We start from the raw sequence: 69314 nt of genomic DNA on the forward strand, positions 1-69314 counted from the left end.
GTAACTGATGGATTTATTGTCTTCTACTTTTAATCCACCGTCAAACTGTTAATAACAACACAAGACAACACAATAAAAATTAATTCATATCACAGACACAAATATCTTCCGAATCACATACATGCAATGACATAAAAGTGCAAACATACCTTGCTGGCTGCACACAACCATGAGGCAATGAGTCCATACGAAAAGCTTAAAATGTCCCTGAACTTGAGCATGTAACTTCACAGATAAAACCAGATTTAAAACTCGCGCGTATGCATCTCACGTGCTACTTTCACAGGTGAGTTGCAACACTAACACAGGTGCAACACTAACAACTGTCCATGTGAAATATGTCACTTAATTGAGCTTAATGTGTGACAAAAACGTTCATGAAAATAAACCAAAATAATATGCACAATATCACAAACATTACAAATCATATCTCCAATGATAAACAAATATATATATAAATTTATGGCAGTTAAACTATATGTATTTTTGTCTAGTGGGTCTAATACAAGTCTTAGTTTTAGTGAATAGCAAAAAGAATGTATACATAACATAGCAATGAAATAATGTCAAACACTTAATCAGAGTATATCCAGTCTTATCAGGCATTTCAAGTTTGCTTGTTATTCCATTTCACAAAGGGAAACGGAGGACTGCGATCCTTGGATTTTGAAGAAAGGATACAATGGTTCTGTGAAGGTTGCATGGAAAGTATAAAGAAGAGACCGGGGACCGTCCACAGGATCAGCTGTGTAGAAAGACACGGTACCTGCAGACCAGTCCAGAAATACCCCTAATCTCTTGAACTGGAGACTTTCGATCTTGATGGGCCTCTGCTTAATGGGGTCCATGATGCTGAAATACTGTGCATAGAAACTACCGCCAATTGCAGTGCTCTTAAGACTCCAGCACTTCTCTGTGGCCCCCTTGCCTTTAGTCGTTAGCCCCACAGAGATTTCTGACTGGGCTTCACCAGTCAACTCAGTCTCCCAATAGCATCGATCGGTCAGTCCTGCCCTACAGCGTGCTGTCCCGTATTTTTTCTGGGAGTGAGGCCCTTGAATGGCTTTGGTATCCCCATCAGACAGAGAGATGCTGTGGTCAGTGGCTTCTGGGTCAAAACTGAGGCGCACAGCATCTAGAATAACAATAGATGGAAAAGATTATCTCATAACAACATAAAAAGCGAACTGGTATACTGTAACTCTAACCATCCAGTTTGTCTCTTCTCTTGCCAAAAAACTCGAAACTAAAAGAAAAGAAGGTGAAAATTAAAGATGGAAGCCAAAAAAGAAGAAAAAAATGTTAATATCCCCTGTGAGGATTATTAGCACTTACCATACTGTTTGCAAGTTGTTTTTGGAATCTTTCTGTAAAGCAGAGAGTGTCTCAGTGTCACCTAGGTGATTGTAACTCAGATCCAGGTGTTGAAGAGTTGTGGTGTTTGTTTTTAGAGCATTCTGAGCAAGTGAACTACAACCCTCTTCTGTGACTCGACAGCCTGACAACCTGTCAAGACAAAAAATACATAAAGAACAAGAAAGTCTTAATAATAATATTTTCTTTTTGTCACATGCATGTTCAGAGTGTCCAACCTACCCAAGTTTTTCCAGGTTGGAGGATGGCTTTTTCAGTGCACAGGAAAATATTTCCACCCCTGTATTCTGGAGGTCATTGTTGTCCAAAATGAGCTGTCTTAGTTTGGAGTGAGGTGACTCAAGGACAGAGCTCAGGTAAGTACAACTGCTCCCGGTAAGACTGCAGTCACCTAGCTTGTGGAACAGAGTACAAGAGAACTTGAACAGAAAGAACAGCAGGTAGCAACAGGTAGAAGCACAGTCATGCAGTAGTGTAGAAGAACACTTTTTGTAGAAGAACACATTATTTTGTAGAGGAATACATTATTACCCCGTCGGGTCCCGCTCCTGCTCCCGCCGCTGAACCCGCGGCCGACCCGGAGGAGCCTGGCGGACCTCGAGGGAAGCGCCCGTGCCAAGGCCAGGCCGCGTCGCCCGGCGCGTGGTGTGGCCACCTGCCGCTCGGCCCCCGGCCACTCCAGCCCCGGCTACCCCTGCCCTGGTCGGCTCCGGCCACGCCTCAGCCCATCCTGGATGCTGTTCTCTCCCTCGCTGCTTCGGTGAGGGCCATCGATTCCAGGATTCAGGCGCTGGAGACCCGGCGCCCGGCCCCTTCGTCGTCCTCGCCTCCCACGGCGCCTCCGGCTCTCGCCTCTCTCCAGTGGTCGGCCTCCCTCCCGGCCCCGAGCTGCAGCGCAGCTATTCCGCCTGCAGCGTCTGCCGCTGTTTCCCTCGGCGCTCCGGCCGTGCCTGTCTTCAGCCTGGCATCGGCTCTCCCTGCTCCTCCACTGGGTAGGGGCTTCGTTGCTCCCTCTGCGGTCTCCATCTCTCCACAACTCTGGCAGAACATCATTCAAGGTAAAGACGTTAATCTCGCTTCCTTGTTATTGCCATCTCCCGCTGTCGACTGCGGTGACGTCTCAGTCATCCTCAAAAATTCCGACCCGAGGCTTTCAAAGAGCCTGTCGTTCTGTGACTTCGTGATTGCCTTCGGTATGTACCGCGATGTCCTCTGCAGTGCCTTCCCTGATCGCCGACTGGAACTGGACACGTATCTCGCCATGATGGCCGATTTTAATCAGCGTTATGGGGGTGCCCTGTTCTATCAATATCACAACTCGTTCTCCGCAAAGTCTGCTTCCTACATTTCCCTCTACAATTCCCGTTTAGACTGGTCCGTCGTCGACACGGAGCTGCTGGTCAGGCACTTCAGCAATCAGCGATCGCTCAGCTGCAATATTTGTAGCTCCCACGGCCACTTGGCCAGTCTGTGTCCTCAGACAGTCTTCAGCGCACCTTCTGTTCCGGCCACTGCCCGGGGTGACGGCGTAAGGGCTCCTCTCGATAGGCAGGGGCGGCCCGTTTCCTACTTTAACGGGCTCGCTATTTGCAACAATTTTAACGAGGGCGTCTGCTCCCATACTAACTGTCTTTTCTCCCATGTCTGTAGCCAGTGCAAGGACCCTCATCCAAAGTCCGTCTGCCCCCCTCGCGTAAGGCCGCCACGGGGAGGAAAAGTGGTTTCTGCAAAGAAATTCTAGCGTCTCACCCGTCCACGCCTATTAATGTATCCGTTTTGTCATATTATCTCTCTGCCCATCCTGACTCTGTGTTTGTTGATTTTTTGCTCACTGGTCTCTCTCAGGGGTTTAGGGTTGGTGTCCTGTCCCCCCTCTCTGACTCGTACGTGGCTAGGAACCTGCAGTCTGCCCTGGCCGAACCTTCTGTCGTGTCTGAACTCCTGTCCAAGGAACTTAATAAAGGCTATGTTCTCGGCCCTTTCTCTGTCCCTCCTTTCTGCCCCTTCCGCGTTAATTCCCTCGGCGTGGCCACTCGGAAGTACTCCGGTAAGAAAAGGCTGATTTTTGACATGTCCTCGCCTCACTCCGACATCTGGTCCAGCGTTAATGAAATGATTCCCCTCGAACCGTTTTCACTCCACTACGCTTCCGTCGACAATGCCATTTGCCTTATTAAAATCGCCGGCAGGGGCGCTCTCCTGGCTAAGGCCGACATCACAGACGCGTTCAAGGTTATGCCGATTCATCCCGCTGATTGGCCGTTGTTCTGCGTTAAGTGGCAGTCCAACTTTTATTTCGCCGTGCGGCTCACGTTCGGCTGCAGGAGTAGTCCCCACATTTTCAATTGTCTGTCGGAAGCGCTGTGCTGGATTTTGCTCAACGTCTGCCGCCTCCCGTTCGTCCTCCACCTCCTGGACGATTTCCTGCTAATTGATTTCCCCGCGGGGTCTAGTTCAGGTCTGGACGTCCTTCGCGCTGTGTTCTTGGAGCTCGGTGTCCCTCTGTCGGCGGAGAAGACCCTGGGCCCCGTTCACTCTCTCGAATTTCTGGGCATTATCCTCGACTTCGGTTGCAATCACGGGCCTCTCTCGGGGAAAAATTAGCTAGGAAGTGTCCTCCTCATTTCTCTCCGTGGGCACGGTGACCAAGCGAGACCTTCTCTCTCTCTTGGGTCATCTGAATTTTGCCATGCGCATCATTCCGCAGGGTCGCTCCTTTATTTCTCGCCTGTTAATTCTGGCCCACTCCGTTGTCAATTTATCCGACCCCGTCGTGCTCGACCTGGGTTGTCAGTCGGATCTTGGTTTCTGGTCTAAATTGCTTACTGAATGGAACGGCATCTCATTTTTCTATAATGATCACTCTGATTCGTCTGTCTCTCTCGAGCTGTTCACGGATGCCGATCCGTCTCTCGGTTTTGGGGGGTTGTATAAAGACGCGTGGTTCGCAGAAAGATGGTCGGACGAATTTATGGCATTCGCCTCCGATGCTGCCTCTTCCGCCCTCTTCGAGCTGTATCCCATCGTGGTAGCCTGCGTACTCTGGGGTACCCACTGGTCAAGAAAGCGCATCACTTTCTTCTGTGACAATGAGGCAGTAGTGGCCATCGTAAACAAAGGTCGCTCTCGCTGCCCTAAAATAATGTCCCTTTTAAGGAGGCTCACCTGGCACTCTGTTATACACAATTTCATCGCAAATGCCATTCATGTCCCCGGATATTTTAACGTTCAAGCTGACGCCCTCTCTCGTCTCCGTTTGCAGGAATTCCACCGGCTCTGCCCTTCAGCCAACAAAGTGTCCACACCGTGCCCTCGTTTCGCCGAGCTGATCCTGGATTAAATCCTCTTTGCCTCAGTTCACTATTAGAGAAAGCCAAAGCATTATATGTTAAAAGGCGTTGCTAAGTCCACAATCAAAGCCTATAATTCAGCCTGGTCCTGGTTCTCCATATTTTGTCAGCACCATCACACACCCATCCTCCCAGTTCTCATTTCTACCGTCTGCGCTTTCCTGGTCTACTGCTTTGATCACCGCAGCCTCAAACTTGCGTCAATTCGCAAAACAGTCGCCGGTTTACAATTCCACGGCAGGCTTCACGACCCCAGTTTCCCTAGTCTGTTCTCCAACCCACAAATACGCCTTCTCCTCAAAGGCATCCAAAATTCTTCCCCGCGCTCCATTGACACTCGCCTCCCCATTACGGCGGACATTCTAAACATCATGGTGGCGGTGCTTAAACGCGGCTACCACTCAGAGTACGTTGATAGCCTGCTGGAGGCCGTCTTCCTCTCGGCTTTCTATGGCTTCATGCGGTGCGGAGAATTCACTACAAATTCTCTGTACGACCCCACGCGTAATCTCTCTCTCTCTGATCTTTCCTTTTTCCCCACTTATTTCACCATTTGTCTGAAATATTCTAAAACCGATACTTCTGGTTGTGGTACTACTATTTCAATTGTAAAAATAAACAATGCATTATGCCCGTTCGCTTCCATGGTTCATTACCTTAAATTACGGCCTCATACTTCACCAGTTTTCCCCCTATTTATCACACCAGGCGGTCCAGGCCATGACCGTCGCTGGTTCAGCAACCATCTAGCTAACGTGCTGCTCAAATGTAACCTCTCTCAAAGAGGTTCACTTCACACTCATTCCGCATTAGGCAGCCGACCGCCGCCAAAAGGGCTGTCCCGTCATCCATCAAAGCGCTAGGAAGGTGGTCATCCGGCCTACACATCATACATCAGACTAACGCCTCATGATGTTTTCGATGCTCAGAAATTACTCTCTCACGCTAACTCAGGTACCTCTTTACCTTCTCAAATTCTGGTGGCGGTGGTTAAATTCTGGCATTCGCCTGCACTAATCGCCGTAACGTATTGGGGCCCAGCATGCCGGTAGCTCGTGGTGATTTAGTCTCAGCCATGGGCCTGTTGCCCTCTTCACTGGTTGCCCAGCTCGTTCGACGCTTATGGTTCAGGTCAATACTCGCCCGTTGGCCGGCTCGTGATGCTCGTCTAGGTTGCCCTAGACGCTGGTTGCCCAGTTTGGTCCAGGTTGCCCTGAATGCCGGTTGCCCGGCCATCACTTGGTCTAGGTTGCCCTAGGCGCTGGTTGCCAGCTCACGGTCAGGTTGCCTTGGATGCGGTTGCCCGGCTTGTGGCCTTCGTCTAGGTTGCCCTAGGCGGCTGGTTGCCAGTTCGGTCCAGGTGGCCCTGGATGCGGTTGCCCGGCCGTCACATCCGTCTAGGTTGCCCTAGGCGCTGGTTGCCAACTCATGGTTCAGGTTCGCCCGTCGCCCGGTTGCCGGCTCGTGGCCTTCGTCTAGGTTGCCCTAGGCGCTGGTTGCCAGTTCGGTCCAGGTGGCCCTGGATGCGGTCGCCCGGCCGTCCACGTTGGTCTAGGTTGCCCTAGGCGCTGATTGCCCAGCTAATGGTCAGGTTGCCTTGGGCCCGGTAGCCCGGCCGCGTCGTGGTCTAGGTTGCCCTAGGCGCTGGTTGCCCAGCTCGCACAAGCACTAAAGTCCAGGTTGCTCTGGATGCGGTGGCCTGGCTCGTCCACGATGTACTAGCTTCGCTAGTCACTGGGCGCCCAGATCGTGAAGTGCTTATGGTCCAGGTTGCCCTGGGCGCCCGGTTGCCCGCCGCCGCATTGGTCTAGGTTGCCCTAGGCGCTGGTTGCCAGCTTCGTCAAGCATCTAAATCCCACTAAAGCGAAAAGCATGTTGCGGGCCCCACTACAACCCTAGGTTATGGTTAACACCTAGCTACCTTAAAATTCTGTCGGCGTCCTGGCACGTCATCACCCCGGCCCAGTCATGCTGTTTAATTCATCTTGTATGTATACTAATGTCTCTGCTCCTCTCAGAACCAGATTACTGAGTCACCGCCCCGGCGGTCATCACTCATCCTTTTGGGGGTAGGCTCCCCGCCCCTGCCTTCATCCATCGGCAGGAGACGAGATCCACTCATCGCTGGACGGATCCGAGACGGGGCCTACGCCAAAGACTGTTACCTATTCAGGACTCTATCATGCTTGTATCCAAGCTGTTCCGTTACTCATTAAATTGTTAACTGATTCTATTCTGTCTACTGAGTCTTTCTGGTAGAACTGACATTAGAAGCACATAGGCTAGGGCAGAGCATTGATCTGGCTCTAGTGTCTCACTTATCGTTTTCCCGGAGCTCATGACCTCCAACAAATGAATCGTCGTTCATCTCATGAAGACAATGGAACAGGTTGATCGTCCTCTCAGGTGACGGACTCGCTCTTATCTTCTTCCTTATGAACTGAATGATTTGTTTCACAGTGTCTGGGCTGATTCCTGTCCAAGACAGATGACTTCCCAGGATCTTCTGAGCGGACTCTAACGAGAGGCCGAGAAGGAAACGGAGAAATAGGTCTAGTTGCCCATTCTCTTTCTGCAAGGCTTTGCCCACTGCTGCCTTACACAAAGAAAGACTTTTGTCTAAAGACATGTTTGGCCTGTTTTCTGTTGGAGATATGCTTACAGGAGATGTGCTGCAAGGTACTCCTGAATGCTTAGGTGAACAAAGCAGTAGACCTTTTCTTCAAAGATACCAGACTCTCGCTTGAACATCTGCACAAAGAGTCCATTGTGTGCTTCAAAGTCGATCCACAATCAGTCAATTCTCCCTTATAGAAAACCAGTTGTCCTTCCTCCAGGTTTTTGAAAGCCAGTTTGCCCAGCTTGACTAGGATGTCCTGATCCGATTCGGTTTGCGTCAGATTCTTGGCTTGATCTTTTTCACGCTTCAGTTTCAGCTCAATCAGAAGGAAGTGTGTGAACATCTGGGGCAGGGTTTTGGGAGATTCGTCCCCCTCTGGTTCACACGACATTGTCTGGACGACGCTGGCTGACATGCAGCAGAACACGGGCATGTAGCACATTATATGCAGGCTCCGCGACGACTTTATCTGCTTGATAACTCTTTCAGCTTGAGCCTGGTCTTGGATCCTTCTCCTGAAGTACTCTTCTTTTTGTGCATCGTTGAACCCTCTGATCTCGGTGACCCTTTGGACATATTCCGGTGGCAGCTGATTGGTGGCTGCAGGCCGAGATGTTATCCAAAGGGGAGAATGGGACAGCAGATCTCCCTTGATGATATTTGTTATCAGGATGTCCACTGACGCTGGCTGGTTTATGTCTGCCAAACTTGGATGGTTGAGGAAATCCAGGCTAAACCGACACTCATCCAGGCCATCAAAGATGCATATGACCTTCACTTCATCAATCGTAACATCTGTCAATTCTGAAAAGTACTGGTGAATCAGTTCCACCAAACTGTGTTCTTTGCCTTTCTTTAAATTCCCAAAAGATCCCAAAAAGGAAGCAGCAGAACAAAGTCAATATCTTGATTGCCATTTCCTTCAGCCCAGTCAAGAATTAACTTCCTTACAGAGAATGTTTTCCCGATACCAGCAATCCCTTTTGTGAGAGGAAGGTTTGAAGATGTCATTGTATTTGATGGCAACATCTCCTGATGTTTTGAGCCTGGACACCCTCTCGAGCTGCCAGACCTCATGCTCTGTGTTGAACTTGCCACTGCCACCCGTTGTGATGTAAAGTGGGAGCACCTGGATTTTCCGGAACTTCAAAGGCATACTCAAACTGCTCTTTATATCTCTGTTTCAGATGCTGTTGGGCCTCCTTCATAGCTTTGTCTTTAAGGGAAATGAAAGGGAATAATTAAAGGAAACTAATCATAATTGAACTCAGTGGTAACGATTCGATGTTTAAAACCTATACACTAGCATGAATTCATATTGTACACTAATAATTAAAAAAAATAAAATTGAATGTCCGCACACTTGCTCCCGTTTTGCTTTATCTTTTATTTCACCAAGTGAACGTTTTCGAGCTACACGCTCTTCATCAGACTTGAATCAAGATAGACACATGTCATACTTATTAGGTACATTAGAAAGGGTCACATGATACATCAATCAAGTTCTAATTGGAAGGCACACCCACTGCAGAGAGGTGCATCCTAGGGTACCAACAGACATCCACAAATATTTTTCACCATACTACACCAGTCTCTACCAAATATACAAAAATATACAGAAAATATATACATACACACATATATACATACATACAAACATAAGTACATATTTTGAAGTTCTTTCTAAAACACGTCTTAGAGTGTACAGAGAAGTCTATTCAGAGTACTTGACATAGCATCAGGCCCTATGGCCATCATAATTTCAAGTAAGCATGATAAGGTGTCTATATAATCACAAGGTTACTATTTTTATCCAGGAGACTACAATACAGCATCATGTTAAAAACTTTTGCTACAGTCTTTATTCCACTTCTAAAGGGCAAACAGACGAACACGAAACAGAAGTACCATTATTTAAAGATTTTCAGTTGGCAACCACATAGTCATTAAAGTAGTTACAGGAACGGTCTGATATTGAAGTCCTTATTCATACCCCTTGGTGCCAGGGTATAAATCTAATATAGTTCACGTTTGATTCGTTTACACTAATAATTTAACATCCATACTGGAATAGAAATGATTAATCTAGAATATGTTCATAAACTCTATACCATTTCTTCCTTGTGTTTCTGAAGGATCAAGATCCTGCTTCAGATTACCGCTGCAATAAGGACAATATTCAAATTGTAAGACAGCTTGACATCAACATATCAGTGGTAACTTTGATAGCTGATTAGCTATGTGATAGTTTCTGTAAACTGTGCACTTCTCCAGTTCTCTTTGAATTACCTTTCAATGTCAGTCTCATGTGTTTCTTGTACTGACTCCATAGATGTGCTGCGCATTGATGAGTAGCAGGTCTCTGGTGAACCTGATCTCTCTATCTGGCCCCTATGGAACACATAAAGACACCTGTCACTTATTTTAAGTTAATATTTGTAGTTTCAGCATGTTATATGCAGGGTTCTAAATTAACACCAATTCATTTTGGCGGGTGGTAATAAAAACTTACTAGCCAGTTTGGCCGGTGATGCAAGAGGCATTACATGCATGATACATAAGGCTCTGTTCTCGGTCGTATATATCCCCCTGGCAGTACTTCCTACATTTCCCATGACCACTGTGCCGTAATGCTACGTGATGACGTTTCTTACGCCCATTGGCTGCGCGCAGTTTGCGGTGAAACCAGCGCGAGAGACCATGGAAACGAACGGAGCATCTACCAGAAAACACAAGGAATTAGAAGAACGAACGGAGCCAGAGAAGGGAACATAGACTGAAAGAAGAGGGAGTTAGCCAGTAAAGTAAAAAGTACATGACGCATGTACATAACACAAATACATAACACGTTACGAAATATTAACGCAAAATGCATTGTGTTTACCTATTTCCTATTTCCTGTGTTTTCCTATTTCCTTACCTATTTGGGGAGCTGATGTCATGAGGCATGCAAAGGCCGCAAAACCTGAAGCAGCAAGATTGTTTATTTTATAGATAGATAGATAGATAAATAGATAGATAGATACTTTATTGATCCCCGGGGGAAATTCAAGAATTATTGTCTATACATTATTGTCTATTGGAGTTAGCTGAAGATGGAACGTGAGGAGCTTGTAGGCGAAAATTTTCAGTTTTAAAAAGTTGCCTGATCAGTGATCACCACCACTAAACGCATCATGCACTGTGCATAGGGCACCCAGAAACAGAGGAGGGACCAACATTTAGCCAATAAATAGTAGCTGTATTGCAAACTGTTTTTCACTCTTGTTAGAGAAAGCATACATTGTCAACATGCACCAACAACATGTTACATAAAGATGATACTTTTTGGGTCCTCTCTATAAAGATCCAACTTGAACGTAGGCCCTATGCTACTCCATTTAATTGAGAATGCGTCTGAGCGTGCACGAGAGGGAGAGAAAAACGCGTGGCAGGTTCCAGCTGGCTTGTCATTGTTGATGATAATTGATATCTCCTTTTTATTAAGTTAAGATTAAACTAAATGCGGCAGTGGTTGGGACAGACTTATGGGGGCGAGAAGAGGAATGAAGCAGAGAATGAGGATATGACAGAGAAACAGATAGATAGATAGATAGATAGATAGATAGATAGATAGATAGAGATCCCAAACACGAAATGAAGTGTTTGTACTTTCTGTGTATATTTTGTGGTTTGTATACATGCCAACAATGTTAATAAAATGATCAAATGCATTCAGTGACATCTCATAAACTCATTTCACCGGAGAAAGTTAGTAGAAATTCTGATTGGCTATAACTTTAGAAAGTTACCAGCCACATTGGCTGGTGATCAAAAAAGTTCATTTAGAACCCTGGTTATATGGGCTTCACATTAAGTCGTTATTTTGGATTTGGTGTTTTTTGATCCAAAGAAAACATACCAGTCAATCAACACAACCTCATTGGTATTGCAAAAATTACCCTGTGGCAGCAGTTAGAAGACCTGGACCATTTCCAATATTGTTTGATGGATAGTCAAGGGGCATTCGTCTGGCCCATTCACAATGATTCTGTGGTCAAAACAATAGGAGATGAAAAATTGTGCTGACAACAAAAGTGCTTCCTAGGTCTTACATAATGATAAATTCTCTTAAAGCATCTTAAATCAGGGATTTTATATCTATAAAAATGGGCCTACCTGGGTATTTTATATCTATAGAAATGGGCCTACCTGGGTATTTTATATCTATAAAAATGGGCCTACCTGGGTATTTTATATCTATAGAAATGGGCCTAACTGGGTATTTTATATCTATAGAAATGGGCCTACCTGGGTATTGTTGTATTATCTGCATCAATCCCTTCCCTGAAAAGCATTACACAAGTTTGAACATTATTTCATGAACCTTAAAGTAAAACACTATTAAAGTTCAACTGTTGAATCCTGATCAATTACACTGATAACTTATTATCATTAACATCATCAACAATGTCTTCCAACATCATGTTTTAAAACAGAAATATGGCAAAATGCTGTAGTTTCCCAGTTTAATCTTTTCTTAAAAGACAGCCTGTCCCAGCACCATGCAAAAATACTGCATTACCTAGGTTCCTCTCTACGAAAATGTCGTCCGATGATATCCATTGAGTCTTCACTCTTCAAATCCAAACCAGATGGGATAGGGGAGGTGGATCTGTCAAAGGCATTACTGTAAAAGGTAGCTGCAGTTCGAATACAACTAAAAAAACTAAACATAAAAAAAAACATTAAAAAGAAAATTGAAAAGATGATATACCCTCATTCAAATTTGATGATCCTTTTCAAGGAGTCGTAACTTTCCATTGACCAATAGCTGAGTGAGGGGGATGTAAACCTTTCAACATCAACTGCAGACCTGTGGAACAATGACATTCATGTGCATATATTACATACAGAAACATTAAAGGAACCGTATGTAAGAAATGTATTTCAGTAAATCATGAAATGGTCCTGATATGTCACTAGACATTATGAAATCATGTTAATTTCAAATACTTATATCACTGACAACAATAGTCCGGCCAGGATGTTGTCATTTAAAAAGTGTTGCAGCCCTCAACTGTTGTTGATGTTTTGTCATGTCATGTTGTGTTTTGGCCTGATGCGCCACCCTCCACCTATCTACTAATCACAAAGTCAGTAGTGTTTCGGCATCGGGTTTGGCAACCTCGAGGCAGGGGGGAGGGGGAGGGGATACACCGCTCTACAGTAATTTGAAAGTGATTGCAGTACCAGTTTTGGTTGGTTATGGTACCTTTAAGCTTTCCTAAAAACATCGCCATTCTTCTCAGTCATGTGTGTGTTTGTGTCTCCATACCCTGCGTCTGCATCTCGTTCTTTACTGTGAATTGTCTGGTCACTCATCAGGGCCTTATGATGAGATGAGGTCTGTCAGATGAGATCGGGTAAGGACTGCTCAGAATAAGATCAAATTGCAGAACTGGATTGATATTGTCAGATCAGGTTTTTATCAAACAGATTTTTCCATCAATAGGCAATTTATGTGTGTTTGTGCCATTATAAAAAGTATATCCATTCTTTCAATAAGACATATTTAGTCAAGATAACATTAGACATTTGTGAGATAGGGAACCTCAATGACTATAGACGAATGGTTACGACATTGGTTCTCAGAAGAATAACACGAGACGTGAACCAATGGGATTTTTTTGCAGGCCACTGATATAAAGGCACACTGTGCAACTAGTCCTCTGTAGTCATTCTGAAGTGATCCAATGGACCAGGTCCAGAGAGCCAATGAGGTTAGAAAGGGTTCTTCCCTCATGTTCATGTTCTTCCTTTAGAGAACCAAGGTTATGTTTATAACCATGCATTCTCTTTCAGTCGAGTTCATTCCACATTAACCAATGGCGACGCATATACTGTATCACAGCGCCTCATTGGCCGCAGTGGACAAGGAATCCACTAGGAAACTCACCACCAGGGTGCTGAGCGCATACGGCGGGTCGCTATGAAACAAGCCGACAACATACAAGAAAAGCTCTGATGAGTACTAGTGTCCGAACAAGGCAGTTTGCTGGCACTGGAGGGATTCTCACAGGTACAAAGCCTGGCAGAGCACTCACACATAGAGTGAAGCTAGTTTGGCTAGAGCGGGGCGTTTAGTATCACTGATTGTGAGTGAGCACTCTATCTAGCAGTGCTGGAATGGGGGTTGATGAAGTCATCTGAAAATTACTTCCCACTGGTAAACGTAGAGTGAACTCAACTGAAAGAGAACATGGACAGCATGGTGTCATGCACTTAATGTTCTGATGAAGCAAAAAAAATACATGAAAATAATTTGGCCTCCACAAAATTGGAGCCAGAGTTAAGTAAGCAAGAAAGTCATCGCTATTTGCTCCTTCATGAACCGCTTTTGATTGAACATATATGCTGTCCATTTTACAGTCATTGAGGAACTGTTTTAAATAGTTATACATTTCTCTATTGTCTTTTAAATGTTTCTACTGCAGCAGCAGATAAACAGTGTGTAGAGATGAGGCAGGGCCTGAATCAAATCCAATCCCAAATTAAGAAGAAGGTGTAGTTACATTAAAGCTATTTTAAGAGGGGGATTTTTTGTCATGAAACAAAAACTCTTCTGAATGTTAAAGGAACAGAAAAAATATTTATAAATCACATTGTAATCAACTGCTGGTGTCTATCTTTTAAAAAAAATTAAAATGAAAGTACATTAAAGCCTTTATGCAATACAACACGTTATAACTAGAACAACAGGTTTTTTGAATACAGTTGTGTATTCCATCTGAATTGCACAAACATTCTAGCCTGGCTGTTCCCATGCTGCCTTGCGCGCGATTTGATTCACGCTGCTAAGGCAGCCTGGAGACCATGGAGCAAATTTTCGCCTGAGATAGGGAACCAATCACAGAACAGGGGGGAAAGCAAGACGATGATGAGCTATGCACAGACGCATTTGATAGACATCCGTGGCACCCAATAAACGGATCTGGGCATTTTTTTCAAATACGAGAAAATGAACGTTTGGTTCCCAGACCACGTCTCATTGAGAAGTGGTGGCGCTAGCCAGGCTACAAACATTCCATAATATACTAAACCATTGCTCTACCCCACCACAATCAGGTTCACTTGCTAAATTGTTAAGAAGAAAAACATTACCTTGCATCCTCTGGTATTGTTACTGATTCAGCCATGATTCATTCCCTTTAAATGAATAAGGTATAGTCTCCTTTCCTGTTGTTACTGCAAGCAAAGTCAGGTAAATAGCAGTCTCATTGCATGCTCACCATACAGTGTATGTGCCACTGAATTATCCATACTGACCAAATCAGTAAACAATGTTGAATTGTCACACCAGACAAGATTTATTTCTTACATATTGCTCTAAATGTTGGTTTATGTTGGTCTTTATGGAATCAACAATGACAACACTTGGGGAAAAAACCAATTCAGGGTTATTGCATCTTTGAAGCAACACATGCTGATTGAGTTGATGTAATGAGATTTTGTGATTCAGTCTCTGTCCTTGAGACATCACGATTCACATTCATGGTGTACAATTTATAATTCTTTCATAATGCATCCATTAGGCTATTTCCTTCAATTTCAATTATCCAGTCACATCAAACAAACAAAGCTGAATAGGAAACAAAGTTTTGTCTGCAAGGTAATAGAAAAATAGCATGAGGTTCCCAAAATTATTCTGAATTCATGCTGTGTGTCATCAAACGCTAGCCTACATCAGAAACCACTGTCTAACACAACCTTTAAGTTATTTTGATCAGTCAGTAGAAATGAAAACTGTTCAGTTGAAATGTTCTCGTGGAATCTAGTGAAATAGGTTGTGTCCATTTGAAATATTTTGCAGTAGGCCTATTTCTCATGTTTAGATGCCACTGCATTTTGTATAGTATATAAATGATTAGTAAATGTAGATTGCTTACAAGTTATATTAAAGTACTTACCATCGTCCTGAGCCTATGTTGATTTGGTTTGATTTTTGTTGATTCCAGGAAGACGTTGTAGTGGTTGTACTCACTCAAACCCGTTCCACAAAAGTAATGCATTTGTCTTGACAGCCACGTTAGACTCATGTCTTTCTGGCTCTGATCCAGACCTACTTTGATTGGGTGGAGTCAAATCATAGGCTAGGCCTATTAACCATTCCCCCATCCTTAACAGAAGCTTTATTTCTCAGCTTTATTTCTCATGCCATGTCAAGTAGCTAATTTTTCATTCAAAAGCCATGATGAATTGTTTTAAATAGCCTGCTTTTTTACTTGCTACCCAAAAAAAATATGAGAATTATTTAGGTAAAGTAGGCCTTACGTTTTCAATAAGCTTAGGGATAAGCCTATCTTGTGACCTTTTTAATTTTGAATCATAAATCAAGTCAGGATTTATAATGTCCCATATTCTGCACTTAAATGAGGACTAACATGTTTCAGCAGGGTAGCCTTGTTCGAAGCACTACAGCTCCCATGAGGCATGAAAATTAATAATCCCGCCCATGACCTTTTGTTTTATGACAAGCTTACAGCCTAGCCAATCAGAGTGTGCTATCGCCGCGTTTCTATGCGGGTTTCTAGGAAGTGGAAAATCTGAGATCCACCTCCCCATGTGAACTTTCGCACCACGCGTAGCTCGTGGAAGACGGAACCGGCAAAGAGAGGCAACGTCACATAGCAGACGAACGAAACAAAAATCGCGGCGGCCGTAACGCAGAAAGACCCCGAGTGGTGCGGCGGAGCCAGAGGCAGGTAAAACTTAATCGTTCTTTTACCCAACAAATTTTTGAATTCAGTCTTTTAAAAATATATTGGTGATGGCTGATGGGCAAGCAGCATATGTGGTAGCTAATAGGGTGGACGCTAGGGCCTGGGGAGAAAGAGGGCCTAGTTTTGCCGCGCACTTTACTGACACCGTCAGCCGGTGTTGGGTCTTTCCATCTCGGGTGGTTGCCTACGCCAGGTGAGACCTGCGCGGAAATAGCTATCGGTATTGGGGCAGTACCATGACCCTATGTTATACACTATAACATTGCCTTTTTTTTAACTGTAAGTGTTCCTCTTGCTGAATTGAGTCGGAGCTGCCCTTTCTGCTTTTATATCCAGTCTGTTGCTCTTTCTTAAGCGATTACAACAGGAAAGATGGCGGACGACCCGAGCGCGGCGGACAGGAACGTGGAGATATGGAAAATCAAGAAGCTGATCAAAAGTTTGGAAGCAGCAAGAGGGTACGTAAACGCTTTTTTGTGAAAAAATATAGATACTTTGTTCGGCTTCGTGGTGTCAGCATTAGCGCAAGGTTAAAGCCCAGGTACGTGTAAACAGTTAGTAACGTTAGCCAGCTGTTGTAGAAGGCCGGGGATTTGGGAGGAGCAGGCTACCGGCGAGTGGGGTGCAGCCACGAGACTTTGTGCCATAGATCTCGGTTTAGGTTGGTGGTGGTTTTTTCCCCCTTATAAAAATGTTGTACTTACAGTGTTAACCTTGATCACTGTAGTATGATTGTTTTGTCGAATGGAAGATTCTTCAGTATTGGAGGCCGCAATGCAGGCCTCTTTCTCATGCGATTCATGGCACGCTGTGGCGTTTTAATTAATAGGTTTCAGCTCGTTAGCGTGGTGAAACTTGGGAGTTGCAAACTGTCATGTTGTAGTTTTGTCAGTGTCATTTGCAATCGTAAAGTATGCCATAGCTTTAGTTGACAATTAATTGCGCCATGTTAGCGTAGCTAACGTTAGCTTATAGGAAGGAACTGGCTTCAGAATCTGATGACAATCTTGTCGCATGTTCCTAACTTCACTACATCAGACCGGCCGAAACTGGTCTTGTGTTAGCCTTGGGTCACACTATGTGTTCTAGCACTATACCAGGGAAACGTGGGTAGCTATTATTATTTCCATCTGAGTAGCAGCTACTCCAGGGCCCACAGACGCTGCTAGTAACGTTAGCCCCATGCCCAGACAAAATGAAGCTCGATCAAATGCCGTAACCGAGTCATCGGTGCAGTTGATGAGTTTGTCACTTTTGAGTTTTGACTGTCAGTGGTTAAGTCAAGAATACGATATAGTAACCAAGCATAGCTGTCATGGGGATAATGGCTCTCGGAAATTATATGAAAAATTAGATTTGATTTAAATAAATATTTTGTTACGTTTGTAGCCTTCAATGGATTGTTGTGCACCGATGTAGTCTCCAGATGTCGGAGTGATCGAAGTGTCCAGTCATTTCAACCGTGGAATAAATACCCCCATCTGATCAACTTAACTTTAATGGAACTATACGTGGATGAGTTTTGTAACCCTTTGTGTCAGGTTTTATTATGTTTGACTTGCGTTGTGAGACATACATCCATAGCTTATAATGGGTGTTGAAACTGCAGATTTGACGAAACATTTTATCTCCAGTATGGACCAGATTTGCGGTGTTAATAATAATACAGATATAAACAAACAAGTTTGTCCCTGTAAATGCAAATGACCACGGTCAATTTATGGTATTGTACTGATACGGTCAAGGAGATTTTTTACTAGGGCTGTTGGTGATGGAATACTGGTACGGTTGACACATTACGTTCAACTCGGCTGCCCTACATTTACTGGTAGGTCTCTGTTGCGCAAATGCAACGTCAGCGCGAGCGGCATTTCACCTCCTTTTTGACAGGTAGCATGTGAGAAAAGACACAATGTGTCATTATGGTCAAGTCCTTCACACAAGGTCGCCTCATGGCTTGGTCTGTGCGTCATGTTCGGTTGTAGTTAGTACTATGAAATGTACGGAGGCAGATTGGTTTCAAGTTGCCGAATGGTCAAACACCTGCATACAACTACTATTGTTGTAGAGTGTTTCCCTGCTCAAGCATATTCTTTGTTCTAAATGTAAATAGGTGTAGGTATGTTAACTTTTGAAATGTGTTGTGTAGGTCTTGGGTACTACTTAATGCACTTTTTTTCAGAGAAGGACCTTTTGCATTAGTTTGTAAATTGAGCCTATTGGGAAACTATGGGAGATGTGTCTCCTGCTTTCATTACTCTTAGCTGCCTTCACTATTCTTCACATTACTTATGATTCTGTGACCTTGTGCAAATATTAACCTGTTCTCCGTGCTAGCAGTCTATGATGGAGAGAGCCACTTTTGTGCATTTCTGAGCTAATTGTCATGTAATTTCTGAAGTTCCTGTCACCCATCAACTCGACAGATAGTTTGATACAGTGGCAATGTGTGCGGCAAGAACAACATTTTACCCTTTGTGCTTTTCTCTGTTTAGGCTACTATGCATTAAGGATTCTTAGCACTACATACTAGCATGCAGAAATGTGGTTTCCAGTTGTGAAAAGCATGCTTTTTTAAATAATGCCATTGAAATAATTGAAAGTGAAAGTACAGTTTCTAGCAATACATACATTATGTCTTGAAAATAAGTAATGCATATTTAGTGTTTTCTAAGTATTTTTACTTGATAAATAGGATGAAATAGGTAATCATGTTTTTTTTCTCGCTTCTCCTTGGGTAGGAATGGCACCAGTATGATTTCCCTCATCATCCCTCCCAAGGACCAGATCTCCAGAGTGTCCAAGATGTTGGCCGATGAGTTCGGTACGGCCTCCAACATCAAGAGCAGAGTCAACAGGCTGTCTGTGCTCGGCGCCATCACCTCAGTACAGCAGAGACTCAAACTTTACAACAAAGGTGACTGACTGTTCAGCTAGGACTGGCTCTAAGCTCTTGGCTTGTCCTGGGGCATCATTAATGTTAGCTTGGCATTTTTTTTTTTTTTTTTTAATATAAAGTACACACACACACATATATATATATATATATATATATATATATATATATATATATATATATATATATATATATATATATATGAGTGTCAGTTTGATACAATTCACAGGCACAAGCAAAACCATAATAATTAATCAGGGGATATTCCATCTTGAAAGCAAATAGAAATTATATGTACATATTTCAAAACTCAGCAATATATTTATGGCTTTAAAGTGCTGCATGTGATGTGTACAATTGACTCCAGCGGTCGTTTTTTTCTGAGTTGACCAGCTTCCGCTTCCCTTATTTTTTGCAGTTCCCCCTAATGGCCTAGTGGTGTACTGTGGCACCATCGTCACTGAGGAGGGCAAGGAGAAGAAAGTCAACATTGACTTTGAGCCTTTTAAACCCATCAACACCTCTCTCTATCTCTGCGACAACAAGTTCCACACTGAGGTGTGAAATGCAGTGTGTGTGTGTGTGTGTGTGTGTGAGTGAGAGACCTCACTGACTGCTGTAGCAGCTGTTGACATTCCTCCTTGAGTTCAATATTCCTGGCCGTTATTAAAGGCAAAGCTTTAGTAATCTCGGTGTCTCTCATATTTCTCATCGCCCAGGCGCTGACGGCCCTGCTGTCCGACGACAGCAAGTTTGGTTTTATTGTGATTGATGGGAGTGGAGCTTTGTTTGGGACTCTGCAAGGGAACACCAGAGAAGTTCTACACAAATTCACCGTGGATCTCCCCAAGAAGCATGGTAAACTGTTAGCTCCACCATCGCCACCATGAGACCACTGTAGCCAAAATGTTGCATATACTATACCAAATGTGTTAGAACATATGTGGAACATTTTCTATGTATGTATATATGCATGAAATCGATACGGTAAGTGTCTTTGCCTCGGGCCCAGTGTTCTTTATAGCTACTGAACTCACCACTTGCTATGGTCCTTCAGTTCCTTCACACATTCATATCACTTTTAAGTTCAGTCTTCGTCAGGCTATGCATATTAGTTAAGGATTATTTGCATGTTATCATAATGACAATCTGTATAACCCTGTATCGAAAGTGATTATGGCATGATTGTTGCCTGGTCATTGATACGCAGGAAGAGCGAATTGAAAGTCCCGTGTTTGCTGGAGCATCCATCTCTGCCAAACCCTGTATCTTTCAGACACGTTGTCACTTTGCCGTGTCAGGCAGAAGTCAGTGTGATGAAAGTCTCATTGTTGGTTGGAATACACACTGTCCAGGGCTAGAACTCTATCCATAAAATTTTGTAGACTCCGACGTAAATTGAGAAGCAGTGGTCTGGCCGTGTAAGGAAAATAAGTGTGTTGGAACAGCTGTGGGTTTACCCATTGAATGAGCCATGCTCTGCCCGGCAGAATGGGACTGTTTAATCAGGTGTGTTGTTCAGGAATACCACAATGTCTTTATAACCAGGTTAGGCATTTGTTCAGTCCTGGCATGCTTCTTAAAGCAGCAACCAGTAACCCTGAATGTCAAGATCTAAACACGTGTGGTTTGTGTGCAGGTTGACTCCGATTTGTCTCTCTGCTGCAGAAGGGGAAAAAATAAATGTTTTAAAATCATTGTCTTAAAGGTGGAGGCTCTAAACAATGTCTGCTCTCTCCCACACCTCAGGCAGAGGAGGACAGTCTGCTTTGCGTTTTGCCCGTCTGAGGATGGAGAAGAGGCACAACTATGTGAGGAAGGTGGCCGAGACGGCGGTCCAGCTCTTTGTGTCCAACGACAAGGTCAACGTGGCCGGCATGGTCTTGGCTGGTTCTGCTGATTTCAAAACTGAACTGAGTCAGTCAGATATGTTCGACCCGGTACGTTTATGGTATGGTTTACGGCCAACTTTTTTGCGTTGGCACGGTACCGTCCCGCATCAATTTGATGTTGTGCTGTTATATATTTGCTTTAGTGTGCAATTGACTATTTTGACATTGTATTCGCAGTACTTCTGTCAAACCAATTGTAGATTTGCTTCAAGTGAACAGAGCTGAACTTTGTTGAACTTGGTTTTAGCTAGTCTGTGAATTCAATGTTGGTTTCACACTCACACACTTCCTCACTCTGCACATGTTTATGGAATCAAAAGCTGAACCACTGTTATGCTCTGTCTAGTGTGGAAAAAAAAAAGTTTTAGTCCTTTGTCTGCCACTTGACATGCTCTAGTTCTTTGAGGGGTGTTTTGTAGTTATTGGCCGTGTGCTTGTTATTTCATAAGAAATAATGGTTCTTGCCAATGCTCAGAGGTCCTTATAATGACTGTTTTGTGGTTGTCTGATGTGTGTGTTGTCTTTGGTGTGTTATCTCTACAGAGGTTACAAGCAAAAGTGTTGAAGCTGGTAGACATCTCGTACGGAGGGGAGAATGGATTCAACCAAGCAATTGAGCTCTCTGCAGAAGTGCTGTCAAACGTCAAGTTTATCCAGGAGAAGAAACTCATAGGTGTGTGTGTTTGTGTTTATGTTTGGATGGGTGTGTTATGGCTTCAACTCAAGCCACGATCCTAGCAGCATAATTTAGGGCCATGGCTTTTGTCATGGAAAAAACCCTGGATGAATTCCATGGGACAGAGGGAGCAAAGCCATCAGTGTTGGCTCCAGTAGTGGCCGCAAGGGGGGGTGGGGTTGGATTATAATGGTTGTAGCGGTGTTATTTTATACCCACTCTTGCATCTGGGTCTCAATAGGGCGGTATTTTGATGAGATCAGCCAGGACACGGGGAAGTACTGCTTCGGCGTGGAAGACACCCTCAAAGCCCTGGAGATGGGAGCTGTGGAGATCCTCATTGTTTATGAGAACCTGGACACTATGAGATACATCCTGAGACTCCATGGAGCAGAGTCCATCGACGCAGAGAATGGTACACTGACTGTAACATATCACTTAACAAGTGTACTTAATACGTACCTGTTGACTCTTTGAATTGATAGTAAAAACAGCAAGGCAGAAAAGAGGGACAAGAAAACCTGAGGAACAGGAATTCAGAATTGTCTTTCATGGCTATCACTTTTTAATTAAAATTCAGTCTTCACTAGACTCTGCAAGCATTAAAGTATATATCACCTCCATGTAAATTCACTGACTGTAACCCTGTATCGAAAGTGATTATGGCATGATTGTTGCCTGGTCATTGATACGCAGGAAGAGTGAGTTGAAAGTCTTTTCCCGTGTTTGCTGGATTGTCAGTTTCTGCCAAACCCTGTATCTTTCAGACAATTGTTTACTTTGTAGTTTTGGATAAGAGTCTTTGTTAATTTGTACTAACATTGATGATAAAACTCAAGACAGAAGACCTGAAGAGACGGAATCCACAATTATAGTTCAATTGGTCACAGTCTACATTTCTTTTCTTTTTTTTAGATGAGAAGACCATTTATTTGACGCCAGAACAGGAGAAAGACAAGTCCCATTTCACAGACAAAGAGGTCAGTGTGAATTCTACATTTATGTTTTAAGTGTAACTCCGGAGTAAAAACAACCTAGGGTCTGTTTATGGTAGTTTTTGATTGAGAGCAAAATTAACGTTAATTGGTGGTGTTTTGAGCAAGACTGTTTATTTGCATTAACACTGAATGGACTTACAGTGATGCTAACAGGGCAAGGTGCCACGTCGCTATTTTATACCACTAGCAATGCTCAAAATATAATTACAATTTTGTGGTCTTGCTCAAAACGCCACCAATTAACGTGCACTCAATCAAAAGTTTGAAGTTGTTAACTACCATAAATAGACCCCTAGATTGTTTTTACTCTGGAGTAGAGCTGAAGATGTTTGCCCGAACCCGATGGGTTCGGTCGGGTTTGGGCTTAATTTCTATCATTTCACTCGGGCTCCGGCTTGCGCCGTAGGCTAAATGAGCAGTCACGTGTTGCATTTCGATTAGCTGCGAGAAAGATGCAAAAATGGATGCTGAGGAGGTGAAACGGAGGCTGGCCTTAAGCGATTACGTTTTAGTTGCACCGGCAAAGAAGGCTAAATCTGAGGCGTGGAGAAGTTTTGGCATGTACATAATGAGAATAATGAGCCAGTAGGTTAGCCTATGTGAAATCCAAAGGATTCAACATTCTGCAGAATGATGGGGAATTCGTCGCTGATAAGGCATGTTGATAAAAGCTTGTCCACACCTGCCAGTGCCTAGGATCAACCTACAATCACATCGTTTGTTACAGCAACAAAACCAACCCTGCAAAGGTGAAACAGGTTACGGAGAACAAGTGTCAGCTTTCGCTGTAAAGACATTAGGCCTTTTGATATCGTAAATGGCGAGGGGTTTGAAGAGCTGGCGCAAGAACTAATTAATGTCCAGGCTGCGTATGGGAGGGTTCCCGCAAACTTCAGAGTGCTGAGATGTTATGATGATACAGAGGACTTCGGGCTTTTAAAAACCTGTCAGGCTCAGGCCTTGTCGGGCCTAACTTTTAAGGCCCGATTACAGCTCTACTCTAGTTACACTTTAAGAATGTCTGTATCGTTGATGCAGACTTCTGAAATGACACCTCACCTTTTGTCATCTGTGTGTGCTCGTGAACAGACAGGACAGGAGCACGAGCTGATCGAGTGCATGCCTCTGCTGGAATGGTTCGCCAATAGCTACAAGAAGTTCGGCGCCACACTGGAGATTGTCACAGACAAGAGCCAGGAGGGATCGCAGTTTGTCAAAGGCTTCGGTGGCATTGGGGGTGAGACTGTTTTTAATGATGCTCAAACTCGTATTTCCTCTACATGCTACATCAGGGTTTCACATGCATTGACTTATTTGCGGTGGCTCACCACAATATCAACATTGACCACCACACAATGATTTTCCAGGTTGTACTAAATTGTGCTTAAATCTGGTTAGCATCATAACCACGCTGTGCTAATTTGTTAAAAACTGTTGCATTCAATTTAATTCTGCAAACCAAACACCACAAATGGAATTCAATGGAATTCTTTTTCATTTTGTCTCATTGTCTCCCTCTTTTTACTTCTCCTCTCCAGGAATCTTGAGGTACAGGGTGGATTTCCAGGGCATGGACTACCAGGGAGAGGACGATGAATTTTTCGATTTGGATGACTACTAGGTAGTCGGGGACTGATATGGGGAGATGAGAGAATGGATGAAGAAATTGAAGAAGGACAGAATGAAAAAGAATCTCTCAAAACAGCGAGAGAACATGGACCCCTTATCAACTGCAAACACTTACACACAGTTACATATACAAATACATATGCTGAAGAGGAGTTACAGCCTGTCAATCACAGAGGAGAGAGAACCCTTCATGAGTAACAACAAAATAACGCCCCAGCCTTAGAATACTCTGATTGGATTGAACTCGCCTTTTTAAGTTCAATGTATCTACTTTTTTCCCTTTTCTTTTCTTTTTTTTTTTTTTTTTTTTTTTTAATAAAGCAACAGCACGTGCCCAAGATACTCATGGCCCCATCTGAAGACAACTTTGGACTCGCTCCTCTTATACAGAAATATATATATATATTATATATTTTTCTTTATGTCCCTTCTCCCCTGACTTCCCTGATTCTTCTGTTCCCCATGGGTCTGTTTTTTGCATTTCTTATTTCTTTTCTCTCCTCCTTTTTTTTTTTTTACAGGCAATTGATGCTGCTGTATTTTATGATGGTTTAGATTTTTTTTTACCTGGGTTTCTGTAGCGAATGGGGGACAAAGAAGTATTAAATTTGAACTGCTTAAAAAAAAAAAAAAAAACAACAACAACAATGGTCCTTCATCCACACTCACTTTTTCAACTGTGTCTTTTTTTCTCTTCTGGATGGCTTGCCAGAAATGCTGCATGGCCAATGAGATGGAAGAGCAAGATTTTCTCTGTCCAGCAAGCAGTCTGTTGACAATCCAGAGAGCACATTCAGTGAGAAGCCATCATGTGAATATTCATATGTAGCCAGTGATGCATCGCAGAAAAATAAGGGGAATTAATGATGTTTCAATGAAATGCATTTTAGTGTGCGATTCCCTGAACAAGACCCTTTGACTTTTTGCTGTTTTCATCTTGAAAGTGCAAGGGATCTATAAAAATGATTCAGATACGACTTGTATATGGCTGTTTTATGCTAACATGAGATATGTATTGCAGGTTACCCATACTGTGTGGCTATTTTACACTGTCTTTGTGAACACAATTTAACCTTTGAGTTGTAATTTACACCGTTTCAACGTCAACATTGGGTACGGCCCAATCAAAATGCTCTAAGTGCAGACATCACATTTTCTACATTATACAGACGTGTGTAATATATGCATGTCCAGATATTATTTGACATGTGTAGCTCTCTCTTCAGGGGAGCACAGTAGACTAGTCTTTAGAAGGGCCTGTTTACGGCTGATAGTCTCGTGAATGTGATATTTTTGCCAGGTCTTATGAAAGTAGAAAAAATGGCAACAGTGTTGTTGGGGAAAGCCGTAGTGGTTTTTGGGGCCAATCACATTGAACCATGCGCTAGAAAAACACGCCTTCCATCACGGCCTGTCTAATCACATAGTTGTTATTCATAAGAGGGCGTTTGAGTGCCTTTGTCGGGTCATTACAAGCACAAAACACTCCCTGCCGTGGGTCGTGACGTATACTCGGATGCGGACAGCGACGCAGGGCTGGGTTTCCATTTTCGCTTCGAGTTTCGGGCGGAACAACAATATGGAGCCGGAGATGGAAGACAAAACGTTGGAGCTAATGGTAAGCAGTCAATTCACAGTAGACAATCTTACTAAACACACTCGTTTTTCGGTTGTTTATAAATATCACCATTGATTCTAATTCAACGTACTTCAATGAGCGCCAAAACGGAGTCGACATTCCGTGACGTTAGACGTTATTGGAAAGGACAGGGAAATCAGTGAGACCAAGCTAGACAAATAATGTCAACGCCAGTTTCAGGCCCGGAAAAGTATTTTTCGTTCATTACAGTTGTTTATTTTCCGAATTCACAATGAACGCATCATACATATGTCAAGGTGGATGTGTCAATAGTTAGATAAATGTTGGTTGTCAATAATTAGCGAAAATGACAGAAATTGAGGGAGCGTCTAGTCATTGCAGTACCGCTGCGCCATTTGGCCCTGCTGTAGCATAACGTTAGCTAGCCACTTCTGTTATTAGCCTCATGTCTAGCGAGCTTGTGATGGGAATGTAGTTGCTTTAGCCACTGGCCTCGTCGAGTCAAGGGTTATCACTAACACATTAATGTTTTCCTAGTATATGTGCTCATCAAGCCCTATATGAAAGTACGGTTTCTGAAACACCTCGCAAACGTGAGATGGAGTTTTTATTGCTGCGTAGAAGGAAGTGTCCACAGCTAACAGTAGCCCGTAGGCTAACTGCTAGTTAGCTAGCTAGCTGAAGTGGTGATTTCACTTGCCCCCCCTTTGATATTATAATGTCAATTATAGGTATGTAGCAGTGATGTATGAAATGTATTTAAACACATGTTGAAAATACCAATGAATATAATGAACTGTCATTTCACAATTTTAACTCTGTGCAAGTGGTAACGTTATTAGCTTTAACTTCTGTATTGGAGCTTACCCTCATTATTTATCGAAGGTTGACAGCCAGTTGACATTAATGCTAGGAAGAAACACGTAGGCTATAGCATTCGTTTACCCCCAAGCAACTCGTTTGAAAATGTCGCATTGTTTAAAAATGTTGCTTGGTGTACAGTCGAGTAATGATTACATTGTTACTGAAGATTTAACAGTAACAAGGCGAGTAATGGTTACATTGTTACTGAAGATTTTGTCTGGTAATTCTGATAATTCTCTCAACATGTCATGCTGTCTTATTCTCACTGTTATCCAGTTTACGCCGAGCTGAATATAGTATCTATGTCAATATTAGATGTAAAAAAAAAAACATGACTGACTTAGTCACATCCTCCTTCCTGGCATTCTGTTTAAAACACACACACGTTTAAGTTTATTCTAACGAAACTATGAACTGTGCCCTGATAAAGATTAACCTATGTAAAGAAACCTACGCCATAATACCACACAACTGAAGTCTACTTAATGCTGGGATTTCAAACCATGGGTGCGATTCTGTTTGTTTTATTTGTACTTTGGCTCACCCAAGAGCATGTGTCAAATCCCAAAGTGGAATAACCTCTATGCAGTATACTGTTCTACAGTACACTTCATATTTGATCAGGCTGATTGTACCCATCCTCTCACAACTTTACCCACCCCATATCTTAACAATGCTTCTGTCTTTAATGTATGTGCCTTTGCACTGTTTGTGACTGCGTCCATGTGTGTTTGTTTATTATGCGAGAGTATGTGTGTGTGTTTGTGCGCTAACTGTGTGTGTGTGTGTTTGGCTCTAATACAGGTTTTTCCCTCACTTCCCACACTTAACTCCTTTCCGCTCTTCTCCTCCTTGGCCCCCACATATTTGCCTCACTCCGTTTATCCTCTTTTGTTCTCTCAATTCTCCCTCACCCCTTCTCTTTAATCTGGTTCACCCCTTCTCTGCCCATCTCTCTCTCTCTCTCTCTCTCTCTCTCTCTCTCTCTCGCTCTCTTCCTTTCACTCTGAATTCTTTTCTCTTACAACTGTCTCACATGGTCACTCAACTGCTTCTTGTTCCTGTTCCTGTCCCTTTCCTGCTCTCCTGCCCCCTCCCCAACTCCCCTCTTTCTCTCTCTCCTTCACTCTCTCTCTCTCTCTTTCTTTCTTTCTTTCTTTCTTTCTTTCTTTCTTTCTTTCTTTCTCTCTCTCTCTCTCTCTCTCTCTCTCTCTCTCTCTCTCTCTCTCTCTCTCTCTCTCTCTTTCCCTCTCTCACAGTGCTCTGTGCCTCGCTCTCTCTGGCTGGGCTGCTCCTCGGTGGCAGAGAGTTTGTGTGCACTCAGGTGCCTGCAGAGCCTCCCCTCCTCCCGGGCCCACAACCAGGTTCTGCTCTCCTCCTCTTAAAAATCACCCACCCCTCCCATCTCCTCTCCATCACCTCCTCTGTTCCTAGTGCTGTGTCTCTCCAACCCCACCACACTCACCCTCCCACCCCACCCACAACCCCTGTGCAACACCACTCCAGCCCCCCCTTTTTTTTTGTTGCAGGAGGCCGGTTCCTCCGGCTCCTGTTTTTGATTGGTGATACAGGCCTAGTGCTCGTTCCTTCGGCAAGCTCGCTCTCTCGCTAGCACTCTCCTTCTCCCCTCTTCTCTCTTTTATGGGTGCTACATCAGAATAATTATTTAATATGTCGCTGTAGTCAGCAGAGGAGAGTTGAACTGCAATGTTTTAGAGAGAGTCGGGGGTTTCAATCATAAACCTCCTTAGTGGCATCTGAAAAACATATTTCACATCAGCAGCTTTCAAATAGATTTTTAAAAAAATGGACCCTCGGCCCCTTAAACAATAATATATGAAGCTGCCATGTTGAGTGTGAAATCCACTGGGAAGTCCTGGTTGGCTTTGCTCGTTCAGGTGGCCTGCCGTCTCACCGCCGTATCTGGGTGTGGCTCGGCACGTTCGCTCTGACGGCGCGTGGGCGGAGTGTCTGCGTGGCCCACTCACTATCCTGAGAACGAGGAGACACACTGCCTGCTCATCTGGTCTTACTAGTTGCCTGCCTGCCTTCCTTCCTTGTCTGCGTGCCTGCGTTCAAATGATGCTGCTTGTCTCCTTCGGCTGCTTTTTAGTGCTTGCTGCCCAGTCTTGCTTGCTTGCTTGCTTACTTGTTTTGTGTGTTTCTTTTAACCTCCTGTCTGCGTCTCGTGTCCTTGTGATTTCTCTCTCTCTCTGTGTGTGTGTGTGTGTGTGTGCGTGTTTGTTTACCTTCACCCAACACTTGACAGCACCTTTCATCAACCTGCTGATCAGTTCTGAATGTCCAGTGTTTCCATGATGGTCTTTTGCAAACATTTCCTGTACTGTGTGTGTGTGAAGGACATGGCCTACAATTCTACAGCATACAGTGTTTACTCTGGGCTAGGTTTTATGTGGAACTAGAAAAAGATATTTTGTTAGGAAAATATCTTTTAGTTAGGAAAAAGTTAGGAAGTTAGGAAAAAGATATTTTGGTTTGGGGACTCGGGAGAGATCATATCTCTCTCCGGGCGGAAGAGACTAACGGGAACAGGACTTGACGTTCCGCATAGTGTCAGACACGACGCAGCCCAGGATGCAACCTGATTATCATCATTCCCAAGAATCCAATTTGTGAATTGAGTAGCAACAGATCGGAGCAGGCCGGATGCTCAGGATGTTGAGGACTGAGCTAATGCGTCCGGATCACATTCTTCAAAGAGTCTTCCAAGTGTATTCTCAGCTTGTGAGCCTTGAGAACAACATCTGCATTCTATTCATCTTCGACATGTAGGCCTAATAGCTTAGCTTAGCTATTGATCTAGGCCCTAGCCATGATCTAGTGCCTAGGGTTAAATTATTAAACGTTTTCCTCATGTAGGCAGGAGTTTTTTTTTTTTTTTTCAGTGGCGATCCTGCCAAACTTGTCATGGTCAAACCTTTAGGGAGGGCAAACATATGCAGTGTGGTGGTGATGAGCTAGGTATCAAATTAAGAGTCTATGATTGCGAGGTGGAAATGACAGATGGCCCTTTTAGTAATGTTGAGAATGCTCAACATTAACCTTGCAACAGTTAAACGTGGCTATTACGCCTGTTTGAGAAGGGCAAATGCAGTCTTCCTAATTAAACTCCCCCCACACACACACCCTCTGTAAATGTTCACGCTGCCATTTCATCTCATGCAGTGTGTTCCGGCTGTGTTCTCTGCTTGAGTCTTGTGGTGATTAGTGAGGGTCAGACCTCTGCTGCCTGGTTACCAGCTCTCCCACACGAGCTCATCCAAGGTCACCCCTTTCTCTGATCAGCTCTCCAGCATTTGCATGCTTTTGGAACATAGGTTTCAGACCTGTCACGGCAGACCCACACACACACACACACACACACCAAAGCCCCCTGGAAATGCACAATCGACTTAAATTGGGGTTTATTATTATTTGTGTGCAGCAGTCACCCATCTTGTATGCAAGACTAGTTTGCGTAGGGTTATTTTCAGGTTTGTTCATGCTCTAGACTCTAGACCTCTTGGGTTTGCTCAGACTAGCCCTTCCCCGTCCCGTCACCACCTCTTAACAACGTTGTGGATGATTGAGCCGTAGTGACCCTCTCCCTGGACCCAACGAAGGCCTTGTATTTGTGGTTCACCGCTGGCTTTGTATCCATTCCTTTTTGCCTGTTGTAATGTCCCCCCTTATCTATCTGTCTCTTGTTAGTGTCCTCTTACACTGATGTCCCAGTAGCTTGTAGCGACTCCTCCCTTATCTCCTCTCCTCCCCTCCCTTCTCCTCTCCTCCCTTATCTCCTCTCCTCTCCTCTCTCCATATCTGTCCTATGCAGATGCCCTATGTGCTTGTCCGGTCTCACTCTGTATGTTGTGTGTGTGTGTGTGTGTGTGTGTGTGTGTGTGTGTGTGTGTGTTTTTTTTCTCTCCTCCCTTTGCGTCTCTGCACAGAATATGACGGTTATGGAGCCTCAGAATAATCACTCAGATGAGCTTTCGCCAAAGAAGACCACAGTGTTCAAGGTGAGTCTCTCGTGTGTGTGTGTGTGTGTGTGCGCACAAACGTGCATGCATATATTACAAATTATATGCACCATGCAATGTCACGTTAAACGAATGTCACATTTTGGGATTTGTGTTTTTGGACAGCGAAGTGTATTGTTGTAGTAAAACTCCTCTCTTTACCTTGCGTCCGGCAGCTCGGTAACGGAGTGGTCTCGGCCTCACGGAAGCGGCCGTCGCAGTGCAACTTTGACAAGGAGAAGGACGTGTGCATCCAGCTGTTTGACCAGTGGTCGGAGGGCGACCAGGTAGAGTTTGTGGAGCACCTCATCTCACGGATGTGCCACTACCAGCACGGACACATCAACTCCTACCTCAAGCCAATGCTCCAGAGGGACTTCATCACAGCGCTGCCAGGTACACACGCACGCGCACACACACGCACGCACGCACACACACATGCACGCACACAGAGAAACAGAAAAAGATACATAGATCTTTATTGTCATTGTATGCGATACAACGAAACTTCTATTGGAGCGATCCTCTCCAAATAGCAACATAGAGTAAAGATATATACACATTCTCACCCAAGCACATCTCACACATACACATTTATCTCGCACATACACATTCATTCCATGTTCTCAAATAAATAGCTAAAAAAACAGTAAACACAGCAGTTATTGCACAGAGTTTGGCTTGTACACACACACACACAGAGAAACAGGCAAAGTTGTATGCAACAGCTTCACACATGAGCTCGACCTCAGAGACTGCACACACAGACACATAAATCCATTCTTCAAATTCTACCTCAAGGCCATGCTGCTGTGGTAGCTTGTAACACACACATTTCACACATTTGCTCTCACTCTTACACACACACGCATGCACACAAACACACACAAGCGCGCACACACTCTTTCCAACCCCATGAAAACCATGCTCCCCTATGTGTCACAGCATGTAACATAATCTCCACATTCCCTCTGCTGCTTGAGGGTTTTAGTAAACTCTCTAACCCCCTCCATAGACCCGGCAGCACTGAGGATGAAGCTCACTTAGATTCAGAGGTCAGCCCCAGCTATAGGATACATTCCCTGGGATCACAGCCACACAAAAGTGCCTTGCCGAATCAGTGCTGTGAATGGACCTCTTTGCTTTGATGTGCTTACATGCTGGTCTTCCATTCAGAAGTAGTATTGTTACATCTCTGCTTTAAGTTTACACAGTACAGATTAACTTAAACTTTGGCTGGTTGGTTGTGGTGAAGATGTTCTTGTAATATTTAAATCCTTCTCTAAGGGGTACAGGGAACTGTGGGATTACAATGAAACATTCAGTTCAGATTGTTTTGTCCCCTTGCATGCCACTTGTATCTGTAATGTTAACTGTATCACCAGTCACTTTTCCTTACCACTCATCTTGACTGCAGCCCGAGGTCTGGACCACATAGCGGAGAACATCCTGTCGTTCCTGGATGCGCGCTCGCTGTGCTCGGCCGAGCTGGTGTGTAAGGAGTGGCAACGGGTCATCTCCGAGGGCATGCTGTGGAAGAAGCTCATCGAGCGCATGGTCCGCACCGACCCGCTATGGAAGGGCCTCTCTGAAAGACACCAGTGGTGAGGGGGACCACCGTCCACTGTGCACTACAGTTGGCTGCCCAGCTGCAGGAGACCCTGCCTCTGTTGGCCACAGAGGGGTTGGGTTGGGGAGGGGTTGAATGGGTTGTGCTGATACAGGGGTTTTCAAGCAGAGCAGGAGCAGGTCTGGTCATGCAGGACTGCACGGATGTGACCTCCACATATCGTCAGTCAGGGGTAAAAAGTAATGTATCAAAAATGAACCTGATTTACGAAGACATTAACCTGCCTATTTTATGGTTGATGGTATATGTTAGCCTTTATGTAAGGTATAGTGGATGACAAGGCATTTGAGTTTGAGGCCACTTATACCACTGTTGCCACACTTGCGTTGTGTTAATTTTCTAATATAAGTTCTGCCTTTTGATCTCTAAAACTGTTTTGTTTGTAGAACTATGTACTGCCACACATTCTCATTTCTCAGTTTTTAGGGCAAACTGCCATTACTAGCTTTAAATGGAAACATTAGTTCCATCTGTCTCGTGGCTGAGCTAGCATATCCCAAGATTCTGTTGTCTTAGCTTTGTAAAATCACTGTTGTACTTATTCCAAAATGCAGTGCATCTCAAAGCCATCGCAGTCAAACGTTACAATTTTTCTATATATACAAGCCTAATGTGGCATAAAAACTGGAACTACTTCATAGGTGTGCAAATATCTGAAAGTTAATTGATATTATAAAGAGTGCATCACAATAGAAAAATTCAACAAAGCAGTGCTATTGATAATAGACAAATAATGGCTCTAATGGTGTCCAAGACTTTGTGCTGCTCATGTTTTTTACTTGAACTTGTAACTAGGGAGCTTGTGGCATTATTGACTCTTGGGACTTAAGAAGGCACCCAGAAATGTATTTATCATCACAAGACTGACTGAATTGATGTGATTGGTTGCTTTCTCTTGTCCGTCACCAGGGAGAAGTACCTTTTTAAGAACCGCACAGTAGAAGTCCCGCCCAACTCCTACTACCACTCACTTTATCCTAAAATCATCCAGGACATAGAGGTGAGTGTCTGTTTCACCACACAATCACACTCACACTCTCTCACACACACACACACACACACACACACACACACACACACACATCAATAAACATGCACAGACATTCACTCACACACACACAGACACACACACACATATATATATATATATATATATATATATATATATATATATATATATATATATATATATATATCTCTAAAGTTAATGTTGTTCTCTCTTGTCCTCAGACCATTGAGGCAAACTGGCGGTGTGGAAGGCACAACCTGCAGAGGATCCAGTGCCGCTCAGAGAACAGTAAGGGGGTCTACTGCCTTCAGTATGACGACGAGAAGATCATCAGCGGCCTACGAGACAACTCCATAAAGGTGCGTGCGTGTGTGTGTGTGTGTGTGTAGGGAGAGTTGCTATCTGCCAGGAGATCCCAGGTGTAGGTGGTTATTGTTTTTTGATGTAATGAAGCATTTCCTCCTTCCATCTCTCTATCTCGCTACCTCTACATCCCTCAGATCTGGGATAAGCAGTCTCTGGAGTGTCTGAAGATTCTGACGGGTCACACGGGCTCGGTCCTGTGTCTGCAGTATGATGAGCGGGTCATCGTCACAGGCTCCTCCGACTCCACCGTCAGGTGGGTGGACACGTGCGCGGATGTGCCCTCACTCACATGCACACACACTCCTTTTCTGTCATATAGTTTTCGTGTGTGTGTGTCAGTGTGTGTGCGTTGGCATTAAGTACCCACCTTCACTCTGAGCATTCACACACACTAGGGGATAAAAATGCTCTGTTTATATCTCTAGTGTTTGTTTGTTTGTTTGTTTGAGGCCTCCCTTGCTGTCTCTAGACTGTATGTGCATTTGTGTGCTCTGGCTGACATCATGAATTTAGCATTTTCTGACTTAGCCTAATATTTGTCCTGGACAAACTCCCTGAACAATCCAAAACGAGATGACCCTGACCTCAGAAAACATTAACAACTCTCTTGGCGTGTGTGTGTGTGAGTGAGCGTTAGAGAGGGAGCATAAGACCTTGTAACATCAATCAAGTACAGCCGAGAGCAGCAGTGACACCAAGGCCTTTAAAACTGCACATTGGACTCTGTTCTGCTCTCGCTGGGAAATCTCCACGGAAAGGCTGACTTCACTTCCTGAGCCAGTGCTATGACAGGCAGGCAGATGTGTATGGCCCAAGTGTCATGTTTTCCAGTGTGTGTGTGTGTGCGAATATGTGTTTGTGTCAGTGTGCTCGTATGTGTGTGTATGCTAATGGTGTGTGTGTGTGTGTGTGTGTGTGTGTGTGCGTGCGCGCGCTTCAATTCACACATCTTTCTTGATGCTTCTCATCTTCCCCGCACCAGTGCCAACACAAATCTGTGTTTTGAATTTTCCCCCCTCGTTAATAGGTGTAGAATTAAATTCGATCCCCCCGTCAGCAGGGCTTAGCTGACACTAGGTGGCAGCACACACAAGCTTCTGTTTACAGCCTGTAATGGAAAGAGCATTAGCATCATGTTCTGACTTAAGTAGGCGCTTTGAAGCCCTCTCTCAGGGGGTTATTAAGCTAACTCGCTCAGACGTGGAGGAAGTGCATTAACATTTCGCTCAGTCGGACTTGCTCTTACTTTCCGTCTTTCCCTCTCTCTCTGTTTTGCTACCTCTCTTTTCACACTCCCTGTTTTTTCACCGCTCACCCTTTCATATGCTCTCACTTGCTCTTGAAGTGCGTCTTTATTATTTTTCCCTTTCTTTCTTCCTTTCTCTTTCTTTCTTTCTTTCTTTCTTTCTTTCTTTCCCTTTCTTTCTTTCTTTCTTTCTTTCTTTCTTCCTTTCTTTCTCCCTTTCTTTTTTCTCTTTTTTTTCTTTTTATTTATTTTATTTATTTATTTATTTTATTATTATTATTATTATGATTTATTTCCTTTTGTCTCTTGTTCTTGACTTTCTTCTTTCTTTCTGTTATTGTTGCTCTGTTTCAGTCTTGTTTGTTTGTTTGTTTGTTTGTTTGTTTGTTTCCTTCTTTCTTTCTTTCTCACTGACCAATTCTCTCTCTCCTCCCCTCTCTGGTGTCCTGCAGGGTGTGGGACGTGACCTCAGGCGAGGTGCTAAACACGCTCATCCACCACAACGAGGCGGTGCTGCACCTGCGCTTCTGCAACGGTCTGATGGTGACGTGCTCGAAGGACCGCTCCATCGCCGTGTGGGACATGGCCTCGCCCACCGACATCAGCCTGCGCCGCGTGCTGGTAGGCCACCGCGCCGCCGTCAACGTGGTCGACTTCGACGACAAGTACATCGTCTCCGCCTCGGGCGACCGCACCATCAAGGTGAGCCGGAGGGAGAGGGGGTGGATGGGAAGTGTAGACGCATAACCTGAGTCAGTGAGTCGCTGGAAGTCTGCGAGTATGTAGAAGGGATAAGTACACTTGGAGGATTCGACTTGATGTCGCCGCCTGCAGCCGTCTTAAGCTGACTGCATAACGTGATTATTTCTGAGATTCTGATACGTTTTTAACCATCACGTATGCACAGTTCCGATTTGAAAACCATAATCACGTTATGCAGTCAGCTTAAGACTGGTGCAGGCGGCTACATCAAGTCGAATCCCCCTATTGCCTCCACCTCGGGTGACCCCCGTCATTAATGTGAGTGGAAGGTTGGAGGGTGAGGGGGTTGAATGGAGAATCTAGGTGTACATCTGAGGGGCTGCTGGGAAGCAGACTGGAGAAGGCAACGCGTCTGTGCAATACAACTATTAACTTATGCAAAGTGCGGCCTTTTTTCCTTTCTTTTGTGGGGTCCATGTTTGTCATAAGAATGTTGGCATGCAGTGAGTTACACACCTCTACGGCTGTGCATCTCAGTATGGTAGTCCTAGCAGTGGCAGACATTGAGTTTCCAGGAATCACTATTGAAATCCCCTCATACAGTATGCTGTGAGTTATTGTGAATAAAATAACCAAACTAACTGCCATGACTTGGTTTGCTTTTATTGAACAGTGTGAGGAAGTTTAATAAGTGAGAAACAGGCCCATGTTTGACATAGCTGGCAGTTTTTCTCTACTGTTAGTTCACCATTCGCACGGTGGAGAACCGCATGTTTAAAAGTACTATTCAAAAAGGAGGAAAAAAGCATAACATTTTCAGTGTTGGTTTTAAGAACTTCATGCCAAAAGGGGGGCATGGGTAACATGCAACAGGAAGGTCTTTTTTTTTAAATTTTTTTTTTTTTTCCTCCCCCTTCTTCCAAGCCGAAATTCATCCGGAACATCATTTATTATCTGAAAAAAAGGAGAAAAGAAAAGAACTCCAAACAATCGCGGGCCAGAACACGGCGTCTTGATGTGTTCCATGCGGGGCGCATGGGAACCTCTGGAGTTTGATCGGGCCACGTCGGGTCGGCATGAATAAAACATCACAAGAACAATACCCTCCCTGTGTGCGTGTCCCGGCTGGGCTGGTCTTGTAATATCACTCAGCGGCCGGCCAGGCCAAGAGGGCCAGTAGGCTGGCCTGTGTTGGTTGGCAGGGCTGTGGACTCGACAGTTTCTTTTTTCTTTTTTTTTTCCCCCCTCTTCGCTCTCTCCCTGTTTGGCTTTTGGGTCGAGGGACATTCGCTGGAGACCCTGATCCATCTCATGTTACGAAAAGCCATCCTGTTCAGGTCTCCTTGATATTGGACTTTTCAAAAACAATGGTCGTGTTGGGGTTTGATTTAATTAGGACTGTTATGACTGTATGTGGGCAGCATGTTAATGTGTGTGTGTGTGTGTGTAGGTGTGGAGCACCAGCACGTGTGAGTTTGTGCGCACACTGAACGGCCACAAACGAGGCATCGCCTGTCTGCAGTACCGTGATCGGCTTGTGGTCAGTGGCTCCTCGGACAACACCATCAGGTATGTGTGTTTTTTGGAGGGAACTCGTTGTTGAGCTCTGGTTTTGTGTGGTGTGTGTGAGTACATGGTGCTGGTGTGGTTGAAATCTTCTGAAGACTGTTCTTGCATATGATTGGATCAGTGTCCTCATGTGTCCCTCATTCTCTCTCTATCTAGGCTGTGGGATATAGAGTGCGGGGCATGTTTGCGTGTGCTGGAGGGCCATGAGGAGCTGGTTCGCTGCATTCGCTTCGACAACAAGCGCATCGTCAGCGGAGCATACGACGGGTCAGCAACACTCCCATCTGTGTGTCTTGGCACGCACACACACACACAAAATATGTCCCTCTTTCTTTCGCACACACTCGACTCAAGTTTTGCTTACGGTTGCATGCTTGTCCATTCTGTCTCTGCAGTAAAATTAAAGTTTGGGACTTACAAGCTGCGCTGGACCCCCGGGCGCCTGCCAGTACTCTCTGCCTGCGTACACTAGTGGTAAGTGTGTGTGTTTCAACAAACACTGGGACTTTACTGTATACTTCATGCAGAAGAAATCTCATCCAATAAGCCGGGTGAAGGCCTGCATTTTCCAAGTGCCAGTGCTCTTTGGCAGAGTCTGCCCCGTGCAGAGATGATGTTACATAGCAGTTTCAGTGAAACTGGTTTCTGCCCTCTGCCCAGCCAGGTGATTTAAAACCAGATTAGAGCACAAGCCAATTCCCCCCTCAATTCCCATGTAGCCCTGAGGTAAACACAGCGCGCTCTCTGTAAGGGAAGAATCATTCTGTTGTGGTGGTGGTGGTGGGGAGGACGCCGCGGCTCCCGTTTCTAATTCCTGTTGTCATGGTGACCTGGCAGGAGCACTCGGGCCGCGTGTTCCGGCTCCAGTTCGACGAGTTTCAGATCATCAGCAGCTCCCATGACGACACCATCCTCATCTGGGACTTCCTCAACGTGTCGGCCAACGGGCAGTCGGAGGGCCGGTCGCCCTCCCGCACCTACACGTACATCTCCAGATAGCAGGTATGCACGCCCTCGGACGGGATGGGCTTGCTAAGGCACCCTTTGGTGCACACACACACACACACACACACACGCCCCTTCAATCAAGACCATGTTATCAGTCAATCCCACTACACATACACACACGAGACAAGATGGAGTACATACAGCAGTTTGTATCCCCCTTACTCTAAAATGACGAAAGGTGTCAAATAAATGTATTGTCAACACAATTTTTATTTGACACTTTTTGTCAAACTTGTGCACCCACATATGCCTGTTCGTGAGTCTACTCCTTCAGCCGTGTGTGTGTGTGTGTGTGTGTGTGTTATCATTAAGACTAAGACTACTGCGCTGCACACCAGTGCTGACCCATTCCAATGTAAAGTTTGTCCCTAGATGGAAATAGCCTACTGGTTAGCGCTTCGGACTTGTGACCGGAGGGTTGCCAGTTCGAACCCCGACCAGTAGAAAGCGGCTGAAGTGCCTTTGAGCAAGGCACCTAACCCCTCACTGCTCCCCGAACGCCGCTGTTGATGCAGGCAGCTTACAGTACACTGTGTGCCGAGTGTGTTTCACTAATTCACGGATTGGGATAAATGCAGAGACCAAATTTCCCTCAAGGGATCAAAAGAGTATGGATACTTATACTTCTGAGTATCCCACTGACCGGTTTAATGTATAGTCTACTCATCCTTACATTTTCCACATGGATTGCTCTCTGGTGGTGGAGAAAGACCAAAGTTCTTTGAGTGCCTCAGTCCTCCACAGTTGTACAGAGTACGTGTCTTAATTTACGACCACTCTGAGACCTCTGATATGCGCCTCTACTCATTCATAATAGAACATCCTCCATTGCCTGAAACACGTGACTCCCAACTGAAGCCATCTGCCCATAGTATCTGCAGATTCAGCTTGAGGCCAAGACACAACAAGATCCCTTCGTCAGTCATTATAGTGTTTTTGTGCATTCCACATATTGCCTACAACATACACGGAGCTGTGAATCATTTCAAGATATATATCCCATGAGCTCATCAAGGCTGGCCTACGTACTTGCTGTATCCAGTGAACATGCGGTTGAAATTCTACACCACATAACACAATAGCTCCGAGCTACTGTGCAAAATTCATATAGAAACGTTGTCATTGATGAATCACCTCACAGGTTTAATCTCAGGCCAGTGAATGGGGGAAAACACACACACACACACACACTCTCATAGGACGAAATCTTTTGGCTTCAATGCTGCAGAGTATGAAACGAGATATGAAAATGCATGTTATCCCTGCATGTTTTATTGATGTTGGTTGTGCTTTGAGCCTACTACACCGCTTGCTAGTTTTCATTTAACATGAGCTTTGCTCTAGGCTGTCTGCTGCAGTATTAGATTGCTTTTCTGGCACCATTTTACTGTTTTCTGTAGGACAGCGAAGGAATCTGTATTGAGATACAAGGGGAGTAATGTTAAAGGAAGGACCTTTTTAACAGGGCCTTAAATTGACCACCATTTACAACCCCATATAGCACTGCAGAGGTCAAATGATGGTCCTGGTGTCTGTGGTGAGGCACCATATGGACTGAGCAAGGTCATCCCAAGAACCCTATAAAAATACCTGTGGTTTCACCGACTGCATCATAATCCACATGTGCGGTCAGCACTGGTGTCTAGTGTGGTGACCTCAGTAGAGAACATATAACTTTCCGCAGATGCCTACACCGCTTCCTTATCTCTGACTCACACTCTCTCACACACACACTCACTATCTGCATGGTGTGTGATCTGGTCGGTCTTCTTTTCCTCCAGGTGCCTCTCCTCTGTGGCAGTGTGTCCTGGGAAAGCTGAGAGCTGATTGGCTGTGGCTGGCCCAGACAGGAGCCCAGGGACCCTCCTCTTCCTCCTGATCATCCTCCTCCTCCTCCTCCTCCTCACTGCTGTGCATTCATCCTCGTGGTGGATCCTCAATCCGAAACGGCACTTTACGAACGCTGACCTGTACTTTCAACCTTTAACTCCCCCCCCCGATCACTATTGGAGCACAGCCCTCGATGTAAATCGTGTTTAAGCCAGCTCTATTTAAACAAAAGTCCTGAAAAGCACATACTTGCACCCCCCCAACCACTAGCCTTCCCCAGTTCTCGGGAAGGGGTTCTTATTCTAAGTCCAGCCTGTTGGGTCCTAAACGTAGAGGTGCCACTGTAGATAAGATAATAAGCTTAGCATTAACTTAAACAGCATCCGAGTTCCAAGTTCTCCCACTACTTATCACTTAACAGGGCACGAGCCATATTGTAGAGGCGTTTGTCCTTTGCATTCTCTCACACTCTATTCCACTCGCTCCCCATCCCTTTTTTTTTTTTTTTTTTTCTTCTTCCTCGTTTTGTTTTTTTTTTTTTTTTTTTTCATGGACAGGACTGTTGCACGCTCACAGATGGACACACGACACAACCGCACGTCAGAGAAAGAGACTCTGTGCAAGCCTCAGGAAATGAGGACCCGATTGGTTGGTTGGTTGGTTGGTTGGGTTGAGTGAGTGATTTGATGGACGGATTCACAAATAGGATGACTGTTTGTGAGGAGCGGGTGAGGAAGTAGGGAAATGGAGGAAACTGAGTCTTTCTCCTCGTTGCCGCTCCCTCGCCTCCCCCTTCTCTCTGTGCGTTTGGGGCCGGGGAAAGCCGACACTCCCTGCGGCAGCCTTCTCTCCAGGGCGAGGGACATACGGACTGCTAGCGGGACTTGTCCATGGACAAGCCTGCAGCAATGAACTGCAGTGGCCGACTTCAGGTGGGGGGGGTGTGCCCCTCACCATGTCTCGTGACTTTGTTTGTTTGTCTGTGTGTAAGTTTTGTGTTTTGTTTTTTTTTTTTTTGTTTAATTTTATTTTTCATCAAGGAGATTGCTGTGCATGTGAGGCCAAAGGGAGAAGCAGTTTCCTGCCAAGCCTCTTTGATTTCTTCTCTTCTTTTGTAACTGCCTATTACTTTCATATTGTTTTCCCTCATATTCCACCCTTTTTAAATTGGAAAAGTCATTTCTTTCTTGGTGAGATTGTGCTAGACATTGTAATTCTCTTCATTCAGTGTCAATTCTCTCTCTCTCTCTCTCTCTCTCTCTCTCTCTCTCTCTCTCTCTCTCTCTCTCTCTCTCTCTCTCTCTCTCTCTCTCTCTCTCTCTCTCTCTCTCTCTCTCTCTCTCTCTCTCTCTCTCTCTGGTTTGCCTGTACTTGCCTGCTTTTTTTTCTTTTGTTCTAAGAGTCCTGTGTCTTGAAACTGAGTTAGCTGTAAACAGAACTGTCTTGTCAAAAACTGTTGTATATTAAAATGATTTTTTTAAAAGATGGAAAAAAAATTATTGTGAATAAAACACTTTACTGTGGAAGAGTGTTGTCATATAATCTGTGTGTGTGCGCTATGCCTGAGATGACTTATGTGTGTCTCTCTGTGACATTAGTCTGTACGCGATCTTGTGTGTTTTTTTTTTTTTTTTTTTCTCCATTGGGGTTGTCGAATATTGACCGGAAGAAATATGCGAATGTAAACTTATTTGTTAAGCTGAGTGAAATCATCGGTTTGTGTATTTGTATGCGATGGGGCTCAGTGTGGTGTTAAATGAATGAACCAGCACAACTGCTCAAACATGACCAGCCGCCACCTCCACGGCCTTTTCACAACAGCTGGTCCGTCTTAATTACCCTGTTCCAAAACGCTTCAACAGATAGCACACCTAGCCTACCTTTTACAGCTAAAAGTCCTGTCAAAAGAACATGAACAGTATACAATGTAAGTGTCTGTATGGCCAAACCTTGCTCTCTGCTGTGCTTGTCTTTTGTCCACCAGATGGTGCTAGAACCTCAGTTTTTAAATATATTAGGCATGTCTAGAGCATTTGAGTCAAACCAAGGCCTTGCATGCCTGAGCAGAGCTGGACTGTTTACTCTCAAGGGCATCTAGCATTTTGAAGATATTAGCGTCCAAAGCCATATGTTTTCGAGATGTCTGTATCGATTCCCATAATGACTGAAATAAAGACCTGAACGTTGGAGATAGCCTGGTTGCTCTCGACTTCTTTTGTGAATGAGTGGCCTATGGTTGACTGGCACCGGTTGTGGTCTTGGCACTGTCGGCGCATTTTAAGATTTGCAGGCTGTGCTGTGCGGTGCTAGTGCAGTTTTGTGTCACCCTGAGACAGCACTGGAATTCCTCACTGGACTTCTGCACGCTAGGGCCCAGTTTTGTATTCAGCTGTTTTTCAGTGCATATCAGCAGCAGGGCCAAAATAGTTTTTGGTGAGGAGACTGCAGAAACAAGACAGCATGGACTACATCAGTTATTGTTTGTATATACAGGGTGGTACATATACATATCCAATCAGAAGCTTTTATTTATTATATTTGTGTCTGTCTGTCTGTTCCTAGTGTGTGTGTCTGTGTCTGAGTGCATGTGTCTGCTGGGTGTGTGTGCTTCCTGTGGGTCTGTGGGATTTTTCCCATAATTCCTGCAAGTCTCAGGTCACTACTCGGTTCTCACGCACATTTTTCAAATTCCTTCCTCCACACCATTACCATACACCTTCCACCCTGGGTTTGGCTCCCGAATCTTTCCACCGTTCCGCCAGCGCCGTTCCAGAACCCCCTCGCTCCGGATCCCTGCCTCGGAATCGAGAAATCCTCCGGCTTTTTCCCACTGAGTCAGCTGTTTGTGCCTGCAGATCGTATTGGCTCATCCTCAAGTGACAGATCTACAGTTACCACCACGGGAGGGGGGGAGGGGGGCAATTAACTAGAGTGCCATGGCACTCGTCTTTGTGAGACAAGTGTCTGAGACCGAAGACAAAAATGGATTGGGGGGATTTCTCGTCTACCCGTCTGGTAACAAAGACTTATTCAGTAACATGCAAAAACCTGGTGGGTGAACTAATGCCTTTGAACCATGAGAGACTGGATTTGTTTTCTGTGGTAGAAAGCGTAGGGATGTCTGTGGAGAAGGTGAAGGAGGAAAGGGGGAAAAAGGAGCAACATTTTCTGATGCACAGTTTTTCTGGAAGATTTACTGGCTTGTAGAAAGGCTGCCATACACTGAGATGAAATAAATAAGTGAAATAATTTCATAATAATAACAACAATTATAGTAGCAATCATAATAATATTGCTTATTTAGCCTTTACTCTTTATATATATATAGAATCTTTATATAGTTTTTAATGGGTTCCCTTTAATATTTGTGTATGAGACTTTGGTTAATCCATAATGTCCTCGTAGCAGCATGTCATACTGTCTCAAAACTGGGAATATCGTTCCCTGTGTCATTTCTATAGCAATGCAAATGCAAAGAGAATATGCCTCCACCCCCTTTGCCCTGTGTTTGAGTGCTTTCTATTGGTTGCAGGGTTCAAAAAGGGGTGTGGCTATCTTGTCCATCATTGGTCTCCAGTTGTCTTTGGTCATTGGATATTGTTTTTTTTGGTGCAGCTGATATCTGGGTGCTTACTTTTTTTTTTTTCATTCATTTGTACATTCCAGTTCTTGTAGGGTTCTGTCCTTCAAAGGAGAGTGGCGAAGTGATCACCAATAGTCGTCCTCAAAGTCTCCCTGTGGTAGCGTCCAAATAGGGTCTTTGGTGCACTTCCTCATGGGCACTCGTTCACTCAACTCGCTCACTTACACATGAACATCACATATGAGTTCACTTCTCAAAGCACAGAGGGGAATGGAACAAGACAAAGTCCGCAAGTCAAAACATCTGCCACCAAACAATTACCGGTCCTTCCCTTTGGGTTCCTCTTCCACTAGTCAGACACACACACACACACACACACACACACACACATTAACATTATATATTTGGATGTCTGGGTCCTGTAACAGGGGAATCTATCTACTCCCCAAGTTGGGATGCAGTCCTTTATTTTGGTTGCCTTGTCCTGAAGATCCTGGACAATGTCTCCCAGGGGCCTGGGAATGATCTGAGTTTACCTATTCTGATCCGGTCAAGAGTCCAGCCCAAAAGCTGGTCTGCTCTGCGATAGTTCCTTGGAGAAACCTGGTTCCAAACACAGGACAGGATGGTCGGCGGTGGCCCAACTCCACCCACCAGTTCTGGGTCACCATCTGTCGGCTAGTCTCTAGGCTTCTCCATATGTGTCGGGAGCCTGTCGTTGTGTGGTCTGTCTGGTTCAATACCCAAGACCAGACCGAAGGAAAGGGCAGGTGTGTCAGTGCCGACCTTACTGGAAGGATTGATGAGATGATGTCTGGCAGTCCTGCAGTCAGACAGCTGCTAGTCAAAGTCAGTCCTTTGTCAGAGTCAGACATGTCCTCTTTTATTTTAGCACAGTTTAGCATTAAACAGGATTAACCCATGCTAGGCTAGTTGGCATAAACTTAGCTTTGGCCGCGTTAGCATGTCTTCCTTAAACAATCCAGTCATTTTACAAGGCTGCAAAGGAGAGGGACTGTCAGTCTGGTTAGCAAGTCCCGGGGTAACATTAGCTTGGTCCCAAAAAACAGGACATTTAGTGGCCTTTTACAGGAGATGGGGAGAGAGAGCGTTAGCAAAGGCTAGCGCGGACGAGCGGCTCGAACTCGTTTGCTCCGCTTGCTGATCGTGGTGAAGCGGAAGAGCGTCACGTCGGGCTGCTCCCCCGGTGGGAAGCGCTTCATGAAGTGCACATCCTGCTGGTTGGGTAGCGTGTGCGGGCCGCGCCGAGGGCGCCCCCTCTTGGTGAAGCCCACGTACCAGCCGCTGTATTTGGCCGACATCAGTGCCGTGTAGTTGTTCTCCAGGACCTTCTCCACAAAGACGCAGTCTGAGCTGCGGTTACTGGCCTTCTAGGAGAACCCAGATACACACAAAAAACAAGATGGATGGACAGAAACAAGACACACAGTGACAGACACACACACACACACACACACACACACACACACACAAAAGAAAACAGGAGTGTTTTACACACACAGTTTTCTACTAAAGAAATGAGGATGCCTATCTTTGTTTAGGAACAAAGATTTGAAGGGGAATTTCCATCCATGTGTCATTAACTTCTTTACTTTTCTCTTGTTTTCAACAAAAGGAAAGCCTTTCCGTTTATAGAAATAAATGGTCCAATTTGGAGAAACTCCTGGTAAATCTCTAGGGGAGAAATCGCTTTCTTGCAGAATGTCATTACATGATTTGGTCTCAAAATTGCTCACAGTCGCCTTGTGAATTGTTTTATGGTAAGAACGTGCTCAGTAACTCATTTGTTTTAATAAAATAACATCCTATTTTTACTTCCATGTTAAATTGAAAAAATAAAACAATAAACAGAAGCTTTTTTACCTCCATGTTTCTACCTCATCTGGCCAACCATATACTGTATTTTATGCCAGCAATGGAGTTTCTCCAAAATGACTAATCCTTCAAACATGAATGGCTTTGTTTGGTTGCGTAGGAGCATGATATAGGGTTGAAGCCATGCCATAGCTCTTGACTTGAATTTTCTTGTACTTGCTTGCATTGTTCTCATATGGCAACAAACAGACAGGCGCAAAACTTACATAACATTTATTCTTGTTTACAGCAGATCAGGCTTTATTATCTTAATTGATAGCCATCATGAGATACCATGAGAGAAAAGAAAAGTTTCAGCGTCGTCCAATTGTATTTACTGTAAGATTCAGGTAGCTTTCCTAAAGACTGAGCTGGCATCCCTGTATGCTAATCATTTGGTGTTTACACCAGTCGGAGTGGTTGGTCGGTGATTGTTAATTCATTGTGTTAAAGGACAATTCCGGCGCAAAATGAACCTAGGGGTTAATAACACATGTGTACCGAGTTCGACTGTTCGCTGGGATTTGTTTTCATGCTAGTCGAATGTGACCAGTTTTATTGCAAACCGCTTATTAGCGTTTAACGCTAGCCTTCGGGGCAGACGTACAGTAAAAAGAAATCGTTATTTCTATACCACTAACAAGGCTCAAAATAGCACTGTACTTACACAGTAGCATAATGAGGGTCTTTACATGTTAACCGAAGCATTGAGAACTTTGTAAGTGTACAGGCAGTTTATTAAAAAGAAACACATTACCGTTCACATCTGATTCACTTACAGGCAGACGCTGGGATGTGAAGTGAATCTCGCGTGAAATGTTGTTGCCGAAAGAAAGTACTAAGTGCATAACAGAAGCACTGAACGCAACAGGACACATGGCAGGTTGAACGAATTTGAAGACATCGAGGATGAACCCTTTCGGTTTGATGGACGTCCTTATCTTTTCAAGCCGAAATATACTGACTGCGAGAGCTCCGTGAAAGGGCTACGAGAGAGAGAGCTTGTAGCCAATGCAGCAACACAGTGTACCTGCGGACATTGTGAAGCTAGGCCACCGAAGAGGAGTGCCTGTGTTGCATGGAGTGGGACCTGTTGCGTCGCGACACCCAAGAGACGCAGTGTTTTGTAGAGTCTGAAGATTTCCCCTCATTGATAAACAGGGCTGTAGTTGAAACTTTTTTCCATGTCCCGAAAAGAAATTGGAGGCGGCGATCCATACCAGAGGGACCAGATGGACAGTTATCCACTATGTAAGTAGCCTACACTAGACAAGTTATGTTACATTGGAGCTATTATTTCTGATAGGCCTATATTGAGCAAATTACGTTTGATTTTAGTTCACATCGCCTGCCTGTATATGTGAACCAGACGTGAACGGTAATGTGTTTCTTTTTAATAAACTCCTTGTACACTTAAAGTTCTCAATGCTTCGGTTTACATGTAGAGACCCTCATTATGCTACTGTGTAAGTGTGGTGCTATTTTGAGCCTTGTTAGTGGTATAGAAATAGCGATTTCTTTTTTTATGCCTACTGTACGTCTGCCCCGAAGGCTAGTGTTAAACGCTAATAAAGCGGTTTGCAGTAAAACTCACATTCGACTAGCATGAAAACAAATCCCAGCGAACGGTCGAACTCGGTACACATGTGTTATCAACCCCTAGGTTCATTTTGCACCGGAATTGTCCTTTAATATTGCTATCAAAAATGTCACATACTTCTCTTACTCATCAATTTAACCCATCAGCTGCAATTGACTTTAACAGATGGCGTTATGGCCAAAGGACTCACCTTGCCCACCAGCTTGCCCCTGCGGTTCATGCACAGGTAGTAGTTGGTCTCTTTCCCCCGGATTCGCACCTGGCTGCCAAAGGTGTCCGCCTCCACTACGAGCTGGGCTTGTGAAGGGACAGGCAGACAAATGCAGAGTTATTAAAATGTACAAACAAAGGCAGCAGAACGCATCCTTAAAGGCCTATTCAAATCAAGGTGAATAATATCTTTAGATAGACACGCAGACGGACTGAGGATTGTGTAAGACAATTGATCAGTGTGGCCTCTGCCACTAAAGTCTTTGTTTGACACAATTACACAGAAGAGATAACTATCCTCTATGCCCATGTCGATCCATTTCTGCTGACAGGTCTATACGCACAGCATAGGCTAGCCGATCGAAACAAGGAAATTGTGTTTTCTCTCTCTTTTTCTCCTCTTTCCAACTAGGATTAGATGTTGTCCTCCCTTATCCCCTCTAGATCAACAGCTACACAGCTCTTAATTCATGCCGTATCTCTTTTCCCTGCTTACCAACCCTCTGCTGAGTGGAAGGCCTTTTGGAAGGAAAGGGGCCATGCTTGTTTAAAAATAAACCCTTGAAATGGTTCCTACATGACCTTTGTCAACAGAAGGGTCATTTAAGATCAATATTTTCCCCCCCTCTCACTTCCCTAGTCTCTCCATCCATGTTCCCCCACTTGCTGGGTAAATACGTTTTATTTAATCCCCCCTCAGAGCTGAGTTCTTATTCCGTTTTTTTTTCTCTCTTCTGTTTTCTTTTGATAACATAACCCCACAACGAGCTAGGGATAGATCTAACTGAGCCCCTTGAGATATTAAGCCTCAATGCTATTGCCTATGCTATTATATACAAAGTGTGGCAGTTGCCATGCATTATTATAATTAGCCAACAATGCTGAGAAAGAAAAAAATATTCATTCTCAGAAAAAAATACTTCCTGGTTTCAGATTTCAGCTTTTTACAATACCTCAGACATCATTCAGAGGGAGAGAGAGAGGGGGAGAGCTGTATGTGTGCGTGTGGGTGTGGATGGGTGCATGTGTGCATCTATGTGAGTGAGTGAGTTTGTGTGTGTGTGTGTGTGTGTGTGTGTGTAAGAGAGAGAGAGAAAGAGGAGGCGGAGAGAAACAGCCGGCTATTCTGAACCCAGCGAGGAAGACAACAGGGTGAATGAGAAATCAATAGTAAGATCAATGGGGAGATGAGTTTCTAACACTACGTCTAACACCAGGCCTGACTGCACTCTGGCTCTCGGCCTTTTGTCTCGGGCTGTCTGCGCCTGTGAATCATTGTGTCAGCAGCCACTGAGGTCTTTGTCTCCTCTAGGCAAGTTCAGCTGCCCTGGCCTCTGAATGCACGTCTGCCTGAGCTACATTTCCGATCACTGATGCTCTAAGAGCACTACATGTTTAACTCTGTGTGTGTGTGTGTGTGTGTGTGTGTGTGTGTGTGTGTGTGTGTGTGTATGCCTGTGCCTCTCTATGTGTGTGTGTGTGTATTGTTGTTCCTGATTAAAAACTAAATGTGCAAACACATTTTTGTAGCGTTTAGGATTCTTTAGCTACTTGAGGTCAATGGGAGGTCCCCACTAAAATATAAAAAACAGGAATGTGTGTGTGTCCAGAATGAATGTATAAACTAACAACTATGTCATGTTGCTAACCACCATGCCATGTCATATCAAAATTGCCCCCCAGACAATGCTTGGGTCTTGCACACTCTGGTCATATCTATGATATCCATTCCATCCATTTGAAAATGTATGTATATCCACATTAGTCTTTGTCTGCCTTGGGAGTCGGCATATCTGTTCTCCCATTGTCTCTCTCTGTATATGTATGTATGGGTGTACGTGTGTGTATGCATACTGTATGTGTGTTTGTGTGTATACATGTGTCTATGTATGTGTGTGTGTGTAAGTACAGTATGTGTGTGTGTATACATGTGTGTGTGTGTGTGTGTGTGTGTGTGTGTGTCCTTACCATATTTGTCTCCGTCCTCTCCGCGGGCACTGATCCTGCGGCCCAGCACTTGGACGTGTTTTCCGCTGGTCCTGCTGTAGAGCTGGTAGACTCGGTGTTGCCGGCGGCTCACGTTGTCTCGCACCCCAGTCTGGTTCTCCACATGCACGCTGAAATTTACCCCATCGACCCCAAACACCTGCTGGGCCCAGGCAAGCAAGAGGGAGGTATCAGTTTCACTGCTCAAGTGTATTATGTCTTGCTCTCTCTCTGTCTGACTCACTCCCCCTCTCTCTTTCTCTCTCTCTCCCTCTATTAGTCTGTCTTTCTCTCTCTCTCTCTCTCTCTCCTTGTGTGGTTGTCTGCATGACTCTTGGCTCTCTTCACGGCTGACCCTGGGCTATCTGTGTCTCCATCTATATTCCCTTTGCCGTACCCCTCTTTTGCACTTCCCCCCTTTTTCCCACCGATTCGCACTCTCGCTCTCATCCTACTCTGTCACTTCCCCTTTTCATCTCTGTGTCGTTCATGCGCATGTCGAAAACTCACCTGCAAAGGATTGCACATCACCAGCAACATCTGGATACATCTGAAGAAGGAGAGGGGGGACAGGAGAAGAGGAGAACATAAATATCGATACAGAACCGAAGTGCTGCACGACTTGCACTCTTTTTTTCTTGAATTGTCCTGTGCCAGAAGTAGATTTATGTCCACATGTACCATGCAGTGGTGGTTAAATGGAATTAACAGAATGAATGGTGTGATTTTGCACTGTGCTCAGAAATGAAGGGGTGTAAGGGAACAATATGAGTTAACTTGAGATATATGCATTTAGAATAGAAATAACAAAATAGGTATGTAATGGGTAAATAACAGACTAGGAATACAAAAAGTAAATGTACGCGTACAAGCCACGTACAAGACTTCCAGGAGAAGGGGGGTCATGGTCTGAAGTAAAACCTGACATAAATCTGTCTGCACTAACACAACTAAATAATGTATAAATATAAAAAAATGAAATGCTGACATCTTGTATCACGTCTGTGTCATAATGATTTCCTTGGGTCTTCCTATCTGTTTGTCATGTCCCTTCTCATTACTGATTGAGCTCCAGTGGGCACCTCTGTGACATCACATCTTAGACCTTAGAACAGCTCCAGCACTCCATGTCCTTCTACGGCTCATACTTTACCCCAGCCCAGCATCTTACGTGTTACAAGCTATGGGAATTCAACCGCCCCGACCAAGCAATAATGGCACCACCTGCATAGCCATGCTTTCACACGTACAAGCCACGTACAAGACTTCCAGGAGAAGGGGGGGGGGGGGTGTCATGGTCCGAAGTAAAACCTGACATAAATCTGTCTGCACTAACACAACCCTTTGGAAAACATAACAAAGGAAGTGACAGTTATGTCATAAGGGAAGCTTAAAAACTTTAGACATGGCAGTCGCAGAGGACTTCTGTGTTTCCATTCCAATTGTAGTTGAAATTGGATTCCATCTGGACCCCAGTGCCACAGTACGCTGTTCCCGTTCCCATTCTTCTGGAAAGGAGAGCGACGGGCAGTTCTTCCATGAGAATAGCATAATGTCCAAAGAATGAAAGAAAGAAAGAGAGAGAGAGAGGGAGGAAAAAAGCCTTTTCCTCCACTGAAATACTTTTCTAGACCATCTCGGCAATGCTAAGCACATTTGCCTCCAGACTTCTCCTTAAACGGTCACGCCGCACAACCCAAGCTTGACCGCAAGGCCTGATGCTGCAAGACTGTCCAGTTTGATGAAGTCAAGGTGTGTGCGCGCATGGGCGTGTGTTTGTGTGAGTGTGTGGGTGTGTTGAGTGTGTACGTGTGTTTGACTGTCTGTTAGCCGCACCTAGAGGCAACCTCTGTGTCAACCCACAAAGATGTTGGTGTGGTCAGTCAATTCAGTGTGTATGTTTTGGCAGCTCGCTGTGCTGTGTGCATGTGTATGTCCGTGCTGTCCACAGAGTCCAGCAGAATGCAGCGCGAAATAAAAATCGAACTTCCCATCGTCTGTACCCCGGCATGCCAACTACTGCCCTACGCATGGGCGTGTCCCTCTCCAGCACTGATCTGCACAAACCTGCCAAATTGCTGAGGTGAGAAACGAAAAAAAAAACCTGAAGTCTGATCATGTAATCCTTACACCCTGCTTTTGGCATCAGAACATAGAGTTTGGCTGGTAACGTAAGATGCCGATCCCCACCATTTTCTCTCTCTCTCTCTCTCTCTCTCTCTACTCTCACCCTTTCCTCTCCCTCTTTCTCTTCTTGGTAGAAGTGAGTGACAGGGGGTTTGATCGCCAGGCCTCGTGGTGTTTTGGATGCGGAGGCGACCACTAACACACACACACACACACACACATGCACCCACACACACACTGATGGCAGAGCGAAAGAGAGAGTGAGAGAGAAAGAGAGAGAGAGCGAAAGAGAGAGAGAGCAAAAGAGAGAGAGAGAAAGAAAGAGAGAGAGGCGGCTGGCTCATCGCGAGACAGGGTGTGTTCTCCACTGATGCCAAGGTCCTCTCTCTCTCTCGCCGAGCCACTCCTGTCTAAAAGGGGTGACCCTGTGACCTTTTGGCGGAGTGGGGCCTAGGAGGGAGGAAGCAAGGCGGCCCGAAAACAAGCCGTCCACAACAACAGGGGCTGCCCCGCGTGAGTCACCCGACGGGCGAGGATGAGGAGGCAGAGGAGGAAGAGGAGAAGGAGGAGGGGAAGGAGTAGTTGTTCCCCACATGCTCTCAGCCACAGCACCCAGGGCCAAACGCAACACTGCGGCCAGATGATGGTGCGCAGTGCACTGGCTGGGCCTGGTGGTGAGCTTATTGTTTCCTCTCGGCTGAAGTGCTCCTCTCTCTTTCTTTCTCCTGCTTTTTTTTTCTGCCCTCCTTCATCTGGCTAAATTTGGTAATTGTCTGTAGTCTGTTGAATTTCTGGTGAACTCTCTCGCACTCTTCAAAAAAAAAAAAAAAAAAAAAAAAGAGAGAGAGGAAAAAAAATCTGTCGGAGTTCCACTGGCACCACCACTCGGGCCTAATAGATTTTAAGACAGGAGACAGACAAGGATAGAAGAGCAGTGAAAAAAAACACACACACAGACTTTCGGGGGGGGGGTTAGAATGTGGAAACAGTCAAAACTGCTTTTCTCACTCCCTGTCTCTGTTCTTCTCCGCTCATTCTGTCTTGGGAAGGGGGTGACTCCCCCACATCGTCCCAGTCTCCAGCAAAGATATGGGGGAGAGAGAAAGATGGAGAGAGAGAGAGAGAGAGAGAGAAAGAGAGGGGAGGGGAGGTATCGGCAGCTGACAGCTGGTCCAAAGCAGACACAGATGCACGCAACTCAACTTCAAACCACTGCATGATAAAGAACGACGGAGAGAGGGAGGGAGGGAGAGAGAAAGAAAGAAACAGAGGCTCTGTCCTTCATCAGTCACCGTACCTCAGCCCTGGAAGCAGGGGGCTGTACGGCTCTATTAGCGGTTGTGAACTTGGCCACGAGGACTCACCCACGCTCCCCACCACACCACGTGCGCCGCCAGCCAGCAAATAAAATCCTCTCCCATGCAAATGACCTGAATGGGGGTTTGAATTCGCAGCCAAGGTGAACTAGGGGAACGCTTTGATTGGCCTCACACACGCACACACACACACACACGCACGCACGCACGCACGCACGCACGCGCGCACACACACACACACACACACACACACACACACACACACACACACACACACACACACACACACACTCTAGGTTACACGAGCGCGCTGCCTCTGGAGCGTCGCACGGTAGCGGTGTGGGTGCAGGCGTGGGCAAAAAACACCTACTGGGCTCAGCACCTGCTACTCTGTGTGTATACTGTCTCAAACGTCCATGCCCCTGAGTCTGCGGGTATGCGCCCTGTGCCCGAAAACATCTGTACGTATGGGTTTGGAAATGTGCGCTCTCTGGCTGCGAAACATGGTGGCGGCACACCAAGAACGCCGACCTCCGTACGGTATCGGCGCATTCCGTCTGTGCGACTGTGCATGCCGCCGCCACCTCTCCGTATCGGCGCGCGCTCGCTCTGGCAGCGCCAGCGCATCTGCTCCTCGCTCGCTGGCCCCGTACCTATGCACACAGCCCCGTGCAGGTGAGAGTGCGTCTGGGCGCTTTGAGGACTCTCAGCTGTTCAAACACCACGCTTAGCGGCGGAGGAGGAGGGGGGGGAAAAAAACATGATTCGGGCTGAGACTCTGGATTCTCCCTATCCCTCCCAAACCACAGTGGGCCCAAGGCCTGCCAGAGTAAGGTTGAGAAGGAGAGAGAGAGAGAGAGAGGGAGGAAGAGAGAGGGAGAGAGAGAAAGAGAGGGAGGGAGAAAAGAGGGGAATGGGGGGAGGGAGGCAAGAAGAGAGAGAAATAGAGGAGGCGAAGGAGAGAAGGGAGAGAATGCAAGTAGCCGGGAGCTCTTACTTCTCAGTGTTCTGTGGTCTGAAGCCAAAACAAGCAGTAGCCTGACATCATCAACCTGTGACTGGCTCTTCCTGCAGCAGTGCGTAGAGCAGCACTTTGGGCACTGGAATCTAATGCTGCTGGCTGAAGGTAAATATCTACCAGTGCTGACTTGATACACCTCTGGGCCTACAACCCAAGCCGGTGTGTGTGTGTGTGTGTGTGTATGTCAGTTATCTAGACTGGAATAGTACAGCAACTGTACTGCCTTGGAGTGTGGTGGCACAACACAGGCCTAATAAACATAGAGTCGTGGTTAAAGTATTAAATGAGCTGGATGCCTTTGCTAAAAATGAGAGCCAAACACCACAGACAGATGATAAAGTACCAGTTTCACGGCCATTAAGTCCGACATCCTTGAGAATTATTAGATAATTGAGATAATGCTCCTTTGCCCGGTCTGTGAGCCAATGCAAGAGACTGAGGTCTGGGCAGAATATAGATTATCATTCTCACAGCTCTATCCACAGGTTGGGAAAGGAATGATAACTATCTCAAGATGACTGCCATGTGTGCAAACCAGGGTTGACAAAAAGGAAAAGAAAAATAAAGACAGACATTTTTTGAACCAGACACACCTAAGGGAGTCAACTGGAAGCATATTTCTGGTTTGTTTGCGTTGGATACCTATCCATATCGCCTAACCTGACATTACTCTTGAGACACTGGCACCTGTCTCTATGGTGACCCTGTAATGGAGATGTCACAATGCACGAAGGCTAACAGTAAACGTCACAATAACAATTCCATTAGCAAATAATTGCTGCTGCACTATAAAAGTCCAAGACCCAGTCACTGCAAACAGTTTGAAGACATACAGTGGAGTTAATTTAATAAGCTAATAGTTATATAAACTTACAAGACAGTCAGCGTGGAGAGAAGGGACCGCATCTCTTCCCCCACCGCGACGAAACGTCGCTCCAAGTCTGTCTCCTCGGCTGTTCCGAGCTGCTGTCCGCGTACCGGGAACACTCCGGTGATGTCGGTAGGTTTATGTGTGTCTTTGTAATCCGACGAATGGTCGTGGGGTCAGCGAACACTCCCGTTGGCATCGGCGGTGAGCATCGCGTCCCCCAGCGGCGGAGGGTACGGGGGGAGGACGGGGGAACCCGCGGTGTGAGTGCCACTGTGACCGTTCGCGGCTGTCACGGTGGTCGTGGTGGTGCGCGGTTAGCAGCAAACAGGGGCGGGGCAATGTGAGGATTGGGGGGGGGGGGTCAGGTCATTCAACAGCCGTATTCTTGGAGCTGCAGGGACAGGTGAAACGAAGTTCAGCCACAGTCAGGATCCAAAATCCGTCTTCTATCGGCCGGCCCTGAGTTGCAGAATATTCAAGAATGAAATAGGTTTCTATGAAAATAATCCTGGTGGACTTCGTTGTCTGTCATGCCTGTTCACACTGTCTGTTGCAGTTAACTTCGCTCGATCCCACAGTTAAAATATATTTTCCGAGCGTCGTGGAACATTTACGATAGCTTTCTTAGTTACAAGTTGATCTTTTCATCGGTAAACACGTCCTTTTACGAATAAAATCCCGTGGATGGAAAAGAACGGGCATGAGCGATGGGCTGAGGGATGGGTCGGTAAGGGGAGAAGGGAGGAGTAGTGCGAACGGAGGCGGGTGCTTCAGCTCTAGTCCGTACGAGGCAAGGTCAGGCGCCGCGGGAGGCAGGATACCTGGGCGGGGTGACGAGGGCGATGTGGACGCGACTGCTCTGCAGACTCCGGATGCTGCACGGTAGACTGGGTCATGGCTGCACCTCCTGACGGGGTCAAAGGGTCTGTGGCCCGGGGGACACTGACCAACAGTGTCCGCTTGAGTGGAGGAGAGCCCGAAGCGGTCCAGCTCAGAAGATGGGGGGAAGAGTTGAATGAAAAGCAGAGGGTGAGAGGGACAGACAGAGAGAGGGGGCGGGGGAGAGCAGCAGAGAATGGGAACAGCTGTGACTGAGGGGCGAACCCAGCCACCCGCGACAGCGCAGAAATGACAGCCGCGCTCTGCACCTGATTTCCCGGATTTCCCCAGGCGTCTCAGCCGCTGGCTGCTTGGTTCATCCACAGTCCCGTCACAATACCAGCCAAAACACGGGGGGATGACATCACCTCAAAAATGTTTGAAGGGGGAAATGTAATCCGAGCTTTTTAAAATTATTCTTAAATGGTGAAAGTTAGTAGTTCACTCAAAACAAGACCCAGATGCGAGATAGAATAAAAACAACAGACGTTACAGATTCGAGAAAATACCTCCTCTGTTTCAGGTCTCTCTGTATGTAATTTCGAAGTTCTTCTTGAAGAGGGTCCACTTTATCAGGTTGACAGATCGAACCTTCGCCGTCTCCGTCCTGTGTTTCTTTCTCTCACATGAGAAAAAGTGAGTAGGCTACAGGAAAAGCAAACAGATAAAAGCCAACTGAGCCTCGTCCGATGAGAATATGAGAATGTAGACTACGCTTTGAAAAATGCCCAGGGTTCCTTCCGCAACCGTTTTCCCTCTTCGCGCTGATGAGAATCTACACGGGAGAGGCGAGTCAGCGAGAGCAGAAATCCCACTCCAAGAAAAAACCGAACAAGATTTTAACAGCGGTAGATCAATTCACCCCTCCCTCCCCAACCCCCTCGTTCTCTCTATCCCTGTTATCACTTTCCTCTCTCCCACTCTCATACACACACCACCACCACCATCACACGGACACGTATTGGACACAAACGAGATTCAGTCAGTCATTCTGTCACGCCGACCGACCACTAATGCAAAAAAATAAAAAACAGTAGTCTAAATGTCACAGTGTGTTATGACCATTTGCGTGCAGTTGTCCAACGTAGCAAGGTGTGTGCATGCTATGAGTGAGTGAGAGCGCGAGAGAGTTCTAATAGTGGACGTCACCTGGGATAATGGGGGAAAGACACGACGGCTTCCCGACTTTGTTAGTGTGTTTGGGGGTAGGGGGAGGGCTACCATTCCACTCCTTAACTTTACCACACACCGTTATGATGAGACAAGCGGTGAAGGTGAAAGGGGATACGGACTTCACATCATCGGTGCGCGAGGTAAATGCTTTTGAAAGTGATGTATTTTGATTCTACGTTTCATAACTCCAAACTCAAGAGGGGAGAGTGGAGGGAACGGGAGACAGTTCGCTTAAAAGCGGGAGGGAGGTATGTAAGCATAGGGACGGATCCAAAACGAACATTTCTCAGGGAATTCGGCAGCAACGCCCGCTCTGCGCTCCCAACCCTCCCACCCCCTTACCGCGACAGAACCGCAGACGGTCAGCCAAGCCAACACTCGCTATCCCTCTCCAGTGTACCCCCACCCCCGCCCCGCTCTCGCTCTCTCTCTCTCTCTCTCTCTCACACACACACACACATTTTGAAACGCCAGGCAGCTTACTTTTCTGTGTTTGAGAAGGCTTTAATGGGTATTTGTGTGTTTGTGACAGAAGACTAGTCTCTCTCTCTCTCTCTCTCTCTCTCTCTCTCTCTCTGTGTGCGTGTGTGTACATGGGGGCAGTGGTATCAAAGAAGGACAGTAGTTAGTCAGAGATCTGGCCTCCTCACTTCGCTTTCCATTCCTCCACCCAGAATGACATTGCCCTGCCTGCAGTAGAGTCTTGTTGTTACAGGCTGATCTGAGACCTGCCAGTGGGCTCTGGGGTCAGTCTCCACATGGTGACTCAAACTGTTCTGAGACTGACCTTTCCCACCCCATAAAAAACAAATCTTGTGCCGGCACATAGAGAGATGGTGTTTGTTTAAGAATGACAGGGGGAAAGAGTAGGGAAGGAAGAGGCTGAGCGGACCCACATAAATCACCATAGCAAATAGCCACTGCAGCGCTGTAAGCAGAGACCATTGGAAACACTGTGTGGTCAAGTGGAAGCAGGTAGTCATATCAAAGCCAGGCTGACTTGTCAAGCCCAAGACACTTATTTGCCACTCTACCCTACATGATTACAGTTTATGCTCCTATTGTTCTTCAATTTTATTCTTACACAATTTTATTCATGTGTTTTCTTTCACCATTCATTTGTTTTTAGAAATGAGTGACTTACAACAGACTGTTACACATTCAGTCCTATTGATCAGTCCACTGCGTAGCATTGTTTCTCTGTTCACAATGGGGGAACGTTGAGCCTATGTATTTTTGAGTGAGTGGGTGTTTAAGTCACTGAATGAATGCCTGAAGGCTGATTGCCCGAAGCAACCCTGCTATACTGTGATCTAATTTTAAACAGAGCAGATCTTTCTCCTCATGTGTTCTTGATCCATTTTTTTTTAATACCGGGTCTGTTGTTCCATCCCACCTCTTCCCCTTCCCTTTACCCCCCCCCCACCCCACCCCAACTCTCTCTTTAATTCTTCCCCTTGTCCTTTTTTTTTATCTCCCTCCCTCTCTTTGCAATGTTTGTGGCCGGCGTATTGATTGCCCATGTCTTTGCTTTTGCAGCTCCTGGCTATTGATTCTTGGCAAAAGACATCTGAAATACACACACACATACGCACGCACGCACACACACACACACACACACACACACGCGCACGCACACACACGCATGCACGCACGCACACGCACATGCACACACTGATCACAATTTTTTCTCCCTCTCTCATTCTCTTTCTTCGGACATTATCTCTATCTTTCCTTCTCAGTCTATTCTTTCTCTTCCTCCTGTTCTTTTTCTCCCTTTCTCTCTCTTTCCCTTTTCCTGTCTCTCTCTCTCTCCTCTCTCTCTCTCTCTCTCTCTCTTCTGCCTTTCTTTCGGCTGCCCTCCCTTCAATTGTATCGGCAGAGGTGTGGATTGTTGAGTCTGACTCTTGCTGTCTTTGGCTGCGGTGCGGCGTCTGTGCGCTCAGGGGAAAAAAAGAAGAGGCGGCCAGCCCTGCAGGCTCTTCCAAAGCCGGTTCAATACCGCCATTCTGTCCTGCAATTAACATCGATCAGTCCTGGTCAATACTGGGCTCAGGCAACAAAGGCCCCACAGCGCTTTTGTGTGAACCAGTCCACCCCTTCATCTCGGGCCCTGCCAAATCCCCGAGCGTGCTGTCATTACGTCAGGGCAGTCGCAGCTTAACTGAAGGTCAGCATGGTTAAAGCGCCGGACTTAAGACCTGCAGCTGGAAAGGAGGCAGGGGGGTGGGAGGGTGGGAGGGGCGCCTGTGGTTAGGGCAAAAAGATTTGGGCCTGCTCTTGTGGGGTATTGGTCTGGGCAAAGAGGACTGTAGCTCAAGAGGGTGCCGTGGTTTAGAGGTGATGGATTTAGGACTGCGGTAAAGATTATTGGTTTGGGTGAAGAGGGGTGGGGGCTCTGGACCTAGGTGCTGTGGTTGGGGGTGGGAGGAGGGGTGGGGATGGGGGGCGGGTGACGGATTTAGAAGTGCTGTGAACTATGCACTGGTAAGGGTGGGAAAGGGTTCTCAACCGTGCCCATACCACTGGCACACAGGGATTCTGGCAGGGCCCCGCTGCTGTGAGGCAAATGTGGTGCATCGCGTCTGGGGCCTGCACTGGATCACAGAGGCTGTGGGCACTCTCTGACGGCAGGGGCGAGAGAGGTTGTCTGTGGGCTGCAGATGCTTGGCCGGCCTGCCCGCCACACTGCCTGCTCTGGCCCGGAGAAGGAGCGATGGTTTTCATTAGAGCTGCACTTGATGAAACGACTGTTGAACCAGATAGTCACATCTCATCATAAAGTCGTTATCTGCAATAAAATCCCTTTTATCAATAAAATCTGTTAAATCTAAACCATTCCCCCAAAGTGTAAGTGTGTGAGACACATTATTAAGCTTCTTTGATGATTGATCCCAACGAAGCGGTGAACATTTGAGCAGCGGTATGCATTCAGCCCCCACGCTTTGAAATGGGAACCTGCTCGCCACTTGTATAGTTCTGGCAGATGAGATCGCGGACAGCTGCGACTGGCGAGATCAGGAATTAATTAGCGATAGACGTGTGTATATGTGTTAAAAGTGTGTGACTGTTCGTTTGTGTATGATAAGATGAAGGAGAGGCAGGGGGGAGAGGGAGAGAAAGAATAAGAAATAAAATATTGTTTTTATTAGCGGCGATGTTGGTGGCGGATTGCCGGGACCTTTCGCGTAGATTAATCTGCCGAGAGTGAGTTCTCGTTCCATGTTTAGAATCCGTCACAGCTGTCGTGGAGCCGCAGTGGGACTGCTGGGATCAGGGATAACTTAAAGTTTCTCACTTCGCTTTTCTTCCCTTTGACTTTGTTCAAAAATGTGAGAGGTTAAGTGACAACTCCAACATTGGCCCGCAGCCTAAGCCACTTCATGACGTGTTGAATGGGATTTTCCATGTATGGCCTAATCTATGTGCTTATAGAACCAAATGTTGGTGCACTTCAACAGTATTGTGTAAGAGGTACAAGTCTCTCTCTTACTGTTCAGGTCCTTCTTCCCATCAAATGGGAGCTAGTAACACATCAGCACGTCCAACACAGGATATTAAATTGCTTTCCAAATTTCACTCACATCAATCATGGCATTCAGCACGTTTTTTTTTCCCCCTTGGACAGAGACCTAACCTCACAAGACACCTCTATTGTCATCCCTATGATACAGGCACTAGTCATTTTCCACTCTGGAATATTTGAGTGTGCGTAGAGACAAACTTAAGAGAGCTTTGTGCATTAAATCCTTCAATATGGGTGTATAGTCTCAGCCCATGCGAAACCATTAACATGATCTATAATTGCTTGTGGTATTTATCTTGCACCATGGGGCATGCTATTGGTTTTTACACTAGCCTCAGTACGGAGGCCCTTTTTTTTTTAGTAAATCCTCCCAAGTGGTGAATGGGTGAACTAGTGCAAATATATGGTATGTAGTGTGGCATCTGCATGGCTTCTGTGTTCTCAGTTTTGTATATATAGTGTATGAGGTCAGTGCACACGTTTTGCGTTCCATGCTCTATGCACGTCTGCTGATGTGAAAAACAGATGTGGTTTGCATTGGATCCCAATCCGAGTTGATTTTTCCCCCTCTTCTCCTCTTCTTCTTCTTCACCTCCTCCTCCTCCTCTTTCTTCTTCTTCTTCTTCTTCTTGTTTCATGAACACATTTAATAGTCTCAAGTCTCTTCTCCACATCTCTCCACCGCTCCTCATCTCCTCTCCTCCATCCTCGCTCCTCTCTTCTCCATCCATCTTGTTCTGCCCCCTTCGCACAGGCTCTCTGCTCCCTCGCTCCCCCTGTAGCACTGGGCTGAAGAGGAACTGTAATGTTTATGAAAGTCTTTAATGTGCTATGTAATTACCCTGGCAACACCTCCAATCATTACTCACGCCAATAAAGCACCTTACAATTTGACATGTTAGGGAGACAGAGGGAGAGAGAAAGGCAAGAGGAAGACATCAAAAAAAATCGCTCTGAAACTTTCCAAACTCTCCTCCTCCTGTGCAGGTTCCCTTCGTTTGTTCTCTTTGCGAGCGTTGACTCTCCGCTCCGTACTCGTCTTCATTTAATATGAATTTGTCCCTTGCTGCCTCTATTCCTCACTCCTTCGTCCCCCCCTTTCTCTCCCTCTCTCTCTCTTTCTCTCTCTCCTTCTCTCACTCTCTCCCCTTTGCCAGCTGCCCAGGTGGTAGTCAATTACAGCACATTGCTTTTTGGAAAAACAAAAGCATTCTTTCGCCTGGTCCAGTGAGACTATTTCGGGAAGGCCTGTCTGTACAGTGGATGAATGAAGTAGGGAGTAAGGAGTGGGAGGAAAAAAGAGAGAGAGAGAGAAGAGAGAGAGAATTTATTTACAATAGACAGTTAAAATAAATAAATAATGATGGAATTAAAGAGGTAGGGATTTACTGAAATAAGAGTACCAGAATGATAACAAGTACCACAGGAGCTTGATTCACATCTCTCCAAACAAAGTCACCACCTCAAGCCAAAAGAAGCTTCCGGACTCCCCTCCTGTCCCACAAGAGCCTTTGCATAAACCCGCATCAGTCCTGTTTGCCGTGAAACTAAATCTCCCCTTAGCCTCTGTTTGCACGTAGCAGCTAACAGCTAAGGCAGTGGGCTCTGCAAAAGCCCTCCCCGTCAGAGGGTCTCGCTCCCCAATCCTCACACCACCTACACTCGGTGTTGTTAATGCAGTTCCTTCCTCGCCCCTGATTCCACCCCCCTCTCTACAAAGGAGTGGGCTTACCCCCCCACACACACAAAAAACCCACCTCGTTCTCTCCTCTGCTTAGGCTAAAGCCAAGCCTTCCCTTCACGCTCTCTCCCCTACCTCTAGCTTGCAAAGCCCCGGTTTGTAAGACAAATATTATAACAAATTAAGGAGCATAACAATGGGGAGGGCGTGGGCCTGACGTCAGCCTGCGTTTCATTAGCATGGCTCGCTAACGCACACCATCTGGAGGAGCGGAGGCCACAGGGTAGCCCCCTGCTGCCCAGCATGGCTGTGGCCTAGCCTGGCCCAGTGCAGCTCAGCTCAGCCTGCTCCCCCAACCACCCACCACTATCCCAACACCACCACCCCCCCCCCCGAGCCCCCTCTCCTCTTCTCATCCCTCCATACTCTCCAGGCCCCATGTGCTGGCCCCCAAGCATTATGTCATCTTTAATTTAGCCTTGTCACACATCACCTGACACCTATGCTGGCGTGCTTTAACCTTTTGTACTGCTGAGCAGAAAGAGAATTCTGTGGTCTTTCTCTCTTTCTGTCTTTTTTTCCCTGTGAGACTTTCTCTCACTCTCTCTTTTGCCTCCGTGTGAGTTTTCGTTGTGGCTTTTTCTCTCGGTGTCTCTCGCCCTAAATCAGGCCACTCCACCTGCCACACTTTGCGTGCCCTTTGTTATTTCTGAGCGAGAGGAAAACTTGAAGACAGGATGGAAAAAGACGGAGGGCTCTCCCTTTTTCTTCTGATGACACCTCCTCCATCACTCTCTCCACACACCCCACTCCCACACTGTGTCACTCCTCCATTTTCTTTCCACAGACAGGCTTGAAGCGCAGTCTGACAGAATTATGAAACGGGACAGAAATATAGAATGTGACAGGAATATGGAGCCCGGCAGAATTCCGGAATGTTGCAGAATTTTAGAAAGTGACAAAAATATGGAATGTGACAGAGTCCTGGAATCGGGGCACAGTCGAGGAATGTAACAGAGTCATAGACCTGTACCAGAATATGGAACGTGACAGAATTATGGAATGTCAGAGACGAGATAACCAAAAAAAAGGAAAGAAAAACCAATAAAAAGATGGAGGCCAAGGCAGCTACATCAAGGCAGAGAAGGGAGAGCTATCTTCCTGGGCTGATAGAGTCTGCTGAAGGTTTTGATAAGTGAGGTGCTGATAGCTGATGATAAGTGTGCGTGGCTGTGTGTGTGCAGATAGCTGTACACATGTTTCTCTGGAGAGTGTGTGTGTACTCCGTAGTTGCTGGGAGGCTTCCCTCATCGCTCTTCGACTCCAGGTTTTTCGGTGTTGGCCGGCACTCTTGGCAGCGCACAGAGCTTTCACTGAAGGCCCATAGCTGTGGAATGAGCCGAACTCCAGTCAGAGGTAACACTGTGGTGTTCCCATTTAATAGTTGGAGTTTTTTTTTTTTTTTTTTCACGGCTTAAAACAGCCCCACAGCCCCACTGTTTTCCAATAGCAACTATCAGACTTAAAGAGGTAGCACTAACATGTACACCATACCAGACTGTCACTGTCACACTTAGTTGTTTAATTCATAGGCCCATTAAAGCAAACTAAGAAACATCCAGTATTTTATCAGTAGCCTGTCTATTAGCACTACATCATATTACATGCTCCTATCACAGTTATTAATCAGTAAGCGCGATAAAACAGATTAAAAAGGCTAGTCAATGATTGCTAGCATGTTAAGGAACACTGAAACGAATGGTATCGAGTATTGAGGAGAGGCTCTAAATGCATGAGAGGTAAGTGAGCATTGTAAATAAGTGTGACTTGTTGTCACACAAATAGAGCTTCTTAGTTTCATTAGCCGTGCATGTTTAGTGGTTTGCTTGTTAGGAAACCATGTGGTGTATTAAGTGGTTTGGTGTGTGTGGCACTGATGAGAGTGCTTAGTAAGTCACCGCATATGGCTTTTGTGACACATGTGGGTGTTTGTTTGTTTGTTTAGTGGTTTTAATGCGAAAAGTGCATGTGTATGTTTGTGTATGTGGTCTAGCCTATATATGTGTGTGTGTGTGTGTGTGGGCATGTGTGTTTCGGAAGATTTGCTGTGGTCAGTGGCGGTTTGTGTCGAGCCCGTCGGTGTGTTTAGTGGTGTGGTGTGTTTGTTGGCACGGTTCGGGGTTGTCGGTTGTTGCAGGGCTGCTTGTAGTTTATGAGCATAATTTTCCTGCTCGGATGACTGGATGGGTGTGAAAATCCATTCACACCCAACGCGCGGGCACACACACACAAATGCGCGCACACACGCACACACACACACGCACGCACACGCACACACACACTGGGTTGCTGTTGGTTTTGAGTGTAGTCCATGGTTTACATTGGGCTGTAGTAGTGTTCTCAGTAGCTCGACTCTTCGCAGGCTGGGTTGGGTCGGGACACAGCAGACATCACTGTTTATGAGGGTAGCTGCTCTCTGATGAAAGCTATGCTGTTTTTCTCACTGCGCCACTGTCTGGTCCAATCGAAACATGGCCCAGTGGCGAAGCTGATGACCTCTTTGCATGGAGAGTGTGTGTGTGTGTGTTGTGCGGGGGCATCCACAGGACACGTGATGAACAGGTTTGATAGGTTCTGGACTGCATGCTTATAGTCAAAGCTGAAAAACCTAATGTCACAAATTTACACATGCCTTGTGCTCTCTGGAATATACACATCATGCACACACACACATACACACACACACACACGCACACGCATACACACACACACACACACACACACACAAACACGCACGCACGACACACACACATACTTGAGTCTCTTCTTACTTGCAGCTGAAAGCCCAGCTGCAATGGTGATGTCATCCCTTGCTGCCACTTTGCTGATTGTGACTCTTTATTGAAAGCAGAGCACTTTGATTTTGCTTCAAGAGCTGGTTCAAACACACTCACTCACACACACACACATGCACACACACACACACATACAGGGAGAACATGTGCAGCACATACACCTAATCAATTCATACACACACTTCACAAACTACTTAGATAAAGTGTCACTTAACATTCCCACAAATACACAAACACACATACACACACACACACACACACACTCGGAGAGCGAGAGAGAGACATGCATGCACACACATAATCATCCCTTACTCTGTTAAAAGAGCTGAACCAGGAAGATTGCCACCATGGGATCACAGTAGTCACACTACATTAGCCTTCTAAGCTTGACTTAGTGCTCCAAGAAAGAGAAAACAGGAGAGCAAGAGTGAGAAAGAAAAGAAGAGAAAGAGTAGAGACGAAAGAAAAGAAGGGACTAGAGAGAGGGAATGAAAAGAATGGAAGAAAAAGAAGAGAACGCTTTTACCAGACGGAGGGCATGTTTCTCTTTACGGCGTGCGATATGCAAGACCCGAGTTACGCAACGCTAAAATATCTCTTCTGCCTTCTCAAGGCCATCCCCGAACTCATCGCTCACCTGCTGATAGAGATGGTGCCAAAATCTCCGCAGCAAAGCCCACTCAACAAACGCTGGACCCAGCGCTGCCCGGCGCTTAGACTGCAGGCCTATGAAGTCACGTCAATAAATTGAAAAGAGAGGGAAAAAAAATGAAAAAAAATGAAATAAGAGAGAGACTTCAGAGAGAGTGCACTCTGGTGATCATCATAATGACTGACGTGGGCCTGAAAGCAGCCGCTGTAAAGATGCTGTAAAGGGTTCTTGCCCAGAGGTGGATTCTTGGAGCCGTCTCCCCGGGTCCAGTTCAGGCCACTGGAACGGTCCCGGGCTCGGCGCTCCAGTTCAGGGAATACGTGACACCCCCAATCACAGCCGCAGACGTGCACACACACACACACACACACACACACACACACACACACACACACTCTCTCTCTCTCAAACACACACACATGCACACACACACACACACACACACACACACACTCTCTGTCACACACACACCCACACACACACACACACTCTCTCTCTCACACACACACACACACACACACACTCTCTCTCTCTTTCCCCATTCCTGTACTCCACCTTTCTACTACATATATGTCCCTTCATCAACCCTTCTAGGCTAGGGTATCTCTGCCCTCTCTCTCCTCTCTCAGACCCCCTCTTCATCTCTCTCTCTCTCTCTCTCTCTCTCTCTCCCATCAGGCTTGTATACTCTTCTTTCTTGGCATGTCCCCTGTCTTTCCAGGCTTTGAAGACAGTTCAGTCTGCTAATAAAAGACAGGTCCCCACCACAACAAAAGGCTGAGTGCCGAGTTTGAATAAACAATTTATTTCGTTTTCTCCCCCCTTTCTCTCTCTCTCTCTTTCACCCTTTCTCCCTCCCTCCTTTTCTACTTTGCTCCGTCTCTACACCCCAACACACACACACACACACACACACACACACACAGACACACACAGCCCTCCACCCCCCTCACTGTTTTTCACTCTTGGCTTGAGAAGAAATATGTGCACTTGCTATGTTTTTTCCATGTGATCACAATGCTCTGGAATAGATTAGCAGACAAGGAGTGAGAGGGGGGGAGAGAAGGAGAGGGAGAAAGAGAGAGAGATTAAGATTGAGGGAACAGGGGATGAAAAGACCAAGAGTGGGAATTAGAGAGGGATGTGTAAAGAGAACACAGAGAGAGAGAGAGCGAGGGAGCAGGTAACTGTGGTAACCTTGGGCCCAAGAGAGAGGTGAGAAAGGTGCAAGGCAGAGAGTGGAGGGAAGTCAGGTGTGTGTGTGTGTGGTGTGTGTGTGTGTGTGTGTGTGTGTGTGTGTGTGTGTGTGTGTCTGTGTGTGTGTGTGTGTGTGTGTATGTGTGTGTGTGTGTGTGTGTGTGTGTGTGTGTGTGTGTGGTGTGTGTGTGTGTGTGTGTGTTTGTCTGTGTGTGTGTGTGTGTGTGTGTGTGTGTGTGTGTGTATGTGGTGTGTGTGTGTGTGTGTTTGTCTGTGTGTGTGTGTGTGTGTGTGTGTGTGTGTGTGTGTGTGTGTGTGTGTGTGTGTGTGTGTGTGTGTGTGTGTGTACACCATGTGCTGTATGCCAGTGAGGAGAACGCAACCCCATATCCCCACCAAGGCTGTCAGAATTAGAGCAGCAGTGCTGGATGGACTGAGGTCTGGGCTGCTTTCTGGTGTGGCAATTGGGCCCCAAGTTAAGACACACTCAATATGAAACATACGTATCCATGACGACAGGACTCCTGTGACACTGTTTTGGCAGGGGCTAGCGCTCGCACGGTGCTGTGGAGAGCCCAGGCAAGCTACTTCCCACACAATGGGGGGAACGGGCCCGACGTGACAAAAAAGACACACTGCAGCTCTCAGGGAGGGGGAGAGGAAGGGGAACGATAGAGAGAGAGAGAGAGAGAGAGAGAGAGAGAGAGAGAGAGGAACACAATTGGAAGGCAAAATTGGACAAACATGCATATAACCTGCCAACCTGTTGCCTCCCCTAACTTTATCCATTTCTGTATTTCTTTCTCTCACTCTACAAATTAATTTCTGTCTGTCTATCTCTCTGTAACTCCCCCCACCCCCCATGTCTCATATATGCCCTGCCTTCATCCCTCTTTTCTCTCTCTCTCTCCCTCTCCCTCTCTGTCTCTCTCTCTTTCTCTCTCTCTGCCTTAATTTCCATCTTTTCCTCACTCCTCGTCTGTGCTGGCATGAGTGGGTTACCACAGCCATGGAGCTCAAAGTAAATAAATGGCTGTTTTTTGGGCTCTTTCTCCTGTAGAAGAATAACAGACAGAAGTGAAGTGTGTGTGTCTACATGTGTGTGTGTGTGTGTGTGTGTGCGTTTGCGAGAGAGAGAGGGAGAGAGAGAGCATGTGTGTGTGTGTACATGTGTAAAGTATGTGTGAGTGTGTGTTTGAAGCTGTAAACCACAGTCTTATTGGAGCTATTAGGCGGCTGGCTTAGGAGTAGAGCGGAGCAGGACCAGATGGGCAACTACACACACACACACACACACACACACACTTACAAACACATACATACTCACACACACACGTATGCAAACATTAATATGCTTACAAACAGATGCATCCAGATCTGTGTACGCACATTATCACAGCACACATGCACGCCATACTCCATGCAGAGATGCAAAACAACATGCACACAACAATGCATACACACTCACAAACAACACACACACACACACACACACACACACACACACACACACACACTGTGGTTTGTGCATCTCTGCAGCAGGCCTGGCGGTGATGACACGCTCCCACCCTCGCGCGCTGACTAAGACAAAGTGGCCCACGGCAGACACACAAGCGCATCCCTCCATTTCTTCATCATCTCTCCTCTCCTCCTCCCTCCATCCATCCCTCCATCCATCCTCCTCCTCAGCTGCAGCTAATCCCTCGCTCCCCTGGTTCTCCAACCACCCCCACCCCCTCCCACCCCCACCTCCGCCCGTCAGCCCGGTGACATCAGTGGTTTCGGCCCGCGGCCCTGCGCTGCTGCCGTTGCTGCTGTGCGTCAATCGCGTGCCTCCTCCGGCGTTTGGTTCTAATAAAGACATTAAGGGTGGCGCTTGTATTTTGTGTTTCATGAACCTCTCCGGGCCACGCTCCCACCTAGCCCTCCCACCCAGAAAAACAAAAAGCCTCCACCCTGCGTCGCCACAGAAACCAATTATCAATTACGCCTGGCTGCGTCTATCCATCCCCTGTCACTCATAAAAACCCACCATTCCTCCCTCTCTCTCTCCTCCTCTCTCCTCCCTCTCTCCCTCTCTCCCTCTCTCTCCTCCTCTCTCCTCCTCTCTCTCCCTCTCTCTCCTCCTCTCTCCTCCTCTCTCCCTCCTCTCTCCTCTCTCTCCTCCTCTCTCCTCCTCTCTCCCTCTCTCTCCTCCTCTCTCCTCCTCTCTCCTCCTCTCTCTCCCTCTCTCCTCCTCTCTCCTCCCTCTCTCCCTCTCTCCTCTCTCTCCTCCTCTCTCCTCCTCTTTCTCCTCTCTCTCCTCCCTCCTCCTCTCTCCTCCTCTCTCCCTCTCTCCCTCCTCCTCTCCCTCTCTCCTCTCTCTCCTCTCTCCTCCTCCTCCCCTCTCTCCCCCTCTCTCCCTCCTCCCTCTCTCTCCTCTCCCTCTCCTCTCTCCTCCCTCCCTCTCTCCCTCTCTCTCTCCTCCCTCTCTCCTCTCTCTCCTCCTCCCTCCACACACACCCTCCTTTCTTTCCCTCTCTCCCCATGTTATATCATATTGTTGTATCCCCCCCCCCCCTCCCCCTGCAAGTTCCTCATGCACACATGCAACAAAACACACACTCGGTCTTTATTTTTATCCATCTCTCTCCACTCGTTCTCCTCCTCTCTCTGCTGCTTTTTTACGGGCCGGGTGCAGCACCTGCCCAGGGGCATGGACTCAGTAAACAGGGCTACA

General features: G+C 45.9%; 4 protein-coding genes, 1 long non-coding RNA gene and 2 other non-coding genes across 12 annotated transcripts; 5 read left to right on the plus strand and 2 right to left on the minus strand.

Annotated features, from left to right (window-relative positions):
• The first annotated feature begins 2569 nt into the window (after positions 1 to 2569).
• On the plus strand, positions 2570 to 3978 carry LOC125286832. Its single transcript, XM_048232142.1, has 2 exons — positions 2570 to 2902; positions 3025 to 3978. Exons 1-2 carry the CDS (start codon positions 2570 to 2572, stop codon positions 3976 to 3978), a joined length of 1287 nt encoding a protein of 428 aa, XP_048088099.1.
• A 4742-nt stretch (positions 3979 to 8720) lies between these two features.
• On the minus strand, positions 8721 to 15502 carry LOC125286741. Of its 2 annotated transcripts, none has more exons than XR_007192236.1 (9): positions 15294 to 15502; positions 14488 to 14571; positions 12662 to 12732; positions 12101 to 12199; positions 11909 to 11998; positions 11635 to 11670; positions 11286 to 11374; positions 9634 to 9735; positions 8721 to 9505 (listed from the first exon to the last, which is right to left on the minus strand). It is a non-coding gene; the product is annotated as an uncharacterized LOC125286741 (long non-coding RNA). The 2 variants fall into 2 exon arrangements; XR_007192235.1 differs by having other exon boundaries at positions 12662 to 12756.
• Positions 15503 to 15950: 448 nt separating this feature from the next.
• etf1a (eukaryotic translation termination factor 1a) lies at positions 15951 to 25171 on the plus strand. Of its 3 annotated transcripts, none has more exons than XM_048231978.1 (11): positions 15951 to 16084; positions 16462 to 16564; positions 18848 to 19023; positions 19421 to 19560; positions 19722 to 19860; positions 20752 to 20942; positions 21438 to 21567; positions 21812 to 21985; positions 22486 to 22550; positions 23658 to 23805; positions 24107 to 25171. In XM_048231978.1, exons 2-11 carry the CDS (start codon positions 16479 to 16481, stop codon positions 24187 to 24189), a joined length of 1332 nt encoding a protein of 443 aa, XP_048087935.1. In that variant the 5' UTR covers positions 15951 to 16084; positions 16462 to 16478; the 3' UTR covers positions 24190 to 25171. The 3 variants fall into 3 exon arrangements, with proteins under 3 accessions (XP_048087935.1, XP_048087934.1, XP_048087937.1); XM_048231977.1 differs by having other exon boundaries at positions 15952 to 16088; XM_048231980.1 differs by lacking the exon at positions 15951 to 16084 and adding an exon at positions 16222 to 16299.
• On the plus strand, positions 20160 to 20281 carry LOC125287007. Its single transcript, XR_007192285.1, has one exon. It is a non-coding gene; the product is annotated as a small nucleolar RNA SNORA71 (small nucleolar RNA).
• LOC125287006 lies at positions 22214 to 22340 on the plus strand. The gene has a single exon (XR_007192284.1). It is a non-coding gene; the product is annotated as a small nucleolar RNA SNORA71 (small nucleolar RNA).
• A 508-nt stretch (positions 25172 to 25679) lies between the features above and the next one.
• fbxw11a (F-box and WD repeat domain containing 11a) lies at positions 25680 to 40057 on the plus strand. 2 transcript variants are annotated; one of them, XM_048231337.1, is made up of 14 exons: positions 25680 to 25815; positions 27921 to 28025; positions 30612 to 30683; positions 30860 to 31079; positions 32101 to 32287; positions 33223 to 33313; positions 33544 to 33681; positions 33823 to 33941; positions 35387 to 35636; positions 37087 to 37205; positions 37362 to 37472; positions 37601 to 37679; positions 38043 to 38207; positions 39995 to 40057. In XM_048231337.1, the coding sequence occupies exons 1-13, from the start codon at positions 25714 to 25716 to the stop codon at positions 38202 to 38204; spliced, it is 1755 nt and encodes a 584-aa protein (XP_048087294.1). In that variant the 5' UTR covers positions 25680 to 25713; the 3' UTR covers positions 38205 to 38207; positions 39995 to 40057. The 2 variants fall into 2 exon arrangements, with proteins under 2 accessions (XP_048087294.1, XP_048087295.1); XM_048231338.1 differs by lacking the exon at positions 27921 to 28025 and having other exon boundaries at positions 25682 to 25815.
• Positions 40058 to 43245: 3188 nt separating this feature from the next.
• On the minus strand, positions 43246 to 56038 carry fgf18a (fibroblast growth factor 18a). Of its 2 annotated transcripts, none has more exons than XM_048231897.1 (5): positions 54636 to 56038; positions 49808 to 49847; positions 49280 to 49457; positions 47292 to 47398; positions 43246 to 45017 (listed from the first exon to the last, which is right to left on the minus strand). In XM_048231897.1, the coding sequence occupies exons 1-5, from the start codon at positions 54665 to 54667 to the stop codon at positions 44748 to 44750; spliced, it is 627 nt and encodes a 208-aa protein (XP_048087854.1). In that variant the 5' UTR covers positions 54668 to 56038; the 3' UTR covers positions 43246 to 44747. The 2 variants fall into 2 exon arrangements, with proteins under 2 accessions (XP_048087854.1, XP_048087853.1); XM_048231896.1 differs by having other exon boundaries at positions 49280 to 49460.
• Positions 56039 to 69314: the final 13276 nt, after the last annotated feature.

The sequence above is a fragment of the Alosa alosa genome, chromosome 21, assembly GCF_017589495.1.
Source record: "Alosa alosa isolate M-15738 ecotype Scorff River chromosome 21, AALO_Geno_1.1, whole genome shotgun sequence".
In the NCBI taxonomy this organism is placed as follows: Eukaryota; Metazoa; Chordata; class Actinopteri; order Clupeiformes; family Clupeidae; genus Alosa; species Alosa alosa.

What these genes read in the sequence shown, in the direction of transcription:
- fbxw11a (XM_048231337.1), top strand. Translation starts at nt 25,714, where the DNA reads ATGCGGACAGCGACGCAGGGCTGGGTTTCCATTTTCGCTTCGAGTTTC. An exon ending in CTTCATCACAGCGCTGCCAG is followed by an intron (nt 31,080 to 32,100) that starts GTACACACGCAC and finishes TCTTGACTGCAG; the next exon opens with CCCGAGGTCTGGACCACATA. An exon ending in TCCTCGGACAACACCATCAG is followed by an intron (nt 37,206 to 37,361) that starts GTATGTGTGTTT and finishes CTCTCTATCTAG; the next exon opens with GCTGTGGGATATAGAGTGCG.
- LOC125286832 (XM_048232142.1), top strand. Translation starts at nt 2,570, where the DNA reads ATGTACCGCGATGTCCTCTGCAGTGCCTTCCCTGATCGCCGACTGGAA. An exon ending in CCACTGCCCGGGGTGACGGC is followed by an intron (nt 2,903 to 3,024) that starts GTAAGGGCTCCT and finishes CCATGTCTGTAG; the next exon opens with CCAGTGCAAGGACCCTCATC.
- etf1a (XM_048231978.1), top strand. Translation starts at nt 16,479, where the DNA reads ATGGCGGACGACCCGAGCGCGGCGGACAGGAACGTGGAGATATGGAAA. An exon ending in ACAACAAGTTCCACACTGAG is followed by an intron (nt 19,561 to 19,721) that starts GTGTGAAATGCA and finishes CTCATCGCCCAG; the next exon opens with GCGCTGACGGCCCTGCTGTC. An exon ending in GTCCATCGACGCAGAGAATG is followed by an intron (nt 21,986 to 22,485) that starts GTACACTGACTG and finishes TCTTTTTTTTAG; the next exon opens with ATGAGAAGACCATTTATTTG.
- fgf18a (XM_048231896.1), bottom strand. Translation starts at nt 54,667, where the DNA reads ATGCGGTCCCTTCTCTCCACGCTGACTGTCTT. An exon ending in TGATGTGCAATCCTTTGCAG is followed by an intron (nt 49,461 to 49,807) that starts GTGAGTTTTCGA and finishes GCCTGGGCCCAG; the next exon opens with CAGGTGTTTGGGGTCGATGG. An exon ending in GGGGCAAGCTGGTGGGCAAG is followed by an intron (nt 45,018 to 47,291) that starts GTGAGTCCTTTG and finishes GGGTTCTCCTAG; the next exon opens with AAGGCCAGTAACCGCAGCTC.